Below are 72089 nucleotides of genomic sequence, written 5' to 3'. Positions count from 1 at the left end.
GTAATCCATTAAGCAATTGCTTTCAGAAAGGTATGTGCATGTCATCCTCAGGTAGGTGGTTTATTAGAACTGACCTTCTCCTACTACTCATTCCTCAGGTATAACTCGCCCTCTCCATTATTAATAATCTCAATTAACTCTCTGTAACATAAATAAATTCATAAAAACTGTGAGAACTGTGAGAAGCAGTACACATACGTAAAGAAACTTCTATGTCGGGTAGCCTTGATAGAAGCAGACACCAATACTAAACTATCTACAAAGAAAATACAAAGAAAATTATAGAACTTCAGTTCTGTAAATTAGCTATGGAATTGGTCATTTATCTTTATACGCACACACAACTTGGTGTATTTACTATTTAGCTCTTTATGCTTATTATCTGTCAGCTTTAACAAACTACTTTTACACCATTAGTTCGCTCAATTATGCTTGGACAAGACTTCTTTTAGTTGAGAATCGAATCGGTGAATGTAATCTTATTTATTCGTTGTTTAATTCATGGGTGTTGCTACATGTTGTAATATCCACAGAAACAACTGATGTGGTTGTATCTTGGGTTGTTTAAGCAGAAAACTGCAATACATATCAAGTTTGTAAAGGCTGATATCTTTCCTACAAATAGTTCTCACTCCTTAAGCATGGTGGAAATTGTGTACACTGTAAAGAGAAGAAATGGAGAACTTGGTAAGCCTGAGGTTTTCCCAGAAGTCGTTGTGCCTTTTAAAACACAATGGTGGAATGCAACATGTATGGAGTTGTGGCAAACAAAGGTATTATTGTTTCTTACCTTTTTGATAACGACCATGGCTGAATCTCCATAAACAATATTTTATTTGTGGATCCTTATTAACAGTGTGCACTTATTATAATTAATGGACTTCGACTAGATTCTTTAGATAGTCAGATGTTGTTTTTATTTTATGATTACAAGGTTGGTCTTACCCGCTGTATATTCCTCTTTCAGGAAGAAGAAAGACAATCTTCACAATAATCAATTAAGTAAAATCTTATTAGAACTTTAGCTTCCCCACTGCTCATTTCTTAGGTAGGTATATCTCACCTTTGTTAGTGATTTCAATAAATATATAATATATGTACAATGAAGAAATTCATAAGAACTATGAGAAACAATGTACACACGTAAATAAACTTAAATGCTCAGGTAGCATTGATAGAAGCAAATACCATGGTGCAGTAAACTGTCTACAAAAACAATGGTAGTACTTGTATGAAAGTTAGTGGTAGAATTGATCATTTGTCTTATTATGCACCTTTTTTTTATTTTTTTTATTATGCATACACAACTTGGTGTATACCTTTTAGTTTTCTGATATTATTTATCTATCTGCGTTAATGGACAATTTTTACATCTTTAATTTGGTTAGTTACTTATCTTCTTTTCATATTTTATTTCAGATACTAATGATGTGAATTACAGAGAGAGTTGTTACTACTCTAATATGTTTTTTCAGAAAGGTATGATTTTAGAAGCACAATATCTTCTTAAAAAGTGGTATCTAAAGCTTCTTTTTCATAACCATGCCAAGAGTTTAATATCTGCAGCCATGGGAAAAAAATTGTTTTTAAGTGTAGTTGCACGTCTATCAGATGCCATAAATGTTGCAAAAAGATACAAGAAAATGTGGTTTAGTGGTGGATATGGTAGTTTCCGTGTTTGGTAATGGTGGTTTTTGACTCTTTTATTATTAATTAAATTGTTTACAGCTAATTAATGTATACTCATTAACATAGAAAGTTGATTAGGTCCGTGATGGAGCTGTAACTTTGGAATTAATTTCGCTTTAATAGAAATTATATGCTCTCTGATTGGCTATATAGTACATAAACAAAGAATGAGAAGGGACTTAATGGTAATAGAATGAGGCCCATGTTCAGCTTCCTTTTATATGCCCTCAAGTTCCAGATTATTCCAAAATCGTTCCTTTTTTGAGATAGGCATGCATGGAATGAAATGGCTTCTTATGTATTTTTGCTTCTTCGATTTGTGATAGGATTCAATGTACATCTTATAACACTGTTAAACCCATCTACATGGCTTGCGCCCGTTTGCTTTGAATGCTCATGACGACAATGAGGTAATGCACGTATGACTGTTGTTCATTTTTCATCCTCTTTTCTTTCGGCACACCCTTTCTCAGATTACTTTTTCACTTATAGTGTTTCTGGGATATCTCCAAAGCATCTGCGCAGAGGCCAATTCCAAGCATGTGGAAATAGCTTAATCCCAAGATTATTGTCCACTTATTAGTGAGTCTTAGTTTCGTTAAGATGTTGAGCCTTATAGGGTCCAGGTTGTTAAAATTTTCTTAGGTACAAGCTCTTTCAAGGTGGTTGAAACTTTCAGGAGTTCCACAATCTACTTTGTAAAAAGGTGGAAGCTGGCTATTCAGGACTTTGTTTCCTAAGATGTCTGCTTATGTTCTAAGATAAGGTAAATCCAGTGCTCGAGACCCCTTTATACATGTGAATCATTTGCACTCAAGTGTCATTAAATTTCACTTACAGTACAAATGGTATTTGCTATCTTAGCTCAAATGGCAGAGCGCATGATTCCCAACTATGTAGTCGTGGGTTCGACTCCCATGAATGACACATTTTTTTTAGTAGGCTAAAACTGTACATGCTTCCGATGGCAATATTAGTTCTGCAATAGATACACTGAAATTAAAAAAAAAATGTCATATATCAATAACATTTTGGTGCCCATAATGAACTGCAAATAGAATAATCATTATTAACTCTTTCATGTTGCATCAGGGTAAAATTAGTAATTTTAGCCCTTCCTGAAACTCACCGGCGATAACAAGGAAATTGTACTATGTGATAACAAGGTTATTGTACTATGATGTACTATGATAAAAGAAGTCATGGATTTTGAGTAGGGCTGAACATGGTTTCGATTTTCCGCTGGAATCGAACCGAACCAGACCAATTAGAAAGAAACCAAACCGAACCATTTACTAATGGATTGGTTATGGTGTAGACGGTGGAAAACCTATAGTGTTGGTTTTGGTTTGGTTTGATCTCTAAAACCGAACCAAAAATCATTGGAAAACCGATTAATTTTTAAACTTAGTTTCTACCTTGATTAACAAGTATTAGATTCTACCCATTCATTTAGAGGATAAATAGAAACCCTAAATCTAATATTTCAGCATGATATTCTCCCTCTTTCTCTTTCTCTTTCTCCTTCTCTCAGTCTCCTCCCTTCTCCACCCCTAACTACAGCAGTCACTGCTGCTACTCGACTTTCTTCTTCCCTTCTTTATTCTTTTTTGTTTATCAGTAACTAAATTAAGATATATTATATATCTTCTTTTGATCTCTAGATTTAGAGTAAGCTTTAATTATTCTTGATATTTTTTTATTTATTTTTTTGTCTGTAAATTTGTGTAAACCAATACTATCGGCAGATACGATTTTTTTATCTGTAAATTTGTGTATCTTTTTTTTTTGTTTGAGTCGTTTGATATAACTATTGGTTAACCAAAAACCACTGGGACAAACCGAAACCGGCTGGAACCATTTAAAAACCGAACCAATGGTTACTGGATTGGTTTTGTTTAGATTTTTAGAAACCGATAGTATTGGTTTCGGCTTTGGTTTGGCTAGAAACCGAACCAAAACCGACCATGAACAGCCCTAATTTTGAGACAGTTGAAAGTTAACATAGATATCTTCGGCTGACATTATATTAAACATACACGCTATGTAAGTATATTTCTACACCAGCATTCAATCCTCAGGTGCCATAATTTGTGATGTTTATAATTAAAATGTCGGAATTTGCATACATGATCACTAAAATTACATGTGTGGCTAATAAAATATCGAAATTTGCATACATGATCACTAAATTACACAAATTGAATAATTAATTGGCTAGGAAAATAAACAAGGCTAGAGTAGGTTAGGAAAATGGAAAAAATGGGAAGTGTCCCTAGATTTTATGTTCCAATACATCAAAGAAGCTCCTAGGCCGAGTTGATATTTCCCTTGCCACTAAGACAATGGTTTTCAGATCTATAAGTTGCTTTGCAGGAATTTTAATTTGTTACTCTTGACGATGTTAGTTGCAGTACATTGTTCATGAACTACTTTAAGAGAGATGTTGTAAATGGGTATCGAAGCTTTTGGTGGTATGAAAAAGAAAGAGAGCTCAAAGGTGTCCTGAGATAGAAATCTAAAATATATTCTTTGGTCAGGGCATCACGTTCAGCCAATTTTTAGAATTCGATGACACTGACGAAATCGTCAATGCAGGAAAAAAAATTGTACAACTCATCTATTGTCACGTGATAGAATGCTTGAAGCTTATTTACTGGGAAAATCTTCCAGAAAGGATTCAGAGTCTAATGAGGGACTGGATGCAAATGAACTACAAAGACATCTTTGCAGCGTTGAAATAATAAACAATTTATGCAGATATTGTTATGATGAAAAATATTAAAAGAAATAGACGCAGAAGTTATTTTATTCCTAGGAAAACAAGTAACACAATGGATATATAGAACGTGATACCATGGATTTGTTGAACAAATAGAAGAATTTGGGAAACATTATTACAAAGATAAACGAAAAATAAAAATAAAAAGAAGACAAGAATGTAGAATGCTAACATTCAAAGCACATCTACAACAAAAATATAGTGCAATCAGGATAAAATTTATGATTGAGAAATAATAAAGATATGCAAAGAAGGTCTTATAATATATAAAACTGAAGAAAGAATATGGAAGTCGAGCACAACCAAAAAACATAGATTTAGTTTTGCGTTATAGCGGAAATAAAATAGGATTAAAAGATAATGTCATGCTACGTTTTATGTTAAATTTTATGGGCGTTTTCATGTCGCTTTTTAATCAACAAAAATGACTGTTTTTTCTTATTTTCGTTGAATGCGATATATGTACTTACCAATGTAGACTATAATAGGTATGAATATGTACTTTGCCGGTGATGATAAAACAGACAGGAAAAAAAATGCTTTAAAAGTAAAAGAAGTATGAATATGTACATATCTAAGGCTTTTAATTATTTTTTTTTTGGGATTATTGATTTATTCTTTTATAAGGGCTAAAAAAATTCGCGTTCAATTTTGTTAATGAGTGTTGAAAATTTTTATATAGAATCATGTTACTCAATGAGATTTTTTTTTGGTTAGTTGCCCGCAATGTTGTCATACAGTTTGTTAATATCAAGCCTTTTAACAATTTTATTTTTTGTTAAGGAAATATGATTTATTGTTCGGACTCACTCAATTCAAAACGAACTTCTATCATACACTTTTAAGTATGTAATGATATGCTCTCTAACTTTAAAACCGATCCAATTCTTTCTGTTTCAAATATTATACCAATATTTTTTTCCCTAAAGCATTAAACAATTTTTGGGTGATAAGCAAAAACAATATTACATTATTTTTTTCATATCGGCATGTATTTCATGAAATACTTTTTATTCCGTTAATGTAGATGTAGATGTATTTTAGGTGCTTAATGAGACGGTATTATATTATCATTTTTCATCGACATGTATTTTCTTTTATACATAATTAATGGTCTTATAATTGCGTTTTCATGATTTGGGAGCATCATAAATTCAAAAAGAATAGTATATTCTCAGTACGTTAACAATAACTTGTGAAGATCATCGAGGGTCTAAGTACTTTTGTTCTCATTTAACCGATGACAGTTGGTTATAAATTGGAATACTTATTAAGTTCCAAATCGAGGAGGATGATATACCAATTGCTTTTATGTAAACTGGGAGCTTCGACATATTGGTGCTTTAGTGTCACGTTGTTGTACTCCCTACACTCTACTACATGTCCTTTGTGTAATTTCGCCTTAGCTTGACCCGATTAGGCTCGCAATCACATGATAAGTAAATCATACATGTTTTGCCAAAAAAGACTACCATACTGTACTTTTGAAGTAAATCAACATCAATGTAATTTTTCATGGAGTTGACCCTATTTGAGAACTTCTGTTATGTATCATTCTCTAATTACATTGAAAAAATAATTTGTAGAAAGAAAAAGGTCACGTCATTTGTTGCTCTCCCATCGTTATCACCATTACGTACTACACTAAACTAATTTATAGTTGCCAATATGGATCCATCCGTTATTTTTATTTCTTCATTTCGGTCCACGATGATAAGTTTCAAGACTAACCAGGGATAAATATTAGTGAAATTAAATCAAGTGATTGATATTTTTTTTCAAAATGTATTTTTTGCTGGAACTATGTGGTTGAATATTAACTGATTCACTAATTAAATTGTAGTCTTTTTTAAAATAGTAGGATACATTAACTAACTTATTTTATTTTTTAATGTATTGTTACAAAAATAAAAAAAAAAAGGATTATATGCAGAAGTAGGCCTCGTCTGGACCCTCACTTTCATTTCTAGGCCACTTTTTTTATTTCTTGCAAAACTAGGCAAGTTAAACGGATTCCATCTACTTTAACCATCTCGGTCAATTTATCGCGTTGACTTGTCAATATCTCGCCAAAATATCATATAGGGAGATCTCATACATGTGGTAAGATTACTGAAATGTACTTCAAACGTGTGTGTCAGTCACACACGTTTAGATGTCCACCTGTCTCGATAAGATCTCCACGTGTTGCTATCTGAGAGCCAAATCTAAGTAACACGAAATCTCGAGGATGAATTGAACGGCCAAGATGGTTCTTCATTGTTATTATCGACAGCGCGGGAAGGTGTAAGGAATAACAGAAGATTCTTGGATTGAGAAATCGATTCATTTAGTTTCTTCTTCTCTTTTGTTCTTCAGAGAGGGTTCTTCAGAGAGGGTTTTTAGATAAATCAGTGAAACAGTGTTTTGTTAGTTGAGATTCGAAGAACAAATTGAAGATTTTCTGCTGGTGAAGATGACGAGAAGGAAGAAGCGTTCTACAGAGAGGTAACAAAAAACACTAATCTGTTTTTGAGGTTTCTCGGTTGATTTTAACGTTTCAGTGATGAACTTATTATGGGTTTTGTTTGTAAGGTTGATTTATTTGGGTTTGTCGAATTTCTAGGGTTTTCTATGTTTATAGAATTTTTATGAAGTTCGAATTTGTTCTGCTGATAATGAAGTTCTACTGATAAATTTCTAGGGTTTCTTAATTTCAAAAATGGGTTCTGCTGATAATGATTAACTGAAATTGATTTCTAGGGTTTTTTATGGTTTATGTGATAATTGATTTCTAGGGTTTTTATGGTTCTAGAATTTGTCTGAGATGGGTTTTCCATAAATTTGTCTGATATATATTTTGTTGTTCTTAATTGTAGAAAGCAAGTGGTTAAAGAGGTTCAACAGGACATATTTCCAACCAGAAATATTAAGGTGAAGGATCTAATCAACACTGCTATGTGTTTTGAGTTTAAGGGTTTTTCCAGAGAAGATATGGGTATAAATCAGTTAAAGTATAGGATTAGTCCTATGTTGAGATTAACCAGTAGGGAGACATTGGACCTTCTATGGTTTGTTGATCCATGCCTACCATCAAACATCATTAATGATGTAGAATTTTGGTTTTTCTGGGAGAATGCAATTGAAGATGAACATGGTTTGATTACATTGTATTTGCAAGTGATGCCACTAGATGAGAATGGTGAGATAGATGTATCTCAGGTTACTGCAAATTCACAGCCTCCTCCACCATAAATGACACCCAAAAAGAATGTGATTCCAAAGAAGCCAGTCTCTAAGACTCCACCTAAACCAGTTTTTACTAGTGGTTCATCACCTAAGAGATGGCATGGCAAGTCAGTTAGAAGAAGTCAAAGAATACCAAGGATGAAGAAGAAGAATCCTACTAAAGTGTTTGCTGATTTAGCTGGTAGTGAAGAAGATGTTTCTGATGAATATGTTGATGATGGAGGTGTATCAGTTCCACAGTTTACTCAACAAACACAAGCAAGTGTAGCTGAGAATGATGATAGAGATGTTTATATTCCACAGTTTACTCAACAAACACAAGCAAGTGTAGCTGAGAGTAATCTTGTTTTGGAGGCTAGTGGAGCTGAACAAGGTAATGAGATACCTAGATTAGATGATTATTTCAATCATGACTTTTGGGTTGAAGCTACAACACAGGCAGAAGTGGTGGAAGATTTGTTTGCAGTTGCCCAAGAGTATAAGAAAAGTGATGAGTATGTCATGCACTTGAAAAATGTAGAAGAAGATGAATGTAACCCTGATGATGAGGATGTCCTTAAGATGAATGACAATGACAGTGAAGAGAAACATATCAAGAGTTACAATAAGTTTCTACAAAAAGTTGAGAATGGGTATCTTTCAGATGGTACTGCAAGTGAGAGAAGTGATGGTGATAATGTTGATAATGATGCTGCAAGTGATGGTGATAATATTGATAATGATGCTGCAAGTGATGATGATAATGTTGATAGTGATGCTGGTGATCCAAACTTTGGGGAGGTGGAGGTTGAGAATGACAAGGAAGGTATGTGATTGCTTATGTCTCTTTTTAAACTTTGATGTGTTTGATTGTATAATCCTTTAATTTATTTAGTACTAATGCCCTTATCTCTGTGGTTTTGTAGAGGACCATTATGGGGACTTGGTCTCTGACAGAGAAGAAGAAGGTAAACTGTCATTTGTTTTGTAGTCTTTTGTTTTTCTTATTCTTTGTTTGTTTTTTATGTTTGTTTGTTATGTTTGTTTGAAGTGAAAACTACATTTTTTTTGTACTGCATAACTTGTTATGCATATTTTTTTGTACTGCATAACTAGTTATGCATTTTTTTTTTGCATCTGCAGTGATTTATGATAAGCATAACCTTTGATGCATCTGCATAATTGGTTATGCACATTTTTTTTGTACTGCATTACTTGTTATGCACATTTTCTTTGTACTGCACAACTAGTTATGCATTTTTATTTGCATCCACAGTGATTTATGATAAGCATAACCTTTGGTCACTATGATGAAGCTGGAAGTGATTTATGATGAAGCTGGAAGGCCAAGAAAGAAGAGGATTCCTTCTTATGATGAAGCTGGAAATGTAAAGAAAATGAGAAAGTGTAAGAAGTGTGGAGTTTATGGTCACTATGCAATAACTTGTGCTGGTGGAGAGGTTGGAAAGAATCCAAAGGGAGAAAAACCTAGAACCTGTGTTGATGGCTCAACATCATCTATTCATGTCCCTGAACCACCAAAAAGGAAGTACAATAGAAAGAAACCGGTTGTTAGTGCTTCTTCAGGTGCATCTACTACTGATAAGGATGGAATGAAAAACCAAAACAATTCAGAATCTTCTAAACAAGGTGGTGCAAAAGGGAGAAACAGAAAGGCTTCTTCTCAACCTGCTTTCAATCAGACTAATCAACATGTTGGATCTGTCAACAACAAAGTCACCTTCACAGTTGCAGATCCAAAGGGAAAGAAGAAACCAAAGAAGTACATGAAAGTCTGATGGGTTGGTTGTCTCTTTTGTTTTTGTTCTGTGACTGGATCTGAACAATATGGTTGATACTATTTATGTTTCATTTTGGTTATCTTTTTTGAATGGATGAATGGATGCTTTTGTAAGACAATGCAAGTTCTGAAATGTGAGAAATTTTATAATAAAATTGTTGCAGGCTACATTTTCAGATTTTTCTTAAATTCCTTGCATATTTCATACACTTTACCCTTCATTGTATCTTTGTTTTCAATGACAAGAGCATCTGAAGCCCATCTGAATGCATCACAGGATTTTTTCTTGCACACAAGGTAAGCTATGTTGAAATTATGTTGATTTTTACATATCTTCAGTTCTAATTGAGAGTTGCAGTTGTCTTTAAAGCATTTTTGAAACTTCAGTGGACAACTTGTAACACTGTGATTGTCTTCTCCACAGGCAATACAACCATGACCTGATGGAAGCTTGATTGGGTAGGATTCAAGCATTTCAAGAAAAAATTTCCATTACTTACATCTGTTTTAGACCTCAACAAAGCTCTTACTCCATTACAAGGTACATGTTTGCACCTTGAATAAACCCATGGACATGCTTTTGTTTCATGATCTTCTTACATTTCACACATTAAACACACTAGCATACTAGTTGAAGAACTTGCTTTATCATTCATACCACCACCCATTTTTCAGTTCTGAAAATGAAGAGAAGCAGAAGTATGTGGTTGTGGAGACGTTCATTTATGATTTATGGAGAAGAAGATAAGAGTGCCACGTAAGCAGTGTCACGTGGGCCTTTCCACATAAGCAGTGCCACGTACGCACTGGTGATGACGTATAAAGAGTCATAGTAGCTGGTTGGGTCGAAATAACCGATTCAAAGGAATTTTAGGTCTTTTTAAGTGCACCTAACGGTGCTAAATTTTCATCCATCACTTTTGGTCAAAACTTTCCTACTCTAGAAATAAATAAAAAAAGTGGCCTAGAAATGAAAAGCACCAAAAAACGGGCCTATTTTTGTGAAAAGCCCAAAAAATAAAAAATAAAAAAATACTACACTTAAGACTGTAACGAGAGGTTGAGCCGGGGCCATAAGGCCCCAATGATATATACCTAGTAAAGCTATAACATAAGAATGCTTTTTTATTATGTTTCAACTTTGAGAAGAAACTTTCTTTATGTTGTGTATCTGTTTTAATGCTCTACATGACTTTTACACTACCTTTCTGAGACCAATTTTGTTACGCTGTTGAAGTTGAACAGGAATGGTTGGATACCAAATTCATATGTGGAGTGGAGATTTCAATGGCCACAATCTTCCATATTAAGGAAATTACGAGAAAGATTTGGTTATTTTCGTTTTCATTATAGATTCAAATGTATAATAGAAGAGCAGATTGTAGCGCCCCTAAAGCTAGCAGCTGACTAATCCAAGAGATTAACTAAATAAAAAGGCGCTAAGAAATCTAAATTATAAAATTAAGCATTCAATTAAGAAAACTGCTACAAAACTTAACCCAAAGACTAGCCCCGCTCTGAAATATATTTACAAGAACTCCTCATATGATACATATTCAATAGTGAATTGATTTACAAATGGAATACAAACTCAAAATAAACATTGTGAAATCTAAATAACTAAGGTAAATAAATCTTTGAAGCTTTCATCGTCACATGCACATCTTGATCTGTCTCTGAAACTGAAAGTGGGAATGGGTGGGAATGGGTGCCCCTTAGGAATAACAACTAGCTTTCAACTAATCATTAGTATGATTGAAGACAATGCAGGTTTTATTGAAAGTCGGTAATACAAGGAAATATAATAAAACATAATGTAGAAACTTCTTTAAAGACATTCATTAATAATAGTAAACATCCATGTATGAGATGTGTGTTGCCGCACATAAGGGAAGAATAATATTGCGGTGTATCGCCCTAGCCTTGTAATACTACGGTGTATCTCCCTAGCCATTGAAGACTGATATATAAAGGAAGAATAATATTGCGGTGCATAGCCCTAGCCGTGTAATATTACGGTGTATCGCCCTAGCCATAGAATAATGATACTGTGTCGGCACACATCTCATACCACACAGAGCACACAAATATATGCATGAATTTCACAACACCAAGATTGATTTGTAAAACAATAATGAATACAAGAGAGTTCGTTATCCATTCCCACCTCTTTTGATGACAAGCCTCGCCTACCTCGAGATCCATGATCCACTGGTTCGTCCTTTGAATCGATCGTTGTTAATACAGACTAACTTTTAATCACACAAGAATGCTAATAATTTATCCAATAGGCTCATACAAGGTTCATAAAACAACATCCTACAAGTCTCTAGTTATAGGCTAAGTCAAATAACTAACGGTTCTATTTCTATCAATAATTCTACAACCTGGTAATACGTAATCCGTCATAAAATATTATCTACTTATCCAAATTGGGACAAATTGGGTGTCATTGGAAAGTCCTCGAAAAACCCTACAACTTCGGAGAAGGAACCAGAAGCTAATTCGGACCATAAAGGGTCCAAATCATCAAAATACTAAATCTGGCTCTAAACCTAGCCCGATGGGTCTCACCCTGTCCGACCCATTAACCTATTTGACTGGCCCATTGCATCGACCCACGACCTGGTTGTAAACCCGCTCCTAGATCCAAATTGGTATAACTCAATCATTGACTCACCGAGTCAACTCAGTCAATTAATCAAACACCTTGCATACATTTTTAAGTATTATTCTACTTGTACAAAGCACAAGTGTCAAAGTTTCGGGGTCTCTCGATTCTCATCCAAAATGAACACCTAATAGCTCTTTAAAAACATGGGATCCTATTCTACAACTTCCTTTCAGGCATCAAGAACTAAATCGGTCTCTAACAAGCCTTTAAACATCCGTGAAGATGCCTACTCACTGCAGTTACAAGAATTTCCATATTTCCAGTCACAACGAGTAAACTTTGAAAAATCATAATTAATTCCTTATAAACTCAAATTAAGCAAACCCAAGTTCTATGTAATTATGAGATACTCATCTATAATTTACATTCATGTATCTGAACTAAATCACAATTGTAATACAACTAATTCATGCTCAAACCTAAGGCAGTGAAACACCAACTCATATAAAATCATAACTTTCATTAATCTATCATGGATTGGTTTAAGGCTATTACCCATATAAAACACATACCCAGATCATCAAAGACATACTAGAAACATTTAGTAAGGTTACCTTGAGTTGTTTTACAAGCTTCCAATCTTCATCATCAGCAAAGATCAACTTTTCCATCAACAATAATATCTTCCTCACTTTGTTTATCAAGAACTATGATACTTCCTTCAACCTCATTCTTTATTCTAACATCTCTGATTTCCATCTTATCTAATCTTTAATATTTCTAAGATCATCATCATCAACTAATTTTGCTATTCTTCTTTTGATTATACACAAACTCTAGCTCCTTCTCATAAAAACTCTCTTATTAATTCTCTACTCCTTCCTCAAGGTCTCTCTCACTACCCTCAACTCTAACTTCTCATTTCTCTTAAATCTAAGGAGACCACGTAAACATAGAATTCTTCTCATACTCTCTGTTTACCTAATAACACTACACCACCACCTTTCTCCATGCACTCACACTGTAGGGAAACGGTGGGTTTCCTAATTTGGGTCGACTTCCATATATAATATGGGTTGCCTAATGGACCATGGTTTCCTAAACCAAGGAGGCTAATACTTGGGAACCAAGTTTGTGACTCCTATATAAGGAGGTCTAGGCTAAGTGTTTTAGTCATGGAATCCTCAATGTAAATATCGTAGAGATGTGAGGGATTCATCCCATCTATTGAGGTGGTTATGTGAGAGACCTAATGGTGGAAGGAGTACATCATTATGATGATTATGGGATACTTATCGATGTTGGAAGATATGTCGTTATGGAGTATTCATACGGAGATGTTGGTAAACATCTTGTTGAGGAGAAGATCATCTTGGTGGTGCTGGATTAGATTACTGGTGTTGAGCTAAAGGAGTCCATGGTAATCTATATTAGGGTGTGCAGAGATGATCATCTTGTTGTGGTAGATAATGTGGTAAACGTTATCTCGTATGGGTGAAGACACTACTTTGGATCTTATAAGGTGCTGTGAGAGTTTTTGTGTTCAGTCACGTTGTGGTGAGTCGATGGGTTGCTTAGTCAATCAGTTGTGTAATTCTCAGTGGTGATTCTATAATGAATAAAGAGGTCGTATTCGTTTAGTGGATGTAGACAATATTACACACATTGTGCATATTGTTGAACCACGTTAAATTCCTGAGTATTTTATTTCTTGTTGCTTTGTTTATGGCTTGCATCTATGTGGTTCTTGTGAGGGCAAAAGATGATCTCACTACGTGGCGCAAGATTAGGAGCCGAAGTATCCTGCTAAAATGCAATCATATACACAATGTATGCCCAACCACTTAGTCTTATCCTATCTAGTCATCCCTAAGGGCGTATTTGTAATTGATGTAACCACCTACCCTATAAAATAGAAAGAGAAATAGGGAAGTGTGGGTCGTATCTTTAGAGGGTCGCTCTAGCTAAGGCTAGCCTCCTTTTTCTTCCTTAGAGCTCCATGAGAGCCTCCCCAATGGAGATTATGTAACACCACATATCATAGTGAAACCCCCGTGGATGTAGGTCACCATTGACCGAACCATGTAATTAAAAGATCTGTGTCTCCTTTACTTTCATGTTCTTTATCTTGCTTATGTATGATTATGTAGGTTAGATGTGTGATTTGATGGTTAAGATCATCTTGGGTGTAGTAACAGAAAATATGCAACTACATTTTGGCGCTAAAAAAAGGACTAGAGTGATAGATTTATCCAACCTAGTCCCTTAGAACATCATTTGTTTACTACCAACAAGTTATATAACAGATCCAGCAGATACAAGAGCTTCAGACAACAATGTGTCTCGTCCGACTCCAAACGAAGTCTAAAGAAATAGAAAGAGAGAGAAAAGAGGCGTTGCCGCGGAAAATATGAAGAACAACTTCAACAGCCCTGAAATCAGCAAGCTTTCATCAACAATCCACCGGGAAACAAATTTTTCTCTTCATATCTCTTTATCTTCTTCTTAGTTTTCCAGATCTACAAGATTTAAACAAAAAATTCAGAAAAATCTATTACAAAAACCAAGGCTTGTTCTTCAATACAAGTCTGATTTTGCTTCAAAATCTTGATTAAAATTGATCTTCGATTTCAAATCTACAATCAGTAGATCTTATTCTTCAAACCCATTGGATATTTTTTCAGAAAACCACTGAGAATCAACATATTAGTCTGATTCAGGGCTTCTTTTCTTTAATGTGTTCGTGTTGTCTTTCATAGCAGTTACGAACGAGCTTATTTTCATTGCGATTAATCACTTAGTCGACTTGTTGTTGCAGAAAAACGATGGACGAACCCACATGGGAGCAGTTCCCAATTAGAGGCTCCCATCAACAGCTTTTAGAGCTTTTTGTCTTCAATCTCTCCTCGTGTTGTCTTTCACAGCAATTCCTAAACGAGTTCATCATATCATGATTACTAACCTATATGACTTGTTGTTGCAGAAAAACTACTCAGCAAAGAGAGCTTCAGCTACATCGTGCTGACCAGTTGAAGCAGTCATCAATTCTCATCGCCCTGACTCACAGGAGCTACATCGGCGAAGCCAAATTGGAGCAGTAACACGATTACAGGCTTCCGTTAACATCATAGCCTGATTTTGGGCTCTTTTTTCTTCTCTTCTCGTGCTGTCTTTCATAGCAATTGCCGAACGAGTCTATCATATTGTGATTACTCACTGATCTGACTTGTTGTTACAGCAAAATGATGATCGGGAGGAAATCTCTTCACCAGCAGTTCACAAGTACCCATCTCGAGACCAACTCGTGAAGAACTGCTTATCTAACCAGACAGACAATAACACAGCTCCACCTACATCGGATAAGAGACCAACAACACGCATCGGATAAGACATCCTGAACCCATCAGAGCCAAAGCTCATGACAGCTATATCGGATGGACTCATCAATTCACCTCTGAGCATCGATCTCGGACAAGCAATCTCGTGCTGTCAAAGCAACCAGCACGATGGGGCCAACCAGAGCATGAACTTGGGGCTTATTTTTTCAATCTCTCTCCGTACTTTCTTATATAGCAATAGCCAAACGAGTCTACTCACATGACTACTCACTTGATTGAGTTGTTGTTGAAGAAAAACGATGGTGGACGCAATCACATCGGAATCACCAGATCGTGACCACCTCGAGGCCATCTCGTGAAGAATCAGAACTCGGACTGACCAGGCCATCGAAGCACCATCTCGTACTGGAAGTACCCCCACAGTTCGGAGCATCAACCTCGGACGAACAAAGCTCAGTCTATATCGGACCAGAGAAACATCGGAGCAGGAGTCAGCCAACACGAGCTCGGACTCATCAGCTTATTTCCGATCACTAATCTCGGACAGATAATTAATGGGACAGCCAGAGCATGAACTCGGATGCCTCAACTTCTCAACCTGATCACTTGGGCTTATTTTTTTCTATATCTCTTAGTACTTTCTTAACGTGAATTGCCGAACGAGTCAATTCCATTACAGGCTTACTAACTTGATTGACTTGTTGTCACAGAAAGATGATGACGGACGAAGTCACATCGGAGAAGCAATCTCTAACAGATCCTCACGATTGGATCGGACAGCTGAATTGGATCAACCATCTCGTACTCGCCAAGCAACCAGCATGATGAGAGCCAACCAGAGCTCGGACTAACCAAGTCATCGGTCTAGGAGCATGAAATCAGATTGTGTCAATAATATCGGACTCATCAGTCCATCTCCGAGCAGAAACTCGGATACCATACCTTTCTTGATTTCTTTTGTATTACTGCATAACAGCTAGATGCTTTGTACTTAAATATATGCATATATACTTTGAATCAAAGAATTTTGATACATTTCATGACCAACAGGTACTTGTTAATATGCTCTATAGAAAAACTCTTCTATGGCGTCCGTTTTAGATGGTCATAGACCAATAACACGCTATCTAGATTCAAAGAAGGATAAGTATCTCTGGTCTCAAAAGACCTTACTATACACACACATGTATATTAAATAATAATCTAGAATCGCATGACATGTTACTCTAAGCGACACCTTATAGCAGGGATTAGATATAAATCGCTCAGACGAATTAAATGCTTTAGAAGTAAACTTTAGCTTCCTCATAACATATTACAATTGCTTACATTAGAATGAGCAACAACAGCTCCTTAACGAAGAGTAGTATGCCACAGCTGCATTTCATTTCATTTTGAATATATGTACATATAGGCTTTAAGTAGCCAATTTCATAAGAATTAAATTTCATTTAATCACACGATGATATAACAGTTAAAAGAACCACTCTTACTGCATACCTTGATATATGCTCAGGCTATCTAACATTCATATGCAATTTGCAATAATTTATCATGATATAATATGCATAAAATGCTTTACATGCTCAATGCATTCATCTCGGATCGGTTACGACATTGCATCCGAGCTCGCCAAAGTTCACGACTTAGCTTGCAAATATTGTCCAGAACAGGGGACATCTCATCTCTTTATCTTAAACATGTCTAGTCATTGACTTGAAGCATAATTGTTTATAACTATACCTTCTCTACTGTTATTAACCAGTAATTGGAATTTCCAGGTGCAAAGGGCAACCTCACGACAAAGGCTACAAAGCTAAAGGACGATATGATCTCCTATCTTTCTTGCCAGTCTAAGGACAAAAAGGGTACTTTCTAACTCATACATTGAATATACATATGCCTAACCAAGGAACAATTTTTCTTAAAAGCAAGCTAGAAAAGCTATTCTCAAAAACTTAAGCCGACATACGTATCGCACTGGTACATACAGAATTGAGTGCCGCAACCTAGCGCACCTGCTCCACAACGAGCATCACAATAAGTGACAATGCGAAACCATATCGCATAAAAATGAGTAGAAAATGATTAAATATGTTGAATTCTTTAAAAATTATTGAATGCTTAAGTCTCCAATATGATGTATTAACATTTCATGTTTTGCAGCAAATCTCCATATGGTGGGAGAATTCAGTTAAGTCGGATTAATTATCCGCACTAAGGTTAGAGTCGGATTAGTCGTAATCTGCAATAAAGCTATTATTTTGTTTCTTTTTTTTTTGAAGGTACACTTGATGTGTGTATGGTACATCTGCTAGTTATATATATGTGTTTTCCTGCAGGGTTAAATGGTGTATCATACATACGTCCTCCTCTTGTTCTATATGTATGTGTTTGCTTGCAGGGACATTTAATGAATGTTGAATGAATGTGATATAAATATCTTCCTCTTGCCATATCTTTGTTTTCCTGCAGAGTAACTTAGTGTTCTTAATATGAAATTTGTCCATCATAGATGGTAATTGGGACACGATCCCCATCCGAGAAAACATCTCCTCGAGACCATCACGAATGGTATCTGTTTAAACCAAACCCTCGTGCGAGAAAATGTCTCCTCAAAACCATCACGATGGTAATCGGGCCATGAGCCCCACACGAGAAAACATATTTTCGATGCCATATGATTTATTTTCATGTGATTGTTTTATTCATTATTTTGATCTGTTGAATGCATGAATTATATATGTTGTTTGCAGGTTCACTCACCTAGTATTGTTCCATCACGATTTGTAATCAGGATACTAGTCATATGCGAGGAAACAGGACCATCACGAATGGTAACAGGGGCATGACCCCTATGCGAGGAAACATCTCCTCAAGAACATCACGAATGGTAAGGTGCTAGCCACACCATTCCGTCCTCAAACAGGATGATGCGAGCAATGCTCAAGCTACCCGAGACGGACACATTGACCTAGGGTAATGCCATCTCTACCACGAGTCAGATGATGTCCTGTACTTAAGGAGGTACCCTATAGTTGACTCACTTTAGGCTGAAGTTCGAATCAACTATTAGAGGTATTGCCCTCACTCTAGTTAGTGCCACGAGCCGACTATGGGGCAGAAGCCTTCCTAAAGAGAAGCACTATACATAATTTACGAATATATGTTCAATAAGGACACATATTCGGCATCAGAAGGATCCTTCAAATCCTCTCGACTTGTATTGTAAGAGGTTATCTGGCCAAATGGGAAGCTGATCACTTCTCGGCCTTATAGCCCATAACTTGTCGAAGGACGAAAGGGATACCACTATGGTGTGACCCTCATATAAGTGCAAAAAGAAAAATTGTATCAAGGTACAAGCTACAGGTAGTAGCATTATAAATCAGAAAATGGAGTTAGGGGCAAAAACCTTGACTTTGTCTTTCAAAAGCTATAAGCTTTTAAGCTTTCAAAAACCAAAGGGGGCAGTGCATACCCTCAGTACCTTCAAGAAAGGTTTAGATCCTCGGATCACAAATTTAGGCAATCTGTAAGCCCTCGGGGCAGGCTTCGGACTACCATCTGAAGACATTTTTAGTTCCCACAGACATAAGCCTCCAATTAGAGCACGAAGTAAGACCTCGAACTCCACTCCGAAGGCATTCAACAAAATCTTACGTCCACACGATTTGAGGCAAACAGTAAGTCCTCGGGGCAAGTCTTCGGACTGCCATCCGAAGACATTTTGAGTCCCCGCAGATGTAAGCATCCGATATATCTCGGAACCAAAACAAAACCTAGGACTACCATCCGAAGGCATCTGATAGGAGCATTAACTCGGACTCATCATTCCACATCCGAGGCATGTAGTAAGTCCTCGGATCAGCACGATTTGAGGCATCTAGTAAGCCCTCGAAGCATGACCTCGGACTGCAATCTCAAAGTCATTTGGCAAGACCCCACAGCGATTTGTCACACGCATAAGACTTTTTACACAACTAGAAAGCTACAGGATTCGAAGCTTATCTATCCTCAACTTATCTCAATTTATTTCATTCCATTAAATATATTTTAGATTTGTTTAAAAGCTTATCCTCTCAAATGCTAACAGGAGCATATATATTGAACTGTCATACCTATATGGATGAATCCTCATCGCTCGGACCAAGGAGCAAGCTACAAATGCAAAGTCAATCAGCTAATTTTGAAGAAAGCTAACAATTATGACTCGCCCAGGAGCAGTAGGTACCCATGATGGTTCCGATAGACACCACCATGACAAATCGTCAGGAACTGATGCCAACCAAGCCATCCAGAGATAGAGCACAAACTGCCAAGGAGCAAGCACAACGATCACGAACACAATGACTGCCTCAGAACTTCACACAAGAACAGGGGCAATTATTAGTACTTTAAAAGCTGGTTATTTTCTTCTGCGAAGTTCCTTCAACAACAACAAAGAGCCACGAAGTTCGGTACTACACACCACCAACTGAAGTCATGAACCAACTCCAGCAAAGAATTAAAGACCAAGGATTGAGAGCGACCTCACACTGTTACTCGGAGTGGAAACTCGCACATCTACGTCGTATAGCACAAATCACGGATCGTGAAGCACAAGCATCGCAACAACCAACTCGGACGACCCCAACCAAACACTCTACATAAGTAAAGTCTAACTACCAGCATGTTCAGAAATCGCGCTCAGCCACTCTTCTCGTCCTCAAATCCATACCGATCATGATTTGCTTAAGGATTATTGTTCGAACAACCCTGAACCAAAGTATCAAAATGTGAGGGAAAAAGATGAGCTCGCTACGTGGCGCAAGATTAGGAGCCGAAGTATCCTGCTAAAATGCAACCATATACACAATGTATACCCAACCACTTAGTCTTATCCTATCTAGTCAGCCCTAAGGGCGTATTTGTAATTGATGTAACCACCTACCCTATAAAAGAGAAAGAGAAATAGGGAAGTGTGGTTCGTATCTTTAGAGGGTCGCTCTAGCTAAGGCTAGCCTCCTTCTTCTTCCTTAGAGCTCCATGAGAGCCTCTCCAATGAAGATTATGTAACACCACATGTCATAGTGAAACCCCCGTGGATGTAGGTCACCATTGACCGAACCACGTAAAAGATCTGTATCTCCTTTACTTTCATGTTCTTTATCTTGCTTATGTATGATTATGTAGGTTAGATGTGTGATTTGATGATTAAGATCATCTTGGGTGTAGTAGCAGAATATATGCAACTACAATTCTCTTTCTCTTCTTCTTATCCTAGATCATAGTAAGGTTCATGGAGAAATACGAGAGACCAAGTTTTTCTTGTTAGATAATATGTTTCCGAAAGATTAGCATGTAGATGGCTCTGAATCCCAACAATTGGTATCAAAGCGATCCAATTGTCCCAACAATTGGTATCAGAGCGAGGTTGGATAGAAGATTTCAAGAGAGAAGTTTTGGGTTTTCCAGTAGCAGAAAATTTCGAAGACAAAGGATTTGGTTTCATCAAGTATGTGAGGATTTGATGTTGCAGCTTCCGAAGATGCAGAGTTTGATGTTATCAAGTTTCATCAGTTTTGGGAACAACGCAAAGTAAAGTGTATTTCTAAAGCAATGGGATTATATCAGGTGATTTTCATTCGATGTGGTCAAGAATTATGGTCTTGATGTTTTTTAGTGATCTACGTTGGAGATTTGACATTGATACTTATTGGAGCATAAATCCTATGCATGGCTTCAAGTAAGTTTATATTCTCTATACTTCGTACCATATTCTTGTGAAACTGTTTGAAAGACCTGCGTAGATTTGGTTTTCAATTAATCGGTGTTTGCTTGGCAAGACACAAGAAGGCAAGAATATTTGTAGTTGGGACACAAATATTGGTTTGTATGTTGGTGGAAGTGAAGATGTAATATTCGCATGTCAAAGTCTCATTATTGATCATCAATTAGATCATGTTGCTGATTTTTCTTTAGCATGAAGTTGAAGAATGTGAAGATGAATTCATACTCGTTATGCCTTAATTGTTTGTTACAATAAGGATTTGAGGAAATCTCGTAATAGGTTTGTTTTGGAAGTATTTACCGTTGGCCAGGTTTTGATATGTTCCAGAAGTGAAGAGTTTTATTTTCAGTCTCAATATTTGAAGCAAGTGTCTACAAATAAGTTGCATAACATGGATCATTGGATGAGATGTGATATTGGTTTTGGTGGACCTTTGGTTTCTTATTCTTGTGTAAGAAGCAATTTGTCAACACAGTTTTGTAGGGTTTGTTTGTCTGTGTTGAAGTTTGACATTGTATCGGGTAGAACAATGATTTTGGAGTTTCTCTCGTACTGTTTCCGATGGAGAAGCTAGATAGTTTGTGATCTTTTGATTCTTTTCGATGACGTTCAGTCGAAGAGTTGTTTGGTTGTACATCATTTGAAGTCGATCGGAGCTGGTTGAAGTACAAGACCGTTTGAAGAAATAGGTTGGTCTATTTGTGTCGCGGATACGTTCCTACTTTGGTAAAGACCCGTTGTGAGGAATTAAAAAGGTATCGTTTGTACACTTCAAGAGTTTAAAGAATAAAGATACGATACTACACTATGTGTGGTGGTGCGGCTATGGGATCTAGCGCATACTATTTAGGAGAAAACATGCTGCATGAATTTGAGAAGGGCTATGATTCAGCGTGTTTTTCCGACAACCTTTTATTATCCATTGGCTATTTGATTTCATGATAATAAGTGTGATACTTTCTGTTGGAGAGAGCTAAATTGTGGCAATGATGATATTTGGGGGTTTGCTCGTCTTCTACAATTATTAAAATTATGATTTTAATAGTGACAGAGCTTGTAGAGATGAAGGTAAAGTTTTCTTTTGAGAAATTTGGTTCAACAACAATATAGTTTCCGTCAAGATATTTTATCAACATAGGTTGAGAAGATAAATACAACAGCGTCTTTAATTGCTTGGAGCTAAAGGAAGTTACCAAAGGTTTCAAATTATGGTTGTGTGTGATTGGGTCTTTGTGTAAAGGAAGGACTATCAGATTTCGAACGTTGGTGTACGCTTGGAGCAAGATAGGGGAAGGGATATGCACAAGTAAGAATGTGTGACATTATGTATTGTTACGACGGTAATAATGAATTATTCGGCATTAGTCACAGTTCTATCCAAGTCTTACTGTTTTGTGGTTCGACTGTCGCGAAGTCGAAACTATATGCTTGCTAAGAAATTGATAAAAGACTATCTTGACAATTATGTTAAAGCCCATAAAAAGGACATTGTTGTCAAATCCCTTTGAGGTTGCTGAAGTGATGAAGATGATTGGTGTGTCAGCTGTTGAAGACTCTGTGAAGCTGGACATATTTAGTATGGTATGTATGCATTAGTTGAAGATATGATGATATTTTTTAAGGAGTAAAACTCAATTGGGGAAATATGGTCGTAGAATCATGATCCAATCGGAGATAGGCTCGTAAAGCAAGATTCATAAGAGATGAGCTCGAGATTGGTACGCGGTGGCAATGATCCATGGATTGGTTGTATTTGGTGCGCATTTAGAGTCATGCTAACTATGCTTTGGTACATACAATATGGTTAGTTTCTTGGAAGCTAACATGAAAGTTGGTTTATGACAAACTAACGCAAGGTTTCTCGTTAACTCGCTTTGGAGGACATATGTGATCAGTTGTTTAAATAATCAATTGACTCGGCTGGAGTTTAGAGACGAAGATGAAGACTATGGTTCTGCTAAGGTAATGCTTAGGCATATGCATGAAGGCTACTGTGGTAGTTTCATTTACTTATCGAGTAGTTATGGATGTCAACCCTAACAGATGTGGTGGGAAACTTGGAGTTAGTGGCTCAGAATAGTGGAACACTAACTTAGGTGGAGCAAGGCAGGCCGAGATGGAGCTGTGCTCATGGTGGAGCAAGTTTCAAGAGGTAGCGAAGGCTCAAGGCCGCATAATGACTGTAACTAAGTTCGATTGGTAGCATATGGACAATGATCGTGTATGATCTAATTGAGTTGGCATGCAATACATCTAGAATGATGCCAATCAATGTGGAGTTGTTAACATAAAGGAGTAAGGTGTATTTTCTCAAGATGTTGCATAACGGGTGATCATATGATGATGGTTCGTGAAATGGTCAGAAATTTTTCGCCATGGTGGAGATTTGTACAATCACCAATAGGTTGGATTGTTAAGTTTGAGTTGGTGACGTTCAAGTTTGGGTTGCTCTCTTCTGGTGGAGGTTCTACGGAACAATTTGGATGAACTACATTTCGGTTTGATTCCTATTGAGGATATGTAGGCAACCCGTGATGGTGCAATCGATTTTCATAGGATGGAGGGATACAAAGTTTATCGTCTCATGCATGAATGCATGGTCCGAGGTGCAGAATTGTAAGGAAACGGTGGGTTTCCTAATTTGGGTCAACTTCCATATATAATATGGGTTGCCTAATGGACCATGGTTTCCTAGTATGAGTTGGTTTCCTAAACCAAGGAGGCTAATACTTGAGAACCAAGTTTGTGACTCCTATATAAGGAGGTCTAGGCTAAGTGTTTTAGTCATGGAATCCTCAATGTAAATCTCATAGAGATGTGAGGGATCCATCCAATCTATTGAGGTGGTTATGTGAGAGACCTAATGGTGGAAGGAGAACATCATTATGGTGCTTATGGGATACTTATCGATGTTGGAAGATATGTCGTTATGGAGTATTCATATGGAGATGTTGGTAAACATCTTGTTGAGGAGAAGATCATATTGGTGGTGCTGGATTAGATTATTGGTGTTGAGCTAAAGGCGTCCATGGTAATCTATATCAGGGTGTGCAGAGATGATCATCTCGTTGTGGTAGATAATGTGGTAAACGTTATCTCGTATGGGTGAAGACAATGCTTTGGATCTTATAGGGTGCTTGTGAGAGTTCTTGTGTTCAGTCACGTTGTGGTGAGTCGATGGGTTGATTAGTCAATCAGTTTTTTAATTCTGAGTGGTGATTCTATAATGAATAAAGAGGTCGTAGCCGTTTGGTGGATGTAGACAATATTACTCACATTGTCTATATTGTTGAACCACATTAAATCCGTGAGTACTTTATTTCTTGTTGCTTTTTTTATGGCTTGCATCTATGTGGTTATCTTTCTCTTATTCTTATCCTAGATCATAGTAGGGTTCATGGAGCAATCCGAGAGATCAAGTGTTTCTTGTTAGCTAATATGTTTCCACAAGATTAGCACGTAGATGGCTCTGAATCCCAACAATTGGTATCAGAGCGATCCAATTGTCCCAACAATTGGTATCAGAGCGATCAAATTGTCCCAACACACAGGTGAAGGGGATAAACATAAAACTCAATTTGTTTTGAATTTAATTTTAGCTAGATAAGTTTTACACTCTTGTTACACTCACTACCATAACCACTTGTTCATAAATGCTAAGGGGTGACTCTTTACTAATCAAAGGCCTACTGAGTTTCAAGGTCTGATCAACCTAAGTCGACGGTACCAGTCAACGAATGTCAAACCTCTCCCGATATCTTCTTCTTCGTCCGGTATCCGAATTGCGCGTTCTTGTAGTCCATTTCGCTTAACTTTTCGAAGTCTATCTAATGGTATTGATTTCATTTTAAAATTATTATTTTACTAGTTTCTATTAATTAATGTTTGTATTTAATTAGTCGAGTTATTAGCGGCTAAATCGTCTCTTGACCGGTCTAATATCTTTGACAAGCTTGAGGGTCCTTACATTCCCCCCACCTTATATCATTTTCGTCCTCGAAAATCGAACCACCCTTATAGTCTTTAAAACTCCCCACATTAAAGAATAATTCCATCTCTTGTGTAAGCGCAAACTACATAAAACAACGCACAAACCTAAAAGGCTTTCTACAACTAAAATTTGTGGCTCTAGGTTCAATATATTAATTTCCATTTCAATAAGTTACTGGTTCTAATTACGAGAGAAAATATTCTATAATCAGGTTTCTAAGTAAAATTTGGGATCCATCGGTCCACTAAAAGAAGCAAGTCCCCTTATATGCCGAGTGATACAAGAATGCAGTTGCCCTGTCTAGGTTCATGACACCTGGAAATGCCTACTACGTAACAAGTATCACCCCAACATATCAGAATTACCAACCTCACTATTCCCCAATGCTGGATTAACTAAGTATTAATTTATTAAGATTAATTAGTCTCTAAACTTTTATTGTCAGTCTTATAAATTTACTCCGTAAATGTACTAGGACTTAACCCGTTCCGTAACGGCATGGGCGTGCATCGCATTCTGTTATTGGAATTCGTAAAAATCCAGTTCTGCTACTTGCTTTTGTAAGGAAACTCAGAACTATAAAACCCCACCTAACATGGTTATATAATGTCTTGTACAATAAGGGTATTAAACAACCATGGTTTAATAATTTAGTCTTCTAAACAACGAAGAATTCGGAAGAAAAAACTAATAACATTGGTACGACAAAATGAAACCAAAAATTATGAAAGAAAAATCCAAGCAAATAAATGCGCATGCACTAATCAAAATCATGAATTAGATGATATTTTAACAATAATTCCGTATTCTACCTTTCATGTTGGAAATAGGAAGAGTGAGAAATTCATGAATTTCTGATTGTTGTGATTGGAGATAATCAATCCAAAAATTATAATTTTAATAGTAAATAACTTCAGATAACGATTATTTCAAAACTGAATATTTTGGCACAGATGAGAAACGTGTGCTTTCTAGAGTGCTTGTTGCTTATCGATAACACTACTACAATTTTTGTGTAGAGAAAAGTAAGATATAAGACTGTATCACGAAACCATACAATATTATATCCTATCATTTTTATGAATTGAATCACACAATAATCATTCATCTTCACCGGAGCGTTTACGTTTGAATCATCAATGGTCTTCAAATATTGTGTAAATGTAAGTTTATATATGAGCTTCAATGATTTTTGCTAACTTCTTACATCGAAAATCTTAACAACATAACATGTTTTCTTGTCCACTTGAAAGATGGCAGCGTAAAATCGCAAAACCCTCAAAATTTTGTTTTGTATCACTTTACATAGGCATTCGATGTTGTGCTGGAGAAAAGCATTAACTACCAGTCGGCAATTTGGCTAAATGATACTTGAGTTCTTGCATATGACTTTCATAGCCATTTTGTATGTTCATTGTTTGTGCATTGGTGATGCTAGTCAATGTCCCAACTACATCTATGAATAACATCAAATGATCAATTTTTCAAAAGTGAGGGGAAAAAATTATGCGCTAAACACATCCAGTATATTAGTTGAAATGCCCACCAACCAGAACCCAATTGAACCAATTAAATAATATTTTTCTTAAACCATTATGTACACTCCAAACACAAAATTATTAATAAACTTGTCTTACGGTGAGCTTTTGTGCTACAATTTCTATTAAAAAAAAGGGGAGGGGGACATCAAACTAAAAACTTGCATCAAAGATTTTTATATTTGAACTTTTCAATAAAAACCTATATAAATTTATAAAAGTAAGTGAACATGAGTAAGATTATACAAAAAAAAAGAAGGAAATCGCAATTTAATTTTTAATCTCAAACACATATCATTAATAAAAGGAAAAAAAAGATATAGGGTAGATGATAATTGTGTGAAAATTGAATCTTCTAACATATATTTGTGAACATCACCCTTAATCACCTATTAGGGATAAACCCATTTTGATCTTCAATGGACTTGATTCATACTATGTACACTCGAAATATAAACCTAAAAATGGATCATCTATCAAATACTACAAAAACCCATCTAATAAACAACATAATAAATAGAAATGCTGAAATTGTTGTAAATTGTATGTGATAATACAAAAGCTTAAAATTGAACCATGTCATTGTATTGAGGTGTTCCAAATATATCTAAACCTCATATCAAATCAAATATAGGTACAATATCATAACGTGAAACATCTAACAAACCGTAACCTCCACAATCGGCTAATTTATATAGGCCTTCCAGCCTATATATACAACAAATACCTCATTTGAATACCCAAAATTTCAAAATCCAAATTAAAAATTAAGCAAAATTTAAATAATTGAATACTTTAAAAATACCCAAATATAGAAGAGGTAGCATAGACACTTGCAATTTCATGAGACGTAAACTTATTACTACAAAGAAAAATTGATTTATCCAAATAATGCACGATCACTTTCATTTTATTGAGGAAAAATGTCGGACACGAATTTATCTTTTGCGAGCACAAATCCGGATCCCCAGTTACCTAAGCTAACTTATCAATACCATAACAACACGGGCTCAATAAAAATATGTACCATTCATTTTTTTATTACTACGTAAAGTGACAACCCGATACTTATTAAATTGTCATTTTTTTGTATTGTAACCGAGTTTACATTAACTAATACAAAATTAAAATTGTCCACTACACAACATGCGGCAACATCATAAGAACCACCTACCGCTACTTCTTTTTATACCACCACCGCCACCACTACCAACAAACACCTCACAACCACCACTATTATTTTTAGCAAATTTATTATTGATTAATGGACAGATATTTATTAGGATCTATAAATAATGTGATATATATTTATTATATGAAATTAATAAAACACTAATCATGAAAAATTAATGGGACATTAATGATATAATTAATAATAAAATTAAGACCGCTAGATGTAATTCTAACTGTTAATCTCAGATATATAAAAATAAATAACCACAACCGTTGATTTAGCTTTTGGGAGAACAAATCAGGACCACTCTTTATCTTGCCTAATTTGTCCATGCTTTGTTTTATATTCTAGATAAATGATTCACAACATTTTAAACTATTTAGTTATCAAAATTTATTTTATTTTTATTTATTAATATTTTTATTTATTCATTTTATCAATATAAGTAATCCAAATTTGATTTCACGTCATTTTATAATATCATATATAAACAAATATTATTTACTATAGATTTGCTACTAGTCTAATTACTCTAATGCTATTATTATTACTTCATGTATATTTGTTTCATTTTAAAGATTTACTGGACCATTTGTTGGATTAAAATAATTTTGGTACAAGATTATTAACAAGTTGAGTCTTTTATTTTATACATTATATCCTCATCTTTTTATGTGTAACGTCTAATAAGTATTTATATTTAACTATCTAGTTTAATCACAAAACATATATTTCTAATTTGTCATTGGTTTAATTTACAAAATTTAACCAGATAAGCGTTATTAATTTTCCGTAACTATTTAATCATAATTATTATTCTTATCGTTATATATCCTTATTGAAATTTTAGTTAAGTTAAGTTTAATATGATACTAATTGAAAAATGATAAAATTATTATTACTAAAATTTTCATTTATTTACTATTATTATATTTTTATAATTAAACCGATAGTCGAACTATTATTCTAACTACTCTTATAAATATTATTAAGTTCCAAAAATATTGTTTAAAATTTACTTAATTAAAAACTGTTGATTCTACATATAAGTCAAGGTAGTCATTAAGTTTCTATGTGACTTTCAAAATTTATTAATAATACTAATCTCACTATTTTTTTACTATTGAATGATGTAAGTGTGCATACTTTTTAGATTAATTTTTCTCAAATCCTTATTGGAGTACCCTACAATTTTTACTTCATTACATATGCAAACAATCAAACAAACAGATCAATCAATCAAATAAATCTTTTAATTATTGATAGCTTTTAGTGATTAAGATTTATCTCATAACCCAACCCATTTCTAAAATAATCTATTTCACTAACTGGCACTGGCTATTTCTATTGTTTCCCATATAAGATCTAATAGTGAGCTCTGATACCAACATTGTAGCGCCCCTAAAGCTAGCAGCTGACTAATCCAAGATATTAACTAAATAAAAAGGCGCTAAGAAATCTAAATCATAAATTTAAGCATTCAATTAAGAAAACTGCTACAAAACTTAACCCAAAGACTAGCCCCGCTCTGAAATATATATACAAGAACTCCTCTCATATGATACATATTCAATAGTGAATTGATTTACAAATGGAATACAAACTCAAAATAAACATTGTGAAATCTAACTAACTAAGGTAAATAAATCTTTGAAGCTTTCATCGTCACATGCACATCTTGATCTGTCTCTGAAACTGAAAGTGGGAATGGGTGAGCACATCATCCCTAAAAGGGGTGCCTCTTAGGAATAACAACTAGCTTTCAAGTAATTATTAGTATGATTGAAGACAATGCAGGTTTTATCCAAAGTCGGTAATACAAGGAAAGATAATAAAACATAATGTAGAAACTTCTTCAAAGACATTCATTAATAACAGTAAACATCCATGTATGAGACGTGTGTTGCCGCACATAAGGGAAGAATAATATTGCGGTGTATCTCTCTAGCCGTGTAATATTGCGGTGTATCGCCCTAGCCATAGAATACTGGTATATAAAGGAAGAATAACATTGCGGTGTATAGCCTAGCCGTGTAATATTGCGGTGTATCTCCCTAGCCCTAGCCGTGTAATACTGATATTGTGTCGGCACACATCTCATACCACACAGAGCACACAAAGATATGCATGAATTTCACAACACCAAGATTGATTTTTAAAACAATAATGAGTACAAGAGAGTTCGTTATCGATTCCCACCTCTTTTGATGACAAGCCTCGCCTACCTCGAGATCCATGATCCACTGGTTCGTCATTTGAATCGATCGTTGTTAATACAGACTAACTGTTAATCACACAAGCACACTAATAATTTAGCCAATAGGCTCATACAAGGTTCATAACACAATATAATACAAGTCTCTAGTTATAGGCTAAGTCAAATAACTAACAGTTCTATTCCTAGCCGAACTTCTCTCTGCAACTTCCATTTTCAACTCATTTTGATGGTTAATACTCATTTTCCAATCGAACGAGGAACGTCAAGCAAATAGAGAAGAAGAGGATAATTTTTTTTTTCAAAACTGAAAAATTTCGATTCCCCCTTATTTTTGTTTTTGATTTTGATTAATAAATTCATTTAGATTAGATATATATGATTAGATTTATATAGTTATTAAGTTAGTTTTAATTTAAATTAAAGTAAAGGATAAATGTGTACTTACCTAATTTTAGAACACCCCTTATAAGTATAGGGAGGTTGGCCAAATAAGACCATGGTCCCCCAAAAAAAACATGGTCCCTAAAAAATGGTTCTAAACCTAGCCCGCTAGGCCTCACCCTGTCCAGCCCATTAACCTATTTGACTGACCCATTGGGTCGACCCACGACCCGGTTGTAAACCCGCTCCTAGATCCGAATCGGTAAGACTCAATCACTGACTCACCGAGTCAACTCATACCATTAATCAAACACCTTGCATACATTTTTAAGTATCATTCTACTTGTACACAGCACAAGGGTCAAATTTTCGGGGTCTCTAAGTCTTTTGATTCTCATCCAAAATGAAAATATAATAGCTCTTTAGAAACATGGGATCCTCTTTTACAACTTCCTTTCAGGCGTCAAGAACTAAATCGGTCTCTAACAATCCTATAAACATCCGTGAAGATGCCTATTCACTGCAGTTACAAGAATTTCCAGATTTCCAGTCACAACGAGTAAACTTTGAAAAATCATAATTAATTCCTTATAAACTCAAATTAAGCAAACCCAAGTTCTATGTAATTATGAGATACTCATCTATAATTTACATTCATGTATCTGAACTAAATCACAATTTAAATACAACTAATTCATACTCAAACCTAAGGAAGTGAAACACCAACTCATATAAAATCATAACTTTCATTAATTTTTCATGGATTGGTTCAAGGCTATTACCCATACAAAACACATACCCAAATCATCAAAGACATACTAGAACCATTTAGTAAGGTTTTTTTACAAGTTTCCAATCTTCATCATCAACAAAGATCAACTTTTCCATCAACAATAATATCTTCCTCACTTTGTTTATCAAGAACTATGATACTTCCTTCAACCTCATTCTCTATTCTAACATCTCTGATTTGTATCTTATCTAATCTTTAATATTTCTAATATCATCATGATCAACTAATTTTGCTACTCTTCTTTTGATTATACACAAACTCTAGCTCCTTCTCATAAAAACTCTCTTATTAATTCTCTACTCCTTCCTCAAGGTCTCTCTCACTACCCTCAACTCTAACTTCTCATTTCTCTTAAATCTAAGGAGACCACGTAAAAATAGAATTCTTCTCCTACTCTCTGTTTTCCTAATAACACTACACCACCACCTTTCTCCATGCACTCACACGTCATGGGGATAAACATAAAACTCAATTTGTTTTGAATTTAATTTTTAGTTAGATAAGTTTTACACTCTTGTTACACTCACTACCATAACCACTTGTTCATAAATGCTAAGGGGTGACTCTTTACTAATCAAGGGGGTTTCAAGGTCTGATCAACCTAAGTCGACGGTACCGGTCAACGAAAGTCAAACCTCCCCCGATATTTTCTTCTTCGTCCGGAATCCGAATTGCGCGTTTTTGTAGTCCATTTCGCTTAACTTTTTGAAATCTATCTAATGGTATTAATTTCATTTTCAAATTATTATTTTATTAATTTTTATTAATTAATATTCGTATTTAATTAGTCGAGTTATTAGCCGCTAAATCGTTTCTTGACCGGTCTAATATCGTTGACGAGCTTGAGGATCCTTACACGAATGTACCTGGAGACCTTGATCTAGTTGTTATCAAGATCGAAGGAGCTACACCTTATGAACATTTCATGTGGAGTTGTATTCCACTAATCTTTAGAAGACTTCAGATTACAAGGAGAAAATGTTGACTTTCATTTGAATAGTGATGAGCTAAGCGGAGCCTTGTCAGGTGTTATCAACCAAAATGCACAACAACCCGATAAAAAAATCTACATCCTCCTGCAATTTGGGATTCCTCAGCTATCGTTCTTCAAATGGGTAACTTAATTACATTGTTTCTTCTTTCACCGTAGCCTCTCTGTGTAGACATTAAATGATTTTACTCTTGCTGAACTGTACGTATTGATGGTTACTGCGATTCAGTCAGTTGGCTGCGCGTTAGGAATCAGCAGTTGTACCAACATTTGGATTGTCTCTTCACTTCTGATCTTTTGGTCCTAACATTACCATTCAGTAGATTTTTGGTTGCGGAATTTTAAGTTATGACTTTGGGCTTACCCGTGTATACAATTGAGTATGTAGAGTTAGAATTTGGGGTGAATTGTTTTTATACATTTGTTCCTGGTGATTTCTGCAGTCAGTTCAATACATCTAGTTTGAGCCTTCCTGCTCATACCTTGACTGACTTAGCAACATAAATTATCAGCCTCATATTCTACTTTTTCTTTGTGGTTTATGGATGATGTTTGAACAAGTTTTATAAGGTTCCTGAATCATTGAAGTTTAATTTTTTGTGATTTAGTTGCAACCATCAGTTCTATTTTTTGAATCTCATGTCTGACCTTTTAGTAATGAAATCCCACTGTCGTGTTCTTTTGTTTGTTTTCGATTTTTTTGTAATACTTCACTAGCACTGCCGAACATAATGGCGATAAGATAGGGATGAGAAAATCTGTATCAATATCCAGCAGTTGAATGGCATGGTCACGGCCTTGTTTTTATGCCCGGACAGAATATACTGGTTTCTTTGATAATATATTGGTCACAACCATAGCCAAGAAGCCTATCCCGGCGACGTCGGATCTTTGCCCGAACCAATCTAAGGGCAGAAGTTAAAAGATGTACCGAAAACACGATGTACCGCGGAGTACCAAATAACTCCCGAAGAGTTACTTTACCTCATCCCCAAAAGAAGCCAGGATCAACGGTGAAGAGAAGGTTAACTGACATGGACGTGACAGGGGTAGAAGACACTTGTCTGACACGAGCATGCGCCTCAACAACCCGCATTAAACACCCTGAACAGCATACGTGTCGATCAACCCGTGGAACGAACGAGAATGGCTCTGCGTGATCAAGTAAGGAACGAAGACCTCCGCGTGATGGACACAAGAAGATAAGGTTCCAACGGCCCTCAGAAATGGGTCCCACACTCTAACCCTATAAATACCTCCTCTCCACCAAGAGTGAAGGGGATCGGAAAAACTAAGGAGAGAAAGATTGTGAGTGTAAGTTGTCCTTTACAATATACAGACCTATGTAAACTCCAAAGTCACTCGACTATCTCTGTAATCATCAAGTATAGTGAAACAACAACCCCGTGGATGTAGGCCTTAGTGCTGAACCACGTAAATCCCAGTCTTATTTACATTTCAGCACTTTATATTCGCTTAACGCTCCATGAGTTTTACTTTTATACTTGTTTTCTTTATCTTCCCCTGCGTAAACGCCTCTCGCGATGTTATTAGATGAGGCTATGATAAACCCGAGGGTTTTGAGCCAAGGAATCAATGCAAATGTATATCAGTGTGAGACTGTACCTAGAGTGCGAACATTGTTTGTGAACATAGATGCCTTCGTGATTTACGTGTTCACAATTTGGCGCTAGAAACAGGGACTTGTCCCGGTAAAAGATTTATCTTATCCTGTGATTTCATATTAAATTAGCATATGATTGCTCTACTTCATTAGCTCTGGCAGTATCTGTCGAAGCAATTAAACTGGTTAAAAGATTTATTGCTTAGATCCATGGATTTATTTTTTAGATCCATGGAGTTGATGTTTTTGAAAATTTTCAAAAAGATCTACGTGCATTTTCCACGTACCTTCAATGAACCCGCATTTTTAAAAGTTCTCTGTGGCCCTCGGGCAGTTTTTCTGTCTTGGAGTAAGGAATTTCGTAAACTAACCCGATCCACACGGACATTTCTGTTTCTCGCTGTTTGAAATTCCCTTGTGCAAGAGAACGAAAAGAAAGAACAAAGGAGCACGATGGAAAAGATGCAGGAAGCAGGAAAATCCAAAGCCTCGTCAAAGGAAGCACCAAGGACAACCCCGGTCATCACCCGGAGCAAGCAGAAAGGAGAAAAGCCAAAATGACTAGTCAGAGGCAGGACACTGCGGAAATCACTTCGCCTATGAACGCTAACTCCGTTGCAGCCGCGCCCTCAGAGCAGCGGCAAAGTACAGTACGGCAGCGGCAGCCCCAAAGGCTGCGGAAGCCAGCAAAACTTTGCTACGAATCAATTCCAACCAAAAGAAAGGGTGGATGAATCCAGAACACATCAACCCGCGCACCCGCCAACCTTCGGAATGCCATCAACAAACGAACAGAATCAAACTGTGCCGGTGGGCACTCCGCCCGATTTGGAATGCCAACAATCGAAGCTGAACCTCCACCACCTTTAGTACAAACCATAGGAAGGCGGCACCATGGCCGTAGTAGCACGAGCTGGGACTCCCAATCAGGGGTCAAACCAATCACATCGACTGATGGCTGAGCTTGAAGAATTGAAGAAGAGCCAGCAGGTTTACGCAGACGTATGTAGCTCTCTGGCCAGAGAAAACCAAGATTTAAAAGACCGGATTCCCTAAGCACGAAGACCAGCCAGCAACTTGATGAGGCAAATTCAAAGGCACCAGAACCAAATCGAGACCGAAGAGTCATCGTAGCAGCCAATGGAGACGCGGCTAGGGGAAGTAGCGCATCGACCCAGATTACAATGACGGAGAGTCAGACTATCACGAGCAGAAGAGCGTAGGGCATCACGCGCGATGGAAGAGCTACGTGATGAAATGATGGCCGAGATCAGGCAATTAAAAAGTAGACAAGGCGGGGGAAGGTTAGAAGAGGTCATGAGAGAGGCTAACTCCACGCCCCTAACTCATCGCCTGGCCAACACCCCTATTCCGCTGAATGCCTGTCCCGACGTTCGAATGCTATGACGGATCCAGTGATCCGCTGCACATATTCGGTATTATAACCGTGTCTTAGCTAGATGGAGTCAGAACGACGCCGTACTCTGTAGATACTTCCCGTCAAGCCTGAAGGGATCGGCATTGTCTTGGTTTGATAATCTGCCGCCAGACTCCATCCACTCCTACGACCAACTCGCAGAAAAGTTCTTAAGAACTTACATGTACAACAAGGACTGTTAACACCGGAATGGATAAGCTTTTCACTGGCAATTGGCTACAAGGAAACCACGAGGGAATACACTAACAGATGGCACAAGATCTGCCAAGCCATAGGAAGTGTGGACCCAGTGGTAAGTATCAACTGCTACAAGTGGGGATTAGACCGAATGAGTCCACTATTTGTTGAGATTCATGGAAGCGTGCCTAAGACAGAGGGAGATCTTCGAATAATTATTGAAAAGCACGCTCGTCTTGAAGAAATCCAGCGTGAAAACCCGAGGGCGTACCCGCAGAGGTCTCACCGTACCAATTCAGCAGAACAAACCAATGGGGCCAAAAGGAATTGCTCAGTGGAACGGCCTCACGAAGACGGAAGGAACGAAGGGAATGACGAACGAAAAGACGACCGAAAATTCGAAGATCAAGTTTACACGAAGCTCAATGCTAGCTATGCTCGGATCCTGCGAGAGATCAAAGGAAGGGAAAATCTGGAGTGGCCATGGTCTAAGGGAAAACAGCCCCCAAGAACCGAGAAGTCTAAAGATTACTGTGAATATCACTGCTTCAACGGACACCAGACCGAAAAATGTAAAAACCTCAAAATAATGATCCAAAAATTGATTGATGCTGGCGAGCTCAAACATTACATACGAAAGGATGTCGCCGAGGATAGATCCAAACGAACCAAGCCAGTCCAACTTCCAGAAGGGAACCGCACAATCAACACCATCTCGTGTTCTGAAGCCGCAGGGCCCTCACTTACAGCACAGATAGGAAAGAGGTTACGGAAGCAGTTCGAGGACCGCTGCGAATTGTATAAGATCGATGGGATAGAGGTGGACGAGCACGAAGAGTGGATGGACTCACCTATTATCTTCGATGCTGAAGATATCGAAGAAGATATGGAAGACCATAACGACCCCCTGGTCCTCACACTACCAGTGGCTGGATGTAACCTTAAAAAGATCCTCATAGACGGGGGAAGCTCAGTGAACGTTCTATTCTACGACGCATTCAAACGAATGAAGCTCCATGAAGAACAGCTAATGACCTCTTATTACACCATCTACGGATTCAATGGAGCACCCACAAGCCATTGGGAGACATCGTGTTGCAGTTGACGCGGACCCATGAAAGTAGAAACACGATTCAGCGTGGTGGACGCCCCATCCCCCTACAACGCCATTATTGGACGAAAATGGTTACATAAACTCAAGGGGTGGCGGCAACGTACTACCAATATCTCAGATTCCCTACACCTGAGGGAGTAATGGAAATCAAGGGAGATCGGGTCTCTGCAAGAGAGTGCCAAGCCACTCAGGATCGTATCAACAACGAACAAGAAGAGCAGCGAAAAACCCGAAGAATTAAAAATAAAGAAGCCGCGAAAGAGAAGGCCATAGACCTGTTCCTCAAGGAAACTACAGGAAGAGGTTTGACAAAAGATGATAATGTCCTAACACAGAGACAAGTACTTCAGCAGCCAACGAAGGACAGAAACATACCAAATAGCAATCAAAGAACGTCCCAGTCCTCGGGGACCCGAAGCCGGTGTTCACGCCAGTAGAGCCCGTAAAAGAAATCAACATAGGAACGGAAGAAAACCCGAAGATGATCAAAGTAGGGACCATAATGGACGAAAGAAGAGAAGATTCTCTAACCAAATTACTTAAAGAATACGCGGATGTATTCGCCTGGAAACTAGGAGATATGCCGGGGATTGACCCGAAAGTAATCCAACACGAGCTACGCATCAAACCAGGCACGCCCCCGTTCAGGCAGAAAATTAGAAAAGTTGCACCGGAGTATCATAAGGCAGTGGAAAAAGAACTTCGGAAACTACTAGACGCAGGTTTCATCAAGGAAGTCAAGTACCCTACATGGATCCAACATGGTCGTCGTTCCTAAGAAAAATGGAGGGGTTAGATATGCATCGATTTTACTAACCTCAACAAGGCATGTCCAAAGGACAGCTATCCCCTGCCAAGCATAGATCAGCTGGTGGTAGAAGCAGTAGAAGGATATGAAGAACTGTCATTCATGGATGGACATTCTGGCTACAACCAAGTAGCCCTGGCAGAAGAAGATCAGCCACACACAGCGTTCTACACCCCACATGGCCTTTATTGCTACACTAGAATGCCCTTCGGACTTCGAAACGCAGGGGCAACATACCAAAGAATGGTCGATGCTATCTTCAGGCCATGGATTGGTAGTACCTTAGAAGTCTACGTTGACGATATGCTCGTCAAAAGTAAGCTGCGCAAAGATCACCACCAGGATCTGAGAGATATCTTCGAAGCAATGAGGAAACATCACATGAAAGTGAATCCAGAGAAATGTACTTTCGGTGTCACCTCGGGGAAATTCCTCGGATATCTGGTAACAAAAAGGGGCATTGAGGTAGACCCAGTGAAGATTCAGGCCATAGTAGAAATGCCATCCCCGAAGAATTTAAAAGAAGTGCAGAAGCTCAATGGGTCCATAGCAGCCTTGGGCAGATTTATTGCCCGATCCTCGGACAAATGCAAACATTTCTTCAATATTCTCAAAAAAGGGAGTAAGTTTGAATGGACCGCAGAATGCGAAGAAGCCTTCCAAAAAATCAAAGAACACCTAGCTTCAATTCCGATCCTGCAGAAGCCGGATCCTGATGAGGTTTTGGCATTATACATAGCAGCAACAGAAGACGCAGTTAGCGCAGTGTTGGTCAAAACCAATACGAAGATAGAACAGCCTATCTATTACGTCAGTAAGACCCTCAATTCTGCGGAAAGGAACTACACAAAGATCGAACAACTTATCCTAGCATTGGTATGGGCTACTCAAAAGCTGAGAACCTACTTCCTAACTCACTTCGTCCGGGTCCCATGCAAAGCACCACTGGAAGCAGTCCTCAAAAGCGCGGGAAAAGTGGGCAGAATAGCCAAGTGGAACACCCACCTGGACCAATTCAACATCATTCATGAAATTCAACATTCTCGAAAATCCCAAGTTTTGGCGGATTTCTTAGCAGACCCCCCCTGGACAACGACGAAGAGATTAAGGGAATACCAGAAGCCGAGGAAGAAAGCAAGGATCCAATGGATATCCTCGAACCCGCGAGTCAAAGACAATGGGAAGTCTTCGTCGATGGTTCCAAAAATAAGGAAGGAGGAATAGGCATTGTCATCACCACCCACCGGAGAAAGGATTGTACAGGCACTCAGGTTAGAATTCAAAGAGCATACCAACAACATCGTCGAATACGAGGCAGTCGTACATGCCCTCCGTGTAATAATAGAGATGGGGGTAACCGATGTAAGACTGACAAGTGATTCGCAGCTTGTCATACGGAAAATAGGGCTCGAGTACAATGTGTACGATGACACCCTCTCAGCTTACATGGCCTTGGTCCAAACATTGGCATCACAAATTCCGAACATCAAGTTCCGGCACTTATGCAGAAGGGATCTCAGGCACGCGGATGCCCTAGCATATATATCATCCATGCTGAAGGACAAAAGCGTCGAAGCTATTAAAATAACAAGGGTATACGAGCCTTCGATTGCATCTCAATTCTCCTTCGCTACCAATCAAGATAAGGGAAGAAAATATCGAAGACCAGGTAGGAGAAGACATCCATAACGATTTTGACGAAGAAGATATCCTGTCAAGAGCAAATCAAGACGAAGACTTCAGCAACGAAGATGATTGGAGAATGGTGATCCATGCGTTTCTCGAAAAGGGAAGCTTACCCGCGGATCATAAACAAGCTAGGAAAATACTCTCCAAAGTAGGAAGATATGATCTCGGGATGGGGTCCTGTACAAGAAATCCTTCCTCGGACCGTTACTACGTTGCTTATCCCGGAAAGAGGGGCATCGAATTCTAAACGACATCCATTATGGTGACGCAGGGAATCATAGCGGCATGAGATCACTAGCCGACAAAGCAAAAACGCAAGGATATTACTGGCCCACAATGATACAGGATGCCGCAAGAATGTCCCGACGGTGTGAAGAATGTCAGCGCTTCGCCAAAAAGATACACGCGCCGGCAACAATGTTAAATTCTGTAGATAGCCCGTGGCCATTTGCAAAATGGGGCATAGATATCGTCGGGCCTTTCGTCGAAGGGTCAGGGAAAAGACGATTTTTGATAGTAGCCACGGACTACTTCAGTAAATGGGTGGAAGCTAAAGCCTTAGCCAGGATCAGAGACGTGGATGTGTTTACTTTCATATTCCAGAACATCATTTGCAGGTTCGGCATACCAGCAGAAATCGTGTCCGATAATGGTAAGCAATTACAGGGGAAAACATAGACATGCTCTTCGATACTTTCAAAATAAGGAAGAACAAATCCACCCCCATATACCCTCAAAAATGGACAGCGGAAGCCACTAACAAGACCCTCGCCCTTATCCTCAAAAAACAATTAGACGAACATAAGGGGCGATGGTGTGAACAGTTGCACAATGTGTTATGGGCATACAGACAAACGAAGATCTGCCACTGGGGAATCCCCGTTTCTCCTCACTTATGGAGCTGAAGCAGTCATCCCAACAGAGATCCTCATGCCAACCACAAAGACCGAAGCATGGGAGAAAAATCTCACAACAGACATGATGTTAGAGAGATTGGACGATCTAGAAGGAAGAAGGGAAGCAGCATTGCAGAAGATGGAAAATTATCAACGAAGACTAGCAAGGGAGTACAACAAAAAGGTAAAGCTTCGAAATTTTGTAGAGGGGCAGTATGTGTTGAGAACAATCCCACAGTATCAACGAGAAAAGAGATGGGGAAAGTTAGCACCTACGTGGGGAGGACCTTTTATAATACACGACATTGCGGGAAACGGTTCCTACTACCTTCGCAATCTGAAAGGCGAGGTCCTCCGGCATCCTTGGAATGCTAAGTGGCTTAAACCATATTACCCATAGGAGCAACGCAGCTTTGCATCTGCGTGAAGAAGACCAGAAGAAGAAGGCAGCGTGACCGCTCTACATGTTTCTATCTCTGGACGAGGAATTGCAGGCCTCAACCTATCAATCAAACAAGCTTTCTAAAATTCAAGTAAACAAAACCTATCAACAATATTGGGGAAAGTAGTTAATCTACAATCTCTCAGGGCTCCCCCATCAGTGTCCATAAGTGTAAGACCAGGGGGAAGGCACCCAGCAGAAAGAGATACCCAACCAATCTTAAGGCAACGGGTCGACGGAATGGGTGTATGTAAATATTTTAACCCCATATCCTAGAACGTTGCCTCGGCCCCCACCGTCTGGGAATCCTCTGGCCAAGGGTTCGCCAGCGGGGTGACAGGTCTCAAGACGATCACGAAGGTACCTCCCTTCGGTATCGCACCCAAACACTTAAAAACACTCTTTTGTTTTTAGTGTCCTTCCTCACAATGCTTAAAATAAAAACAAACATATTGCAGGTATATCAAAAAATGATCCATTTCATAAAGGTTGGTTACAAAAAGCGGCAAGGCCAATCAAGGAATACACATCAAAAATATTTTTTTACAAAATACTAGCAAAATCTAACGGAAGGATAATGTCGGTCTCTACTTAAGATGCCGCCCCATCAGCAGGGTTGTTCCGAAGAGTTGAAGGGACGCTCCCACCAGATGAGGGTCCCGAGGAGCCAGGCAAGGAGGCAGGTACTGGACGACGCGGATAGCTCTTCACGGCCATGCTCGGTCTTAAGGCCAAGCTCAATCTTCTCCAGCATCTTGTTTGTCTCCTCAGCCAATTGACACCGAGCCTTATGCATAATAACTGTCGTCCGCTGGTGGGCTTGAGATAACAACGAAGATAGACGATTCACTTCTTTAGAAGCAGCACCAACGGCCTCCTCGCGGGATGCCGCCAAACTCTTAAAATGATTAGTCTGTTCTTCCTGCTGCGCTAAGGAAGATTGAGCCTTTTCAAATTTTTCATTTGCAACGCGGAGTTGTCCCTCGAGCTCTGAAAAAGACAACACAAGGGAGTTAGCACAGAAAAGACACAATCACACTCGATGAAATAGGGTTATACCTTCGACACAAGCCGAAGCCTCTTCGTACTCTTTAACAACCGCATCTCGCGCTTCGTCAAGATACTCATATTCCTCGGATAATTTCTTATAATCTAGTTGAAGGTTGGCGAGAGTAAATTGACTGGCATCTAATTCTACCTGCTTCATCGAATCCATGCGACGAAGGTGGTTGACTTCGTTGTTTATCTCTGATACCCCTTTGCTAAGTCTGTACATACATACTTCGAGATTCCTCTCAGACTCAGCCTGGCGGGTTATTTTAGCACGAGACGCAGCAAGGGCTTTGCTGAGAGCCCCAACTTCGGCTCTAGCATCGTCCCTTTGTCTAGTAAGACATAGCATACTCTCCTTAATTCCCAGAAAGGGAAGGGAGCGAGCCTTTTATAATTCCTCTTCCAGAAGACATATTCTAGATTCCAACAACGAAGTACGCTCACGGGATTCCCGCAGATTCTCACGTGTCCACAGCAGCGCACCATTAAACAAAGTACGGTCATGGTTATACAGATTTTGCATATCAACCATCTGAACATGCCTTGCGCGCCATCCCTCGGCACGAGCATCCCACTTTTTGGCTTCGCTCTTGATTTTCTCGACCAACTCTTTGATACGAGATTTTTGTCGCGCCCTTTCGTTTCGAAGCCATATCAGCTCGGGGACGCCACCCACTGGAGATAGGGTGGGGAGACGCAGACGGAACAACTAAGTAGTATAGAGGAATTACGACGAACTGCGAGGGTAAAAGAGGAAAAAGAACCAAACCTGTGAAAGATGAAACTTGGCTGCGAGTTTTCTCTAACTCAGCGCGGACGGCAGCAAGCTCTGAACGAAGACCATCCTCCGCTTCACCCAGCCTTTCTTTCTCTTTAAGGCTTCTCTTCAGTTCTTCTATTTCCACCTCAGCTGCAGATAATTCCTTTTCTTTGTGACGAAGCTTAGCCTTCAGCTTCAAAGATTTCGCTTTAAAGAATTGATACAGCACATGGTTACAATGCTCACTCCTCATGATCTACACATCAAACGGCAAACATTATTATACCGAAGGATTCAATTGTCACGAAGATATATATACGAAGACTTACCTCCAAGACACGCTGCTGTGGAAAACCATATTGGTATCCATCGTCTATGGCCATCATGTCTGCAACAGAAGTGGGAGGCTCCGATACGAGGGTGGCTTCGGGAACACTCAAGCTTTTCCCCCACATCTCAGAAACGCGCGCCTCGGAAGATAGTTCCATCATCCGACGGGTATAAGCATCGGAATCCTTCTCATCAGCAACCACCGGGGCAGGATGGGGGACAAACAGCTGACCCTTTTTCTTGAGCCAATCCATTATGGCATCCTCACCCTCAAACGTCAGCGGATGAGTGAAATCCTCGGAAGGCGAGGCAGCCACAGACTTCCCCTTTGCTGATATTGCCCCATCGGCACAAGTTTCGGCATCAACATGCGCATTGCGATCATCCGCGCCCTCATCCTGAACAGCAGCGTCTTCGTTACCAGAACCCTCGAGCACATCCCAATCATCATTGGGGGAAAGCAAAGAGAAGTCTTCAGGAAAATCGAGAGCATCGTCAAAGAGTTCCCCTGCGGAATAAATCCTGTCAAAGGAGACCTCTTGAGAAATGGTAGGGAGAGTTTCCGCAGCCTCACCAGCAGGAGCAGACATATCAGCTATAACACTGTTGTCAGCCACCGCGGTATTATTTCTTCCTTCAACACCATCACAACCCGCACCAATCTCTTACTCGACATTAGGAGGGGAAGTATCAGTGCGTTCTTCCCCATCAGACATTTCCTCATCCTCGTCAAACTCTTCGTTCACCGGACTGGTAACTTCTGCATGAACCTCAGCCTCACCCGTCACAATGGTAGAAGACTGCTTTGGCCCAATCTTTTTCTTCTTCGACACCTGCAAAACCAACACACGTTCCACAAAAAGAGTTCTTTTTTCTTAAGTTTGATTTTCAACCAAGGAGGGGCGTGGCCAGAATCTGCAATAACCATACCTTGGCAGTAGTGACACCCTTCGGTGGAAGTATAGCACCAGAACCTTCCTCCTTGTCTCCTTCAACGACGTCCAGGGACAGAAATCTCCATAACGAGCAGGAGGAGATTCACGTGGCCTGCTACTCTCGGAAGGACGCCAACCGCGCGGACCGGGAATCCAACCGTAGGCCCAAGGACCAACAATTTCAATAACAGTAGCGTGCCACTCATAATCATGGTCACGCTTGATCCTTTCACGCGCGGGAAAAAGTTTCTGCTGACTAGACCCCTCGGTGCCTGGAACATACTTCAGTTTGGCATCGCTCACCTCACTTAACAGACGAATTTCGCCGCGAGGAGCAGCGAGGTTCCGAAGGCTAACACTCCACGGTTTACGGTTCCTACTATTGACATAATCACCAAAGGAGTTGTTGAAGTTTTCAGGAGTATACCATTCCCTCTCAGCGGGATTTGGAACGTAACACGTCATCGTCGTCTCCCCCTTAATCCGCAGATAACATTACCTCAGTGCACGGAGATAATTCCCCGATAATTGCGACACTGAACGACTGTGAGTATTGGTGGAAGAGCCTTCACGACCAGCCAGCACATCGTAATAGAAGAAATCACCAGACTTGTACAACGGCAGCATAAGACCCTCCTCGAAGGCTCCAACCGTATTTAACAGGTGAAACTCATCAAACTGATACTTCGAGATGAGCTCGTAAGTAATATCATCCTCAGGGGAATAGAAACGAACCTCGAAGGCTTGAAGCTCATGCTTTTCCTTGAAAACTTCAAGGTCAATATGCTTGAACGTAATTTTCTTCTTGCTGACCGAAACGATGCGTATCACCGGGGCAGCCTCATCCTCTTCCGCGGGATCGGACGAACCAACAAAAGCCTCGAAAGCTCTTCTTTTCAAAGAAGGATTCTTAGACGATTCAGCTCTTGGGACACCACCTTTGGAGTTCTTCCCTTTGAAAGAAAGTACTGGAGGCGGCGGCAGAGGATGCTGCACGGGCACCACAGAACGAAGAGGAGGAACATCGAAGGCGCCACCACGAGGAGGTGTCTGCGTACACCTAGAGTCATCACGAGGACGAGAAACCGCACGATCGGCAGCGTATCGAGACCCGGAAGGATTTTTCGAGGGATCCCCTTTCCTATGAAGAGAGGCCTTCGTCCCAGAAGAAGAAACTTTAATACCACGGGGATCCATTTGAGACGGTCTAGAGAGATCTCCCCAAGGTGGATATGTATCAGACTCTCTGCGCGGAGGGGATCTCGGTAGACTGGAAGCCGGAGTTTGATAAGGAAGTCGCGGACGGTCAGACATGGCTTCGAAGAGGTACAACATAAACAAGTTACAACCAAACACGAGGACATCACCAAATATCAAAAAACCACAAAATTAGCAGTCCATCTCAACACGGCACAGAAACCCTAAACCTAGCACACATGCTTGAATTCCCCAAAACCCTAAAACTTAAAAGTCCAATCAATACAAGTAAAACAGTGGCCTCCTCGACTTGAGACGAAGAACAGGGGCAAACTAGCATACATGCATTAAAAGATGTTCTTCATCACAAACAAGGGACGACAGCAGCAGAAATGGGAGGCTCAGATACGATCAACAGCAGAAAATTTACAATCAACACAGCTTAAAACAACAGAAACAAAGAAAAGAAACCTTACCACCATAAACAGCAGCAGAAAGAAGACAACAAACCAGAAACAAAGAAGAAGCGAGCGTGATTAATGCTAAGGCGGAGAGAATTTAATGGTTGAAGAACAAAGAATGAAGACTGACAGGGAGAATGAAATTAATCTTGAAGGAGAATGAAATTAATTTTGAAGGAGAATGAAATTAATTCTTCTTCTCTCCTTAATATACTCGAAAGAAAGAGAAGGAAGTTAATTGAGGAATGGGAAATGTGCCCATTAAATGAGCAGTTAATGCACGAATAAAAAACATGCCCAAGTATCTAGGAGAAGTTATTAGGAGAGAGGAAGAATATGTAACGTCTGTTTTCTTCAATGCTCCCATTAAACACTCAAGCCCGAAGAAAAGGGGCAAATTGTGTGTACATATTTCATCATCAAACACGTGTATATAGGAAGATACGTGGAGAGCATGCAGACAAAGTCATCAAAACACGATGACACACACCTAGAACTGGCAAACAAGCCAAAACCCGCGGATTTACCCGGCCCGGACCGTAAAAAACCCGCACCCGGATCGGCTGGTGGCCAAACAAGCTGGGTTAGGGTTGTAGAAATGCTGGCTTGTGAGTAAACGGGTTAACCCGTCCCGACCCGTGAACCCGCGGGTACAACCCGTGAACCTGTCTGCCTATATCCATATTCCATATCTCCCAAAAGTCGAGAGTAATTCATTCTTATTCTCTCTTCTTCTTTCGCCTTCTTTTTCTTCTGGTCTCAAGTTCTTCTTTTTCTTTCTGCCGATCTCAATTCAAAAAATTGAGTTAATTTTCGTGTAAGAAATTCATAAGAACGTGTTCAGTATGATGAATATAAGATGATGAAGTTAGAACTGAAGTTGATTGAACTCGGGAGACGAAGGGATTAATGTTGTTGTAGTTTAATTGGGGTTTATAGAGTTGATTGATGTTCTGAAGACTTAGAAGATGAACTATGGATCTATTGATATATGAAGAATTATGGGTAGATGTTAATTGAAGCTTTGAAGTTGATTCAATGACGAGTCTTTGAAAAGGTAAATTAGGGTTTCTGTCTAATGTATATTTCTTGTGTTTTTTGATTGATAATTGAGTAATTAGTTTTGGGTTTGTTCTCAATTGAAGAATAGTTAGATGCTTTGCGGTTAAATTCAGTTTATGTAGGAATTGAGTAAGAAATTAGGGTTCATCCTACTTAGGGTTAGTTGATTTGGAATTGGGTCTGTGGGGAAGAAAACTGGAAGTGGCTGTAGTTCAGGTCATGTTGAGACTTGAGATACATGGGATGTGGAGTTTAATTTTGAATTGAAGTGATGGTTTGAGCAGTTATAGAGTGAACTGGTGATGGGGTATATGATGGAGATGAAGTTGTTTAGCTGGTGATGCTGAATTGAGATGTAATTGAATGTTAATTTAACTAGTAGTTAGTTCATTTTGATTATATAATATTACTTGAGTGAAACATTTGATGAACTGAACAACAATGATTCGACATGATTCGTATGTATGGTTTTGATGAAGATGCAGTATAGTTGTGGTTCAACTGATGGAGTTATTGATTAAATTGCAATGTAAACGGGTTACCCCATAAACCCGCAAGCTTAACCCGCTACGGGCGTGGGTTGAAGAAATGACCACCCGTGAAGAATATCGACCCGCGGGTTTTGACCCGTGTTAACCCGAACCCGTGTAACCCGTAACAAGCCAGGCCCGCCCCGCCCGTTTGCCAGGTCTACACACACCCATAGCCAAGAAGCCTATCCCGGCGACGTCGGATCTTTGCCCGAACCAATCTAAGGGCAGAAGTTAAAAGATGTACCGAAAACACGATGTACCGCGGAGCACCAAATAACTCCCGAAGATTTACTTTACCTCATCCCCAAAAGAAGCCAGGATCAACGGTGAAGAGAAGGTTAACTGACATGGACTTGACAGGGGCAGAAGACACTTGTCTGACACGAGCATGCGCCTCAACTACACGCATTAAACACCCTGAGCAGCATACGTGTCGATCAACCCGTGGAACGAACGAGGATGGCTCTGCGTGATCAAGTAAGGAACGAAGACCTCCGCGTGATGGACACAAGAAGATAAGGTTCCAACGGCCCTCAGAAATGGGTCCCACACTCTAACCCTATAAATACCTCCTCTCCACCAAGAGTGAAGGGGATCGGAAAAACTAAGGAGAGAAAGATTGTGAGTGTAAGTTTGTCCTTTACAATATACAGACCTATGGAAACTCCAAAGTCACTCGACTATCTCTGTAATCACCAAGTACATAGTGAAACAACAACCCCGTGGATGTAGGCCTTAGTGCTGAACCACGTAAATCCCAGTCTTATTGACATTTCAGCACTTTATATTCGCTTAACGCTCCATGAGTCTTTACTTTTATACTTTGTTTTCTTTATCTTCCCCTGCGTAAACGCCTCTCGCGATGTTATTAGACGAGGCTGTGATAAACCCGAGGGTTTTGAGCCAAGGAATCAATGCAAATGTATCATCAGTGTGAGTCTGTACCTAGAGTACGAACATTGTTTGTGAACATGTAGATGCCTTCGTGATTTACGTGTTCACAGTTTGATTATAACATAACAGTGCTTTTTGTGTTATGTTTCAACTTTGAGAAGAAACTTTCTTTATGTTGTGTATCTGTTTTAATGCTCTTAATGTTGTACTACACTACCTTTCTGAAACCAATTTGTTTGTTACACTGTTGAACAGGAATTAAATGGAGTGGAGATGTCAACGACGACGCTCTTCCCGTACTAAAGAAATTATGAGACAGATTTAAATGTTTCCCTTCTCATTATAGATTTCAAATATATAATAGAAGAGTAGATGTACCTGAAGACCTAGATGTAGTTGTTATCAAGACCCAGAGAGCTATACACCTCTATCAACATTTCAGGTGGAGTTACATTCCACTGGTCTTTTAGAAGACTACATATTACAATAAGGAGAAAATGTTGACTTTCGCTTTGAATGGTGAACAGCTAAATTAGCAGAGCCTAGTCAAGGGTTCTCGATCAAAATGCAGAACAACCCGATAAAAAAGTCTACATCCGCCTGCAATCCGGGATATCTGTGCTATCTTTCTACAAATGGGTAACTTATACTGTTTCTTCTTTCACTGTAGCCTCTTTGCATAGACATTAAATGATCTTAGTCTTGCTGAATTTTATGTGTTAATGGTTTCTGCCGCTGAGTCTGTTCGCTACGCGTTAGAAATAGGTTGTCTCTTCACTTTTGATCTTTTGTTCCTAAAAATTACCATTCAGTAGATTATTGGTTGCGGAATTCTAAATTATAGCTTTGGGTTTACCGTTTACCTGTGTATACAATTGATTCCGTAGAGTTAGAATTTGGGGTGATTGTTTTTATACATTTGTTCCTGGTGATTTTGGCAGTCAATTCAATACATCTAGTTTGAGCCTTCCTGCTCATACCTTGACTGACTTAGCAAGAAATATTATCAGCCTTCGTTTGCAGTGTAATCTTTCGAACTTTTTTTGTTATGTAACGTGTGAAACTGACGTTGATTGATGTTTAGAAGGAAGTTTAACTTCTTATGTTACCTGCATTTCTGAGATGGTAAAAATCCAGTCACTATATTTTTCTACCGCCAGTGCTTCTATATATGACATTGCCTTTCAGATTAACAAGGACACCCAGGCCTAGCAGGATAAGTTTTGAATTTAGTATTTATTTTTGTCAGAGTGAAGATGGTAGTCTTCAAGGTGGAGTGGCGCGAGTGTCTGTTTTATTGATGTTTGAACAGGTTTTTTTGTAGGGTTGCTGAAGCATTGTTGGTCACTTCTGTGTATGGGAGGAGTGAAGATGGTAGTCTCATTGCTAGAGCTCGATACAAACCCCGGGTCTTTTATGATTGAATTAGAATTCCTAAACAAAAAAATAAAACCATAAATTGACGTACTCAAATTAGGAAACAGGTAAAAGCCATGTAGCTCTATGCTAAGTAAACAATGAGGGACGTCTTACATCAACTGGGGTAGTACTAAACTAGACACTCTTAAACGAGTTGCAACCATGGAAATTTCTCTTTATCAGCAAGTACACAAAATTTGAGAGCTACAACTAGTAATAAGCAGTTCCGATCCAAATTTGAGCCAAAGCTGGCAAGCACTAGGAAGAGCGCTACCATCATTACAGATTATGAGAACCAAAAACTGAAACAACACTAAGGCCAAAATTGGATTTTCATTCCCCTTGGGTTAAACTTGGAGTCCAATAAATACATAACAACTCTTCCATTACTCATCACACTTCTTCCAAGTTATGGGATCCTAAAAAGCTCTTCTACTCTTCAGTCTTTTCACGTCTCTTCTCTTCTGGTCACGGGCACCTGGGAGATGAAAGTAAAATTACAGCACTGCTCATTTATAAATTGCAGAAACATGATATTTATACAGATAAATAATACACTTACGGTTTTTAGTTTCTCTTTTCTTTCTTTTTGCATTCTCGATGATGTTCCTTCCACTTCCCGACGTCTCTTTCACATTCATGGAAACCTTAAAATGGAAATTGAATCAACAATTAAAAAAGAGCAACACAATGATGATGCGTAATGCCAGATAATTGATCTATGTTATAAAAGGACAAATTTTGTGTAACGCGGTAGGAATGTCTATACAAACTACTAAATATGTCTCATTTATGTTATACCTCATGCCCGCCGCTACGAAGTGCCTGAAGTGGCTCCATACAATCCTGCCCAATAACAACTAGTTTCCTTTTTCTGTTTTCTCCAACATTGCCTGAAGTGGCTCCATACTGCTTCGCTGATAATTCTTGCAATTGGCGTTGGAGTAGAGGCGAAACGCCAGACTGAGAAATACAAAGTTATGATATAAAAATAAGAAACCATACAACAAGGGAAACAAAATAATGATATAAAACAGGAACATACAACAAGGGAAACGACTGAAATAGCTGCCAATATCAAAGCAACAGACTAGTAAAAGTTTGATAATAGAAATTACCCCAGCCAAAAAGCGATGTGAGAATGATTTTGGCTGTAAAGGTCTGGAAAGCAGGCTCTTCAACTCCTGAAGTTGTGCAATAAAAATTCATCGGTTATCCAGATCGAACTTCCCGTCAGATTGGTGTACCATGTACAAACATTCAACAGCAAGATCAACTACTTATGTAGAAATAAGGTAAAGAGTGAAGTTAGGAGATACCGTCTGCAGCTTGATTAATCTAGACGAGGTGACTTTTCTTTGTTTATGACTATTCACTCTTTCTTCCTCACTGTCGTCCTCGTCTACAACCAAATCTACCGATTTGGCATTACGTTCTAACCAGGCTTTGTTTACCTTTTCCTGGAAAACAGTGGAACATATGAAGAAGCACACGAAACAAACAAGCCATACACAACTCGAAGTTCTTGTTTGGCTACACTATTTTAGGACATCACATTTCTACAACTAGATTGCGAAATAATTTAGTTGGTGAAGTGAAATTAGTGTTACCATCACTACTTAGTACTTACCTACACTAGAAGTATGGGAAGCTGGAAATTCAATTAATAATTAAACTTCGTGTGCAAACTCAGCGTAAAACTGTGTCTAAATGGTAATTTGAAAGTAAACCAAACAATATACCATGCATGCACTATCCTCACCCAAGATATAATCTGGTTACCTTGGAATCCTTGAGCATGATCTTATCTATCTGGCGCGCAATAGATAATCTTTTCATAATCTCTGGCATGTATGAGTTATCTAAAGGAAACCGTCGAAGACTTACCTGAAAACAAATAAAACTAGTTGTCATCACATATAGTAAGATGCTAAATGCAAAATACTCGATTGCAACATATTCCTGCAAATAACTACTTCATTTCCAAGGAAATTCACCTTTTGCAAAGATTTGCACAAGGATGAAAATTTTGGTTTATCCTTTGGATTGATTAATGCAATGCTGCAACCGTCTGCAGATGCTCTAGCAGTTCTTCCACATCTGTGCACATAAGCCTACAACAAATAACTTCAAGTTAGGAGGTCAAAAAAACAGTGCAGAATAACAGCTAACATTACCAACATTTCCTTGAATCTACTTACGTCAGCTGATTGTGGAAGTTGATAGTGGACAACGGTTCGAACACCAGGGATATCAAGACCTCTTGCTGCAAGATCAGTAGCAATAAGTATACCATTGTCGCTTTCACGAAAACGATCCATCGCCTGAAAAGCCAAGAGATCAAAGAGAAGATCATTAGTGCTAGTTTACACACAAAGAAGTGAAAAATAAAATAAAATAAGAATATACACTGGTGTACATGGATTACATGTTGCGGAAATATATAGAGAAATATATATTGGTATTCTCAAGATATATATCATAATGCAAAGAGATGAAGCTGATCCACACTAGGTTCCAAAGAGGCACATCAACAAGGTCTATTTCCATTGCTCAGACCGACACACAGTGATTAATTAAACCAAAATGTAGGTTTCAGTGTTTGGGATTACTTTTCCTGGAAGCAAAATATTTATTTACTGCTTTCTTTCTTAATGCCATATCCCTCATGTAAAATTTATGTAAGCCGTGGAAGAACAAACAAGCAAAAAATCATTGGAGAGATATAGTTTAGCTGAACAACAAAAAGTTTCACTCAATTCAAACTCTCATAAAAGAAAAATAACAAGTAATTCATACTGCCTCTTCCTTCACTGTTATTTACTTCTCTGGTAGTCTTTGAGTTAGTGAAATGCCACCAGCTCAATAGGTAATTTGTGGACATCTATTTGTTGTTAGCCCCTTCTACTTCCATATCATCAAAAGAATCAATGAGGTAACAATTAAGGATGAATAGGTCACGGAAAAGATCAAATATCTTAACACTGAAGAAAGTACCTTCAAGCGTGCTCGCTGCTGCATGTCAGCGTGAAAAGACCACAGATTAATGCCAAGGAGGCGCACAAGCGAATAAATACGACGTAAAGCTGCTATTGACCTACAGAAAACAATAGTCCGGCCTTGCCCGTGAACACTCAAAAGATAATATAGATAGGCATCTTTATCTTCTTCCCTGCATCTGCACAAACACAATTGAACTAGCCCAGTTACTTAACTACAAACGATGTCACAAGGTAGAGAAAGCCAAAATGCATCATTTGTCAAATCAAAGATTTGAGACCACATACTCAATAAACGACTCTTCTAATTTATCCGCCATAACTGCAGCATTTGTCAAATCAAAGATTGCGGCATCTGCCCTCATCCCTGCTCGTTCTGAAAGCTTTTCTATAGAGCTCAACTCGCCATTCAAAGATTGTTTGGATTTACGAGATCCACCCTTTAGCTTTTTACGAAAATCAGAAGATAATGCTATAGTGGCAGAAAAGACGAATGTTTGCCTTTTCTTCCTTTGGATGTTTGAAACCGTTACACAACTCTGTGAATTTTCAAACTTCCCTTCATCAGGTGCAGCAGTCATAGGTAACATGTCAATGATAGACTGCAACTCTTGAAAATGACCACTCTCTATCATACGGTCAGCCTCATCTAGAACAAAGAATGACAGCGAATGTAACTGCAAAAGGAGGTTGACTGATTAAGATGTACACAAGTTATAATTGATCCACAATTGCTGAAAAAAGTGTCTCTTCAATATGGTTATGGCTTAAGGGTCACTGCGTCTCATGTCATGCAAGGAACCAAACAAGTTGGTCTAATGCAATTTATCACAGATCACTTATATAGCATCTAATGGGTACCAAAGCCATACAAGGCTGTAAAATAGAACTGCATCACATTCTAAGGTGCATCTTAGAATAACAAGTCAACAGCGCTACAAAAATGTAAGCAGCAAAGTCATCGACCTTCTCACTGCTGACTGGTCATAGCAAAGTAGTAATTTTACAATTAAGTTACAAATGATAAATTCGAGAGTACCTCAACAAGGTGTGGATTCCCTCCTTGCATAAACTCCCATAACCTCCCTGGAGTCCCAACAATAATCTCAGGCCTTGCTTTTAGAAGTCTTTCCTGCTTTTCTGGCGAAATCTCACCAACAATTGAGACAACCCTGATGTTTGTCAAGCTACTAGCCACCTTGAGATGATTAGTAACCTGTATAAAGAGGAGCATATTAACAACAAACAAACAAAAACAAACCAAACTGTGGCACCAATATCTGTAACCAAAACCGAACCATAGTACTCAAATCTCAGATTCTTAATAATTAATGTTAACAGTAGTTTAGTTTGGGCCACTTAAGTTGCACCTTAGTTTGAAGTTGTGAACTAGTAATTGTATGCTGTCGAAGCCAGGCGATATGCGTTAATGATATATACATTTGGGGAGCATTAATTACAAAACTTAGAGAAAAAACAGATGTTGAACTACATGGTACCTGGAATGCCAGCTCCCTTGTAGGAGTTATGATGAGCGCCCGAAGTGTACTTCCAAGAGCTCCTTTTTCCACATCATTTCTTCTCTCCGTAAGTGATACGCCTGCTTTTTCTCGCTCTTGAAGTAGACGTTGTAAAATTGGAAGCCCAAAAGCAAGTGTTTTCCCAGATCCTGTTTCCGCCGCACCAATCACATCCTACAGTAAAATACAAGATTAATACCACAAAAAGATGTCAATACAACGTGCCTACGCTAACATCATCAATCTTTTAGCTAGTAACCAACCTTTCCTTGATGTGCAGCAGCAGGAATACAAACTTTCTGAATAGGTGTGGGTTCTTTAAACCCAAGCTTGTAAATCGATTCCAATAACAATGGATGAAGCCTCAATGCCTTCCACTCATAAAATTCAGCTTCATCAACTACTGTCTCTGCTATCTCAACTTTAATGTCACTATCGTCTTTTACTACACCCAAACTCGTAGAATCCCCTTCTGTAAATCACAAAAATCAAACAAAAATTACAACCAACATCCCTAAATTTGTTCCAGAATTTAATAAATGAAAATTGCTACTGACCAGAAACTATGACACTTTTATTTTTCTTCTTCTTCTTAGCCTTTGGTTTCTTTACTTTCTTGTCAACTTTCTCTTCATTGTCGCCAGAGTCCTCAGTACGAAGCCGTTTCTTGGATTCAAAAGGATTATTTATCAAAACACCATAATCAACTTCATCAATCTCTTCAAGAGAAATAAAACCTGCAAATAAAACAAACAACATTAAGAATCCATAAATTAAAATATGAAAACCTAATTACAGAGAGAGAGGGTGAGAGAGAGACCGCCATCAAAATCGTTAGCTCCTTGAGGAAGAGCTAAAGGATCGTCATCTTGAGAAACAGAAGATTTCCATGGTAATGAATCTACGTCGTCTGCTGTTTTTTTGATACTTCTTATCAGTTTCTTCTTTGATGAAAAAAGTGAAGCTTTAGCTTTGGTCGCCATGGACGTGATTTTTGAGAGACTATCCCCGATTCCCCGCTATGTCGATACCTGATGTCAATAAAAACAAAAAAATGGCCGAACTTTAGTTTTTATAAATTTCATGACCCGGTTGATATATTAAACAGACCAGGCCTTATAGTAAAACTTGAATGTTATCTTGGGGCTCCAACCAAGCCTCCGACCAATGTAGTTGATCTCGGATTCCGGTTTGTCTCGGTCCCAAGCGAGACATTGGTACAACGTTGTCCCCGGGGGATTCCCTTTCCAAATCACGGTTCCAATTTTTATACATATAATTTCTACATATGTTAAGATAGAATAAAATACTTCGAATTAACCAAAAGAAACAAATGTTTGTTAATGAAATACTATCAAATTAACATATATCACCGCTAAGCTACACACACCTTGCAATAAATCCCGTATTGCAGGACGCCAACCACAATGGGCATCATGCTCACAATATTACCACATAAAAAACCACTAACCTTAAACTCTCTAACAACTAAAGGGATGTTTCCATAGTTGTTTACATTTTCAACATAAATACAGTGTCATTCTTGCTACGAACACTCACCCATCAAGGTCCTGTTAAGTGCTAATAACAGATCATGTTTTGCTGGATGGAATGGTTCCAGGTTTTTACATCAAATAGCAATCCTAACAAACAATATAACGTTTAAGAATAACTAAAATACATGACAAACGATCCTATTACGTTAATAAAATCCAAGTAATTGTGCAAGACGATCTTGAATCACAACTTTCATTCAATTCAGGTACATACTGTAAAGCACAGCAAACAAATAGCTTCTTTCCAAAAGTAAACATCATATATGTATGTCAAAATATGAAATTATCATATTCAAGCACCTCTGAGAAAGAAAAAATCAGTCTAACAACATTGGTGTTACTTCTGTTCTAGGAAGAATAAAAGCAACAACTTAAATTGAACATGCACCCAATATGCCCCTTAGATTAACTTACCTCTTATCAACTTTGGAAACCCCTGTTTTCTATAGCAACACAGTTAATAGAGAAGCATTTTAAGAACACCCCTCCATTGATTTGGTATTCAGACTTCAATAACTTACAACAAAAAAAGACGAATTCAATTGAAACTCAAAACCCTAACCCCAAATCAACACCACAGACCCAAATCTCAATAGAAATTACAACACAAATGACAAAATCAGAGTGAAGTTCTCGAAAATTATATAGCTAGCTCATGATCTTGCGTCGATTTACATACCTTGTCTGAGTAGAAATTTTCAGATTATGTAAGAGAGGCTGAAGAAAACGAAGTGAACGGAGTTAAACTGAAACCAAATTCGATCTAGGGATTATAAGTTTATTTATAGGGGTGCACATACCCTACCCATATCCGCCAATCTTACCCTACCCGCCAGCGTACCCACTATTTGGGCCAATCCTACCCTACCCACCAGCGTTTTAACCGTATCCTATCCTACCCACTATTTAGCAGATAGGGTAACGGGTAAAGATTTTCTTATCCGCCGTTAGATGGGTAGGGTGATGGGTAAAGCTCGAAATTATCCTACCCTACCCGCCTATTTATCTAACAGCCGTTAGTAGCCGTTGAAACTAGTAACTAGTAACCAGAAATCTGCCAGTTCCATGGCTAAGTCGACGGCGACAAAATCCATAGCCGGCAGCAAGAGAAAAATGCTCTATTATGACTTTGAGCTGGAAAACTCGACCTGTTATTCTGGTTGTAAGAAACCTAATTTCCTTTCCTTCTTCTAAGCCAGTACTCATAGACAACTACCACACTGAACATCATTTTTGGTTTGAACTTGACCGTACTCAGACCGGTAATTTGGTCCCGCTGTTTGAATCCTTGCATATTGATAAGCCGAAACTGGCTTCTAAACATGATAAGAAAGTTGAAAGTCAGAGAGTCTCAGAGAGCAATGTGCGTCAATTGAAACAATATACATCCCAGTGGAATGTTTTTCAAGACATAAACTCCGGCTCCGCTAGAAATGAAGAGGAAGAGGACGACACTCATTTCTACATGAGAACAGGTTCTTCAAGTGCTACTCCATTTGAGGAAGAAAATGAAGAGGAAGTCGTCTACCGTAAACTACTGCAGATAGTTAATGAAAGAGAGAAGAAAGTTATTTCATCTGAGAAAGAAAATGAAGAGGAACTCCATAAACCACTGCAGTTGGTTAATGAAAGAGATGAGGCAAACAATCATTGGATTTGCAAAAAAACGGTTATACCCGCCACCCTACCCGACCCGCTAGAGAATGGATTGGGTAGGATCTTACCCGTTTAATGGCGGGTAGGGTGACGGGTAAAATTTTTCTTAACCGCCAGTAAACGGGTAGGGTGGCGGGTATAGGCCATAAACTACCAACTCTACCCGTTGTGCAGCCCTATTTATTTGCGACAAGTTTACTGAAACACCCTCGCCTCGACTGACTCGTATCGGCTTCATCTCGCCCGAGGGATGGACCTAGTTCATTCATAATAAAAATGCTCTCTGATTAGTTTTAATTAAAAAAAATTAATAGGAAGAGAAAATTTTATTGCATCATCATACCGCAACAATCAGTTTCTCTCTAATGAGAGTTGACAACCACATGGACGAGGTTTCAGGACCCAAAAAAAAGAAGAAATATGACTAATTCTAGCTTCCTTTGCCGGATTATTGGCTACATCGTTTGTGTTCCTAGGAACATGAACACGACACCACTCATAAAAAAAATATATTACTTAAATAATACAGCACCTATTACTTAAAACAAAAAGAACGGGCTCCTAGCTCAGCTGGTCATCCTCGTTTCCAAAAATTTGATGAGCTCCAGGAGGTCCCAGGTTCGAACCCCCAATGACCTAATATTGCAAGAATTAACGTGGAAGGTAGAGTTAGCTTGCTCCCGTTGTGACACAATCTCAGCCCCCACCCCCCACCCCCCATCCTCTTCGGGTTTAATTGGCTAGGTTACTCATGAGGTTCGCTAGTAGGCTAGCATAGTAACTCGTTCAATTAATGTAGTAGTATGTTGTTGGAGCTTATCTTGTTAGGCTTCCAACAAGTTAATGTAATACTCTTAAATAATTAGAGTACTTTTTTACGAGGAACGATCCATGGACGTTCTTATATGGACACTATCATACATGATGTGCGTATAAAATCATCATCTGCCCTTTCGAATATCAGCTGTTAAAAGTCAACGGTTGAAATTAAGATCGATAGATGGTGAGGCTTAGTATCTCGATGTGCTCAATTTTGGTAGGAATATAGAGTCTCATAAGAGAAACGTATTTCAAAATATTAGATATACATTAGTTGTCGTTTGAGTTTTGATGAGAAAATTGCACAAATCATGTTTGATAGTGTCCATTTAGCCTACATGAATCCTTCCTCATTATTTTTATTAACCTTAAATAATTAATTTGCATCTAATCAAGAACTAAAAAGTAAGCCTAAAACCACGGCGAATCAATCTTTTTTCTTCTTCTCCGTTATCTTTTCTTCTTCCTTTTTTTAAAATTCTTCGACGACAGCTAATCGTGGATTCTCAGTTCATACGAATCGAAAAACTCACTTGTTAATGGTAATTTTTTGACAATTATAACATCATGGTTTCGTATCTTTGACCTGGCAACTAAGATATATGAAATTGATAATTTATATTTTAAATAAAACACTTTTTTATGATGATCTTTGACTGATCATGTAACCTCTTAAAAGTATAAATATGTAACACCAACGGTAATATTAGAGTCTCTCAACTGATTTTTCAATGGATGTTGCTGGCCGAGAAGGGATTTGAAAAAAGGTGACATTTTCGTGCCAAAAATTAAAAAAGACACACTTATGACTTTCGACAATAGTTTTGTTAATTGAATCCTCTTAGTATAAGAGCAAGTCTTATGGTGGAATCCAACCTATTCCAAGTGTGGAAAAATCATGGAATGTCAAGTCTAATGGCTTCCAAGTTGGGGTTTTCCACAGAAAATCCAAGCAAGGTTCCACCGTTTCGTGGAAGCGTTCGTGGAATCCATCTGAACGCCAATAAGAATAGAGTTTTTTTTTCCGTAGATTTAGGATGAGTTGTTGAAATCTAACGGCTGAGAAAAAAAACGTTATTCTTAATAGCGTTTTCACTATTCCACCACTACACTTGCACTTCCATCCACGGTTCCAAATGCTGAGGTGGCGTGGAAGATGGAAGATGGAACTCTTCCACCATAAGACTTGCTCTAATGTTGACTGAGTCCTCCGACCTGGCTAACGAGCTGTGACCACTTGATTGAGTCCAGTTAATGTGACTAGCGAGCTATGACCACTTGATTGAGTCGAGTTAATGTGTTATGACCACTTGACTGAGTCCAGTTAATTCACTATGACCAGTTGACTAGTCCAGTACGAGGGGGCACCCCTACTGGACACTCGAATAGAGTGTTGGTGACCATTCAACATGAGTTCAATAAACGTGTCAACGTTTGGAATGCATTATTGGTGCACTCTAAAAAAAATTAATGCATTCAACGTTTGGAATGCACTATTTTATTAAGAAGGCTATTATTGGGACGTCACACTCCAATAGAGGGGCTTCACTTGGATTTTTAATGTCCAAAAATGTAGTTATGGGATATCCTAACACATATACAAAATGTCTAGCTTACCCTTTAACTAAAATAAAAATTAAAAATCGTAGAAGTGATTTTACGTCCAGGTTAGGATTAATTCCAACCGTAAAATTTTATTTGCATGTAGTTTAACGTCCAGGTTTGGATTAGTTTCCAACCGTAGAAGCTCATTTTATGTCCAGGTTTCTTTTAATTCCAACCGTAAAATCCGATTTTACGTCCAGTTTTCTTTTAGTTCCAACCATAAAAGTGATTTTATGCCCAGGTTTAGTTGAATTCCAACCGTAATTTTCAATTTTACGTCTAGGTTTAGTTGAATTCCAACCGTAATTTTCAATTTTACGTCTAGGTTTAGTTTATTAAATTTTCCTTTCGTCAACCTAGCCGTAAATTTCAATTTTACGTCCAGGTTTGGATCGATTCCAACCGTAAAAATTAATTATTATCTAATTAAATTAAATAAAATTAAAATTAACTAAAGGGTTATTCGGTCATTACAAAATTATTTGAGATAAGGGGTTTTTGATATTATTTCTGGGTGACCCGTTTTCGTCCTATTAGGTGACGCCCCTCTAATGGAATGTGACGCCCCAATAATAACCTTCTTTATTAAATGTATATGATCATTTTTGTCCATTGAAATGTATATGATCATTTTTTATTATTTTTTGAAAGTTTCCAAACTAATGAACGCGCAGTTGGGGGATATGAAAATTAATTGGAGGATATGAATTACTTCTACCAACCAATGGTGTCTGTTAAGGGGTGTTTTTTGGGGCGAAAATACTAAAACACCCTTTGATTAATTAAAAAACATTATGAAAAGACTGTTATACCCTTCCCACAAAATAAAAACTTAAAATCAAAATCAAATAACCAAAATCAGTTATCCCCCATTTTATTTGTGCAGGCATACTCGTGTGTTAGGGTTAGACTTTGAAAAAAAATTCTTCCATCTTCCTCTCCTCTTCTTCATCGTTCTTCATATACTCAACGATTAATCGTTGAATCAAAAGTTTCTTCGTCGATTAAAACCAACCGATAAGAATGCCTCCACGAAAGAAATCAGATGCCCAATCGAAACCAAAATCAATTGCTCAACAGAAATTAGAGAAAAGGCTTGCTTCGATTGCTCAAGAGCAAGAACACGAAGAACAAGAGTTATCGGACGATCAACTACTCAGAAATATGGCTTCTGTGAGAAGGTAAGTAATTTAAAACTGTTTAATTAGTGTTTCAATCGATTTGTAGCTATGGGTTTAGGTCAAAATCGCGAAACCCTAAGTGAAACAGTTGAGTTTCAGTAGTTCTGGCAGTCAATTTTGTATGAATACCACACCAGAAATCAGTACCTACATTCAATCTAGGACGAAGACCACACTGGTAGTAAGTTTAGGCATCTAATTTTGGTTGAAGACCGCACCGGAACCTAGTTTCGGCATTGTATTTAGGATGAACACCACTTCTGAACCTAGTACCGGCATTGATTTTAACTTTTACGAGTACGCCGGTAGTAAGCTTCTAATAAATAGAAAACCCTAGGATTTTGTTATTTGTACCGGCTTACAATTTTAGGTTAAATTCCATGCCGGTACTAGAGTTTTTGTATCCAGAACCTTTAGAACTACTACTGGCATCCTCGACAATTTTCTTTCAATGCCGGTACCTTGTCCCGGCATTTGTTTTTATTTTACATAACTGCCGGTACTAGTGTTTTATTATCCAGGAATTTCCTATAGTTTACCGACATCATACAAATTAATTTGTCAATGCCGGTAGTGACTCCCGACATGTATTTCTCTGAAATAGCTATGCCGGTTTTAGCTCCCGGCATATTCGATACTTTTTTCAGTATGCCGGTAGAAATTAAAGTTATTTGTCTTATATTTAATTCGTTCTTCTTTTGAAATAGATCTAAAGCAAAGGAGGCTAACAAAGGAAAAGCTAAAGATGTTGTCACTAAGAAAAGAAGGAAGGATGGTCTTGATACTCCTCAGTCTCTGCCCCCTCGAGGGAATAACAAAAAGCGTTTGGGTGCTAATACAAGAGGGGAAATTTGGGAGAGTGGTCGTCATCGTAGTAAAACCGGAGCTGTTGAGGAGGAAGATGAGAAAGATGAGGAAGATGAATAGGAAAGTGAGGAGGAAGATAATGAGATTGATCCAACTCAATTAGAAAACCAAATCCAAGGAGTAGTGGATGAAGGTGGTCCAAGTCAACAACCCACATAAGGCAAGGAGAAAGGAAAAGGAAAAGTTAAAGTTAAAGGTTCGCACCTTCCTCATGTTGATGACATGATACCCGACCTTGATCGTGGTAAAATTTGGGGCGCAGCTTCTTATGATCCGGGGTATCTATTTGGCTACAAGGACTCGTGTGCTCGTACTATATATCAAACCTATGTAAGAATTTCTATACAAAATCTCATGTGTGGTATTTATACAAAATCTTAATTCTATTATCTCCTAATTGTAGGATCATAAGAAGGTTGTGCGTGTTTGTCGAAACCAAGCTGCGTCTCATTAGTATTTGTCTAATGACCATGAAGGGGTTCAAGCAGTAGTTAAGGATTCTGGTCTATATCCTTTGGTTGAAAATTATGTGAAGCCAGATATTGTGACAGTCAATTGCTTCATCGATAGGTATCATGGTGAATCAGATACCATGCACTTCCCGTTTGACGAGATGACCTTGATCCCTGATGATGCTCAGAACATCCTAGGCTTGATTGTTACCGGAAAATCAATTGTAGAAAGAGATAATAATTCTTTTGAGGTATAATGGACGAAGTTGCACGAGCTTACTAAAAAATTGCTTGGTTGGGACTTCAAAACTTCTGTATAAAGCTTCTATGTATCTAAGCTTAGTAGGACAAAGACCATCAAGTTGACCCTGCTTAAGGAGAAGTTTTAAAACTCAAAGGAAAGAAGTTTGACGGATGGATGGGACCCCGCACAGATTCGTTATACAGCTGTTGCGTACCTGTTATTCATCTTGGGCACTAAGGTATTCCCTGACACTAGTGGCAACAGGGTTAGTGCAAACTACCTTCAATAATTGGATCCGTTGGAAGATGTCTTTATCTATTCTTGGGGCACCGTGGTAATAGCACATTTGATGACGGAGATGAGAAGGTCCTCTAAGGCGGTTACAAACCAATTTGTCAGGAATTTCACTCTACTTCAGATAATTTTTTTCTTAAAGTTAAGTTCTTATTTATATTGTTCACATGTACCCTTATCATGAACTTAGAAACAATATTTATTGATTTTTGTATGTATCATTTCACATTTGTATAAGTGTGGGCTTATGAACATTTCCCAACATTTTTCAAGGACAACCCCTTCTTGAAGATTATTCCCATTGATGACCTCGAGGATCCTAGAGCCAAGAGATACTGGTTCAACAGCCATCTGAAGCCCGGTAACGATCATCGACTGACAGATATGAGATTGGCTCTGGACGCGATGACTACCAAAGATGTTGTGTTCGACCCTTACATGGAGGCTAGAGAAAATCGCCAATATTTGAGGTCTCATAACGTTGCATTTTACAACGGGCCTTTGTTCCACCCAAAGGGATACGTTATGGCTGATCCTCGAAGTGTGATGCGGCAACTTGGATACAAGCAATTACCCTCCTTCATGACAGCCTCTACTGAAAGGTATCGGCTTGACCTTTCTGTGTCCATGAAAAGTTCCACAAGGTTGAGGGTAGAGTATGATCCAAATCCAGAACCAACACATTGGAGGGATAGAGAACCGCGTCGTTTGGTAGATACTAGTAATTGGGAGCTTGCGATCAACGGTGATGAAGTCGATCCCGCCTACATGGATAATTACTTGGAATGGTCACATCCTTTTGTCGTGCGCCCGGAAGACGTCGAAGTTCCACCCCAAAAAAAACCCTCCTGTTCCAACTCCTATAGAGGCACCACCTACGATGACCCAACTTAATAAGACCGTTGGATTGCTAGTAAGTATTGTTAATTGCTTAATGTACACATAATTTTATATTAGAATACATAAACTAATTATGTGTTGTATGTATGAAACTTGCGGCGTCGGCTTGGAAAGTTGAAGAAGATGTTAGGTTGCAAGTCCGAGGAAGGAGAGGTGTTATCCCTTGAAGAAATGAAGGAATTCGTGGAAAAGCTTGATAAAATTGAAGACCCGAGTGAAAGAACTTTGTTTGGGGAAAGAAGGAAGGTGCCCGTTTCCAAGAAGCAAAAGACCAAGTGATGAACTCCATAGTTATGTTTCGTTATTTGGATGCTGGTTGTTATGTTTTGAACAATTTCTAACATTGTTGAGCTCTATAGTTGTGTTTTTGGTTGAACTCTTTATTTGTTTGCTTTACTTTTGGTTTATGATACTTTGATGAAGAACATTTAAGCACGATTCAGTTGTTTGGTTTATGTTGAACATGTTTAGTAAAAGGTTGTCTCTGTAAGTTTTCTTTACACGAGAAACGCCGGCATTCAAATATTTTTAAGTTCCACAGCACCGGTACCGGCATTCAAACCAATGTTAATTCTATGCCGGCAATTTAACCGGCATGAAACAATTTACTCCAAAACCATGCCGGGCACAATGGATGAAAATGACCAAGTTTATGTGTACATTTTAGGTAATTCCGGCATCAAAAGAATTATTGAATATATGCCGGAAAATCTGATTTTCTTACTCTTGCATAGTTTTGCATAATTCCAGCATTGTATTTTGATGACTATACTATGCCGGTATTGTTTATAAATAGGTTGTGAATGCTCTATTAATTTCATTCCTAGATAATCTATTACATTAGATTTCAAACTTAAAATTAAAACATACTAAAACATGGTAATGGAGTAACTTTGGTAAAAGATGATCTCATAATCTATTTCCATCCATTTTCAACAATTGCGGATCCTTTGAGCCTTTCGCAAATATCTTTAAAGACATCGTCTAGAATGGGGGTGTCAAGGACAATCTTCATTGGTTCATCTTCCCTTTCAACATATTCCTTTTCCTTCATATAACACCCATCACGCCCATCAATAGGCTTGCATTGGCCCTTGTGGTTTTCTCTTGACTCTGCTAGTGCAACATCTTTGTCAAACCATTGAAACTCATCGCACTTTGGGTAATTCAAACACCTTAGAAACATTCTTCCATTTTCAGCATCATCAGTTTTTGCAACCCAAAACCGGCGTGTCCCATCACAGCTTCTACACTTTGAATAAATAAAAGGACATTCCATAGCTAGATGAGAAGGTGACTTGCAAATTTGACACCAATAATGATGATTATGTAAGAGAACATTATATTAGTTATGTGTCATAGTACCGAAGATTTTAACTGTCCACATATTGTTAGTAATGTTCAATCTACTTACTTTGCAAATAGAGCTTGATGATGAATCTCCCATCGCTTGTGAACTTTAACCGTGCTTGATTAATCTATTTTTTGGTGCTTGCTTTCTTGAGAGAAGGTTTTTTGTATTGGTGGGTGCTTTGTGTAGATTTTTCCAAAGGAATGGTGGGTATTATATAAAAATGAATCTCCAACGGTCTTATTTTTCAAAAAACTGGCAGTTTTTTTTTAAAATTCACAAATACTGGCGTTGAACCATGTTGTTCAACCATGCCGGTAAGGGTTGCATATTTCTCTGTGAAGAAATTCACTTATAACGGCATGAACATCCAACGGTAAACTATACTGGTACTTTGTGTCGGCATCCTATGTCACATTTACCTCTATGCCGAATTTTGGGTGATTTCAAAAAAACTAGTCGTTTAGGTTTTTCTGTCTGCAATAAACCAAGTTCCGGCTTTGAAGTTATATAAATTACAGTGCCGGTACATCCTACCGGCATGGTCTAAAATCTTACGTTCACTGCCGGAATTGAACACTGAATGCATAACATCTATTTTTTTTAAACCATAAACCAGTAAAGACCATTTCCGACGTAAGATCTAAGTTACTGAAAATGCTGGAATAATAAAGTGGAAAAGAGCCGTTGTGTCCTCATCTATTTAAAGTGGATACACCTATTGCAGTTGATACCTCAAAAAAAAAATCAATCACTTTTCTCTGATGGCAAATTAATCACCAACTACCGATTTCAAAGAATTTTTATACGAAGAAAAATTATCCACTCCGATAGGGAATCAATCATCAACCACCACCAACTCAATTCCCATGATACTAGAAAAACTTAGAAGGAAGGAGAAACCACCAAGTCACTTTCCGCAATGGAAGAAGAGATACTTAGAAGGAAAAGAGTAGAAGAAGATGCAGCTATAGAAGCAAAATATCGCAAAGAAACTAAAGAGATATATGAACGTGTAAAACAAGCGAAGATAGAATCGGATGTTGAGGAAGAAACCCAATGGATTAAAAATTACTACATAGTATCGGATCTCCCGGAAGATCACCGCCCTTCAAACCTTTTTTTGGGTCTTGTTGAGGATGGTCCTTATATGCCGAAGTTTGTGGAAGGCAAGTGCAAGAAACGCAAAATGGATTACGGGGATGTGTTTGTAGCGAATCGCACAATTGCCCTCATAAAATTATGTCGCAAATATAACGAGTTTCTCGCAAAATTCAGAGGGAATAGGTATCAAGCTCAGGACGCATATTTCAAGTGAAGAAAAGAGCCTTTTAGGCATTTCGAAGCTGCTTTGTTTCTTGAATCTCGTCCCAAGACATGATGTTAGTTGTAATTAGCTTAAGATCCTTCATTTCATTTGTAACGTTGTTTATGCGGTTAATGTTTCTAATTTTATTTCCTTAAGATTAGTATGAGGGCCTGTTTGGGTTATTGTTATTTGTTTCCTTAAGATTATGTGGTTAATGTTATTTTTTTCCTTAAGTTTATTTCCAGTGTCGGCATTCAAAAATAACCAAATAGTATACCGGTATTGTACACCCATTTAAACTTATTGTCAGAATGCCAGCATTGAATCGTACCATACCTAAATGCCGGAATTATGACTGTTAACGACTCAATTTATGTGACAGTTACCCCTTAATTCCACTTATGAAAGTTCGACAACTCATTCTAACTCCTTATTCTCCTCCATTGTAACTGTCCCACCAATTATCTCCATTGTAAACGTTACAAACTACCTCATTCCATTTATGTGACGGTTACAAACTTCATTATTAAATAAAATTGACGGTTATAGAATGGAAACGGTCCCATCTTTCTATTTCTTTGTTTTCACTTCTCCGGCCATTCCAAAAGAACTTCCAAAACCACTAAACTTCATTATTTGGTTTCATCCTTTGAACCAAATTCATTCAATTTTTCAAACCCAAAGAAGAATGGGTCCTCGCAGACCTCCTGAAAAACCCATACCTAATCCTGGTGGTAAATCGAAATCAGAAGCATCTATTGAACAAGATGATGAGGAGGAAATAACAGAGATGATGAGGTAAGTGATGTCTATGTTTATTGAAGCATTTTTAGGGTTTATTTCATAATATAAAAAACACAAATTGAAAATTGCATGTTGTATTGTTTCTACTAGGTAAAAGGAAATTTGAATTAGTGAATTTGAAACTGAATTTAGTGAATTGAAATTCCTATTTAGTTTCGTCCTACCGTTAAATTTGAATACAATGCCGGTTTATATGTCATGTATCCCCCTTTTGTTGCATGTAAGTTATTAGAATACCGACATAGAACACCTATAAAATTCAATGCCGACACCTATGCCGGCAGTATCGTAATGTTCAATATCCATGCCGGTTTTGATCACCTTATTTTTTTAAATCTCTGTAGACAATTCCCATATTACCGCCATGGGATTATATTTACATACAATGCCGGTACTGCAAAACCGGCATATTATCTTTTAATATTATAATGTCGTTAGTTGTGCCGGCATTATTGTTTAGTTCACCTGCCATGCCGGTTCTGAATTTCTTATTTTGTAAAATCTCATTTTGTATGTAGGTCCATAGCTTCCAAAAAGAAGAAAGGAAAGGGAAAAGATGCTGATGAAGGAAAACCTAAGTCTTCTCGGCCTCTACGTAGTCGACATGATCCGGAACGTGGTAAGGTCATGATTCGGGAGATACCCCCGGAGGGAGACATAAGCAGCGATGATGATGCTGAGTGGGAGAAATTTGTACCTCCTGATCCAGAAGGTGGCTCATCCTCACATGGGTTAGGAAAAACCTGAAGTTGAAGCCGATGAGAAAAAGGAAAAGGACCCACCAAGGCGCCTCCCAAAAAAATATGACATGATTCCAGAACGCAATGATGGCAAACACTGGGGTCAACCGAGAGATCCGAAACTCTTATTTGACTACAAGGACACTTGGGCTCGTTGGATCTATTCAACTTATGTAAGACGTTTGCATCTTGTTATTATATTGTTTATATATGACATCAGGTGAATTGATGTTTGTTTGGTGTGTTTATGTAGGACCACGAGAAAGCCATCCGTGTTTGCCGCCATCAACAAATGGATACATGGGATTTGGAAGGGGAGTGTGGGGATGTTCAAGCGGCAGTAATAGCATCTGGGTTGTATCCCGTGGTAGAAAATTATGTGGCCACTGATCAAGTGACGGCAAATTGCTTCTTGGAGAGATTTTTTGCTTCAACCGATACCATGCATTTTCTTTTTGGCGAGATGACCATTATCCATGAAGATGTCGAAAGAATATTAGGTCTAGAGATCCTTGGAAAAGACGTTAAGAAATAAGATGACGGCAAGACCCTGGAATGGTCCAAGATCTATGAGTTGACTAAAAAGTTGTTTGGTTGGGACGATGCAACGACAAAAGAAAATATGTATAAGTCAAAGAAAACCATGACAAAGACTATTAAAGTGGTCAATCTCAGAGAGTTGTTTGGGAATACGATGGGAAAGGAATTGAATGCCGGACAAATTCAGCAAACTATCGCTGCTTATCTGTTGTTCCTCTTGGGCATCACAATATTCCCCGACTATAATGGTAACAGGGTGCATATGAACAACTTACAATACTTGGATCCCTTGCAGGAGGTTCATGAGTATTCATGGGGCACTGCTTTCTTGGCACATTTATTGGCGGAGATGCGTAGATCTTCTAAGGCGACTTCTTGTCAATTTAATGGGAATTTCACTGTATTACAGGTAATGTGAACTAGTTATTTTGTTTTCCAATTAATTCTTTTCTTATACATTTCATTGGAACGATCTTTCATTTGCGTAGGTGTGGGCTTATGAACACTTCCCAACATTGTTCAAGGACTACAAATATTTGGAGTCGTCAACGTATGGTTTGGCACCACACATTCTTGTATCTAAGAAATACTTTTTCGACAATAGACCAGAGCCCAATAACAGAATTCGGTTACTCGCCATGAGAGAGGCTTTGGACTCTATCGTTGTCGAAGAAGTAGTGTTTGACCCATATAAGGACGAAAGAGAAGTTCACTTTGCAAGGCATGACAATGTAGCATTTTACAACGGACCATTGTTTCATCCAAAAGAATTTGTTATGCATAATCCTCGCCGTGTGATGCGCCAACTTGGGTACAAACAGAAAAAACTTACGGGTAAATATGATGCCAATTTCTCTCATGATTTTCCTCAATGTCTATCAGATGAACAACATACAGTGGCGGCTTACAAACCAACTCATCTACTTGTACATTGGAATGAAAGGGAAGAACAACAACTAGTGCTGGATAGGGTTGGTTGGGAATTGGCGGAAAACGATTACGAGTCGGAACCAAGCTTCCTCAGAGGTCATTTGAGGTACTCCCATCCTTATGTTGTACGCCCGGCCACCGAAACAGTGCATGCACAAGAAGAACCTCCATCCACAACTGCTGAAAAACTTAATGTACCCGTACTTCAAAAGACCCTCACGTTGGTGGTACGTAATTCTTGTTCACTTCCTGTTATTAGAATGTATATCTATAAACTTATAAAAGTTAACATATTAACGGAATAATATGACAACAGCGTTCGCGGTGCAAGAACAAGGAAGGAGAGGTGCTGACCCCGGCAGAAATGAAGACAGTCGAGGAAAAGATAGACAAAATTGAAGATCCAAGTGCAAAGGACTTGTGGATGGAAACGAAGAAGAGGGTTCAGAAGAAGCCAAGAACCGAGTGATCTAAGATATTTGTTAATGTTTCTTTTATGTTTTTTGTGCATCTTGCTAAACTTTGAACATCTTTATTTCATTTGTTTTCGGTTTGGAACATCTTAACTTTACGTATGGTTTGTTAAACAATCTAGTCTTTGCTTATGTTATTTTGTGTGTCTTGCTAAACTTTGTAGAATTTGATTTCATTTGTTTTTGCCTTAGAACATATTATATTGGTAAATCTATGTCAATTTTTATGTTTTCTTTTCAGAACCGGCATGGTCGAAATTGTAATAACAATGCCGGTATACTGATTTCTTTTCCGGAACAAAGGAATTTAGAAATCCGGCATGGATACGCTTTTCTCAACAATGCCGGTACTCTTTCTTTTCCTCATACATAAGTGATCTGTGTAGAATTCCGACATTATTAGGAAGTTAATTTCAACGGCGGCACTAAACCTGAAATCTCTGTGTACTTATGGTGATTTTCCGGCATAAAAGAAAAAATACTTTCTAATTCGGGATCAATTCCCGACATTGTAAAGTTTGAACTAAATCATGCTGGCATTCCATAGCATATGGTTTAATGATTACAATTCAGATGTAGGATCAGAATCTCGCAACTTTAATATCTCAGCGAAATTATCAACAACAACACAACAACGTCGCACAACTATTTCAGAAACGATATAATAAACGATGTCAGCTAAAATCATGAGAAAGATGTGATGATCCTACGAAAATTAGAGAGTTTGCGAGATTAATATTTGTAAGGTTGCGAAAATGTCGCAAGCCATATCCGAAAATAAAGGACAGATTAGCTGTCATCCACTATGTATTTCCTTATAAATAGTCGTTCAACTGTGAGGAAAGAGAGAGATCTTTTTTGAGAAAGAAATAAGTAATAGGAGAGAGAAAGTCTAGAGCAGAGGTTATTCTTGATTCTTTTATCTTTTCTTGTAATAATATTCAAAAATTCATCAACAAAATTAAGATTGAAAATCTAAAAATGAGTTGAGTATTAATGAAATCATATGAGGGGTGTAGTGTAGGATTTTCTGCAACTACATAATGACGCTAGAAACAGGGACACATCGAAGATTATTCTAGAAAAAATTGAAGACTAATATTGAGATTTGTGAAGATTTGGAGTGATTGATTAAGAATTTTACATAATTTCTCGCAATTCATTAACATTGAAGAAATGGATAGGAGAAGAAATACATCAGAACAACCAACTACTGTTAGAAGAAGCAAGAGAATTGCTGGAAGAGAAAGAAGTGAAATGGGAGAATCTACTAGAATGAGAAATAATGGAGAAAATAAAACACTAGTACAAGGAAGGAATATAGATTATGATAGGGTGAGTATACACACTTGTCAATCAAATTCCGCAGAAGAAGTAGAAGAAGAGCAGCAAACTAGAAACCATAGACAGGTAGAGAGAAATCAAGAGGCAGATGAAGGAATAATTCATGGAGATGAGGAAATTGGAGCGTTAGAAACGTTGAGACGAAGAATACATGAAGAAAGAAGAGCTGAGGCAGAAGAACGTGCAAATCTAACAAGGCAAAATCACGAATTGAGGATGGAAAATATAAGACTACAGAGTAGAAGATCGAGAAGTATTACAAAATCATATTCAAGATCGACTAGAAGAGAAATGAGGCGAAACTCACCCACAATAATGCTGGAAACAATATTCAAGAAGAAATATCAAATCCTAATGAAGAATATCGCGAAAATAGAGAAAGACTGATGATCGTTACGTTCCACAAAATGAAACTTTTGATAGGAAAATGGGTAGAAATCAAGAGAACGGACAACGTCAGGGACGAAATGACCAAGATGGCGAAGGAAATCGAGAAAGGAAGGAAGAATTTTACATGAAAGAGAAACTCAAAGAAATCAACAACGATTGAAGAAGAAATTGAAAGACATTATGCTGAACAAGCACGTTTAATTTGCGAACGTGAAAGATTGAGAGCGGAAATGGAAGAACAAGAGCTTCAGGAGACAATTCGCCAGAACAATCACGACAATCGAGAAAGAAGGCGTACACAAAACCGGAATAACGGTAATATCAATGAAGAGTACGATAGAAAAGAGGATGGCTGAAAGCAGCGAATGGAATTAATAAGAAATGAACAAAATCATGAAGGGGAAAATGAGAGACATAATCATTGCGAATTCAAGATAGAGATGAAGAAGAAACTCGCAGAAGAAGACGAGATGAGGATAATGAAGAAGAAATGCAAAATTTCGCGAGAGAAGAAAGACATGAACGCAGAAGAAAGAGAGGCGAAATTAAAAAGACCAATGGATCAAAATTCAGGTGTAAATAAACAAATCTTGAAAGAGTTAGAAGAAATGAGAGGAATGCTAAATAATAGAGGAGAAGTAGGCAGAAGACAATTGGATGAAGCTATAGAAGAAGCTGCGAAAACTCCATTTACAAGGGAAGTACAATTAGGAGGAATACCACCGAAATGCAATTTGCCCGCATTAACCAGCATTTTTGATGGAACAACTTGTGCAATTCAACACATTAAAGCCTACGTGAGGTGCATGTTGCAATGGGAAAATCATGATGCGTATTATGCAATATTTCGCATCCAGCTTAACAGGGAGGCGTTAAAATGGTTCGAAGGTCTACCAAAGAATACAATAACATCCTTCAATCATTTGCAGACTACATTCCTAGGGGCATATATAAGTAATAATTCTTCGCGACCTGGTATAGAAGATGTGTTTG

At 38.2% G+C, this 72089-nt stretch overlaps 1 protein-coding gene across 1 annotated transcript; it reads right to left on the bottom strand.

The window, feature by feature from the left end:
* Positions 1–49176: 49176 nt before the first annotated feature.
* On the bottom strand, positions 49177–55957 carry LOC113310341 (DEAD-box ATP-dependent RNA helicase 13-like). Its single transcript, XM_026558984.1, has 16 exons — positions 55877–55957; positions 54462–54672; positions 54199–54378; positions 53905–54113; positions 53621–53815; positions 53161–53337; positions 52410–52798; positions 52120–52300; positions 51324–51446; positions 51120–51236; positions 50905–51009; positions 50442–50582; positions 50241–50306; positions 49924–50085; positions 49685–49769; positions 49177–49600 (listed from the first exon to the last, which is right to left on the bottom strand). The coding sequence occupies exons 2-16, from the start codon at positions 54622–54624 to the stop codon at positions 49542–49544; spliced, it is 2352 nt and encodes a 783-aa protein (XP_026414769.1). The 5' UTR covers positions 54625–54672; positions 55877–55957; the 3' UTR covers positions 49177–49541.
* Between the last annotated feature and the right edge of the window lie 16132 nt (positions 55958–72089).

Source organism: Papaver somniferum, chromosome 9 (assembly GCF_003573695.1).
Source record: "Papaver somniferum cultivar HN1 chromosome 9, ASM357369v1, whole genome shotgun sequence".
Classification (NCBI taxonomy): domain Eukaryota; kingdom Viridiplantae; phylum Streptophyta; class Magnoliopsida; order Ranunculales; family Papaveraceae; genus Papaver; species Papaver somniferum.
The sequence above is the reverse complement of the archived record's forward strand: the minus strand, read 5'-3'. Positions and strand labels throughout refer to the sequence as shown.

Excerpts from the sequence above, each read along its gene's own strand:
- LOC113310341 (XM_026558984.1), bottom strand. The coding sequence starts at position 54,624 with ATGGCGACCAAAGCTAAAGCTTCACTTTTTTCATCAAAGAAGAAACTG. Across the intron at positions 49,770-49,923 it reads TTCGTAGCGGCGGGCATGAG|GTTTCCATGAATGTGAAAGA; the intron begins GTATAACATAAA and ends TTCCATTTTAAG. Across the intron at positions 49,601-49,684 it reads GAAAAGAGAAACTAAAAACC|GTGCCCGTGACCAGAAGAGA; the intron begins GTAAGTGTATTA and ends TTCATCTCCCAG.